General features: G+C 37.2%; 5 protein-coding genes, 1 long non-coding RNA gene and 1 other non-coding gene across 16 annotated transcripts; 3 read left to right on the plus strand and 4 right to left on the minus strand.

The window, feature by feature from the left end:
* Window positions 1-12461: 12461 nt before the first annotated feature.
* LOC126631829 (uncharacterized) lies at window positions 12462-16851 on the plus strand. Of its 10 annotated transcripts, none has more exons than XR_007626460.1 (6): window positions 12462-12530; window positions 13318-13480; window positions 13679-13710; window positions 13919-13973; window positions 14062-15755; window positions 16207-16851. It is a non-coding gene; the product is annotated as an uncharacterized LOC126631829 (long non-coding RNA). The 10 variants fall into 10 exon arrangements; XR_007626461.1 differs by having other exon boundaries at window positions 12463-12530; window positions 12752-13480; XR_007626467.1 differs by lacking the exon at window positions 12462-12530 and adding an exon at window positions 15830-15879 and having other exon boundaries at window positions 12542-13480.
* Window positions 16852-22084: 5233 nt separating this feature from the next.
* Window positions 22085-22156, plus strand: TRNAG-UCC (transfer RNA glycine (anticodon UCC)). Its single transcript has one exon. It is a non-coding gene; the product is annotated as a tRNA-Gly (tRNA).
* A 3934-nt stretch (window positions 22157-26090) lies between these two features.
* LOC126631384 (probable L-type lectin-domain containing receptor kinase S.7) lies at window positions 26091-28256 on the minus strand. The gene is made up of 5 exons (XM_050301528.1): window positions 28169-28256; window positions 27618-27740; window positions 27067-27333; window positions 26724-26898; window positions 26091-26544 (listed from the first exon to the last, which is right to left on the minus strand). The coding sequence occupies exons 1-5, from the start codon at window positions 28254-28256 to the stop codon at window positions 26091-26093; spliced, it is 1107 nt and encodes a 368-aa protein (XP_050157485.1).
* A 5332-nt stretch (window positions 28257-33588) lies between these two features.
* Window positions 33589-34467, minus strand: LOC126631385 (uncharacterized). Its single transcript, XM_050301529.1, has one exon. It carries the CDS (start codon window positions 34465-34467, stop codon window positions 33589-33591), a length of 879 nt encoding a protein of 292 aa, XP_050157486.1.
* An 8382-nt stretch (window positions 34468-42849) lies between these two features.
* On the minus strand, window positions 42850-44524 carry LOC126631387 (uncharacterized). Its single transcript, XM_050301530.1, has 3 exons — window positions 43802-44524; window positions 43077-43712; window positions 42850-42873 (listed from the first exon to the last, which is right to left on the minus strand). Exons 1-3 carry the CDS (start codon window positions 44522-44524, stop codon window positions 42850-42852), a joined length of 1383 nt encoding a protein of 460 aa, XP_050157487.1.
* Window positions 44525-48506: 3982 nt separating this feature from the next.
* LOC126631388 (ferritin-3, chloroplastic-like) lies at window positions 48507-49434 on the plus strand. Its single transcript, XM_050301531.1, has 2 exons — window positions 48507-48676; window positions 48777-49434. Exons 1-2 carry the CDS (start codon window positions 48507-48509, stop codon window positions 49432-49434), a joined length of 828 nt encoding a protein of 275 aa, XP_050157488.1.
* Window positions 49435-57351: 7917 nt separating this feature from the next.
* On the minus strand, window positions 57352-59231 carry LOC126631389 (probable polygalacturonase At3g15720). The gene is made up of 6 exons (XM_050301532.1): window positions 59208-59231; window positions 59002-59133; window positions 58444-58581; window positions 58154-58339; window positions 58032-58064; window positions 57352-57552 (listed from the first exon to the last, which is right to left on the minus strand). Exons 1-6 carry the CDS (start codon window positions 59229-59231, stop codon window positions 57352-57354), a joined length of 714 nt encoding a protein of 237 aa, XP_050157489.1.
* Between the last annotated feature and the right edge of the window lie 12858 nt (window positions 59232-72089).

Consider the following 72089-nt stretch of genomic DNA (forward strand, 5'->3'; position numbering starts at 1 on the left):
TCTTCATGCCACCAACCAGGTGATGAAATGTACAACCTGTACTCTAATATCATTTGGCAACTTGCCACTCATGCCACCAACCAGGTGAAGAAGGAACTCATCTTCATGCCACCAACCAGGTGATGAAATGTACAACTCGTACTTTCCTTTATGCCACCAACTAGGTGATGAAATGTACAACCCATACTCTAATATCATTTGGCAACTTTCCACTAATGCCACCAACCAGGTGAAGAAGGAACTCATCTTCATGCCACCAACCAGGTGATGAAATGTACAACCCGTACTCTCCTTCATGCCACTAACCAGGTGATGAAATGTATAACCCGTACTCTAATATCATTTGGCAACCTACCATTCATGCCACCAACCAGGTGATGAAATGTGCAACCCGTACTCTAATATCATTTGGCAACTTGCCATTCATGCCACCAACCAGGGGAAGAAGGAACTCATCCTCGTGCCACCAACCAAGTGATGAAATGTGATGAAAAGTGATGAAGGAACTCACCTTCGTACCACCAACCAAGTGATGAAAGCAACTCACCATTCATTCCACATACCAGAAGATGAGTGGTACAACTTGTACATGTGAACTCCTAGCATTCACAAATAATCAAAAACCCTCAAGCTTGATAACTCAACTAGGGGAGCACTTATGCCCAACAAGAGTTATAGTCACCAACAAAGTCTTATTGCAAGCCAACAACAACTTCAATGCATGGCATACGAAGATGAAGCTATTCAGCCCTCTTGCATCTGCTTCAAACATTTCCCCTCTGTAACAATGCAAACACTATAGCTCGTAGAAAGCTTCACACACTCTTGATCAAGACAGTGTGAAGCAAAACCAATTTATGGTGCCAACAAGAGCTTCATCAAAGGAGTTCAACCACAATTCTCAAAAGCTTCACACACTCTTGATCAAGACAGTGTGAAGCAAAACCAATTTATGGTGCCAACAAGAGCTTCATCAATGGAGGGTAACCACAATTCTCAAAAGCTTCACACACTATTGATCAAGACAGTGTGAAGCAAAACCAATTTATGGTGCCAACAAGAGCTTCATCAAAGGAGGGCAACCACAATTCTTAAAAGTTTCACACATTCTTGATCAAGACAATGTGAAGCAAAACCAATTTATGGTGCCAACAAGAGTTTCATCAATGGAGGGCAACCACAATTCTCAAAAGCTTCACACACTCTTGATCAAGACAGTGTGAAGCAAAACCAATTTATGGTGCCAACAAAAGCTTTATCAATGGAGGGCAACCACAATTCTCAAAAGCTTTACACACTCTTGATCAAGACAGTGTGATGCAAAACCAATTTATGGTGCCAACAAGAGCTTCATCAAAGGAGTTTAACCACAATTATCAAAAGTTTCACACATTCTTGATCAAGACAGTGTGAAGCAAAACCAATTTATGGTGCCAACAAGAGCTTCATCAATGGAGGGCAACCACAATTCTCAAAAGCTTCACACACTTTTGATCAAGATAGTGTGAAGCAAAACCAATTTATGGTGCCAACAAAAGCTTCATCAAAGGAGTTCAACCACAATTCTCAAAAGTTTCACACTCTTGATCAAGACAGTGTGAAGCAAAACCAATTTATGGTGCCAACAAAAGCTTCATCAATGGAGGGCAACTACAATTCTCAAACCTTCGAAACAAATTCAAGACTGTTCGAAGAAAATTCAATTTATATGGTTCATCTAAACCTTCGACTACTACAAAGTGTGGCTTGCATCACAATCTCTTGCTCAACAATGTGGAAGCAAAATTTATATATGCTGTCTCTCCCACATTTTCAAATTTCTAATTTTCCCAAAAATAAAAAAATAAAAAATAAAAAAAAGTGAAATTCAACAAAGTTTCATCAATCGAGGACAATTACAAATTCTCAAAAGCTTCACACTATCTTGATCAAGATAGTGTGAAGCAAAATCAATTCATGGTACCCAACAAAGCTTCACCTACAAAGCTTCAACTCCAAAGCTTCACCAACAAAAGCTTCATCAATGGAGGACAACTACAAATTCTCAAAAGCTTCACACTATCTTAATCAAGATAGTGTGAAGTAAAATCAATTCATGGTACCCAACAAAAGCTTCAACTCCAAAAGCTTCACCTACAAAGATTCACCCATAAAAGCTTCACCAACAAAAGCTTCACCCACCACAAAAGTTTCACCTACAAAAGCTTCACCCATAATAGCTTCACCTACAAAAGCTTCACCCATAAAAGCTTCACCCACAAAAGCTTCACCCACCACAAAAGCTTCACCTACAAAAGCTTGACTCACAAAAGTTTGACCCACAAAATCTTCACCCACAAAAGCTTAACCTACAAAAGCTTCACCCACAAAAGCTTCACTCACAAAAGCTTCACTCACAAAAGCTTCACCCATAAAAGCTTGACCCACAAAAGCTTGACCCACAAAAGCTTGACCTACAAAATCTTCACCCACAAAAGCTTCACCTACAAAGCTTCAACACAAAAGCTTCACACTATCTTGATCAAGATAGTGTGAAGCAAAATCAATTCATGGTGCCCAACAAAGCTTCAACCTCAAAGCTTTACCTATAAAGCTTCAACACCAAAGCTTCACCTACAAAGTTTAGAATATATATATATATATATATATATATTTTTTTTTTTGAAAATTCAAAAATTCAAAAATTCAAAAATTCAAAAATTCGAAAATTCAAAAATTAAAAAAAAAATTCGAAAAAAATTGCCTAGGCCTCATTTTCTTTGGGCCTAACAACTTTCATAACAAATAAATATGAAGGAGGAGTGCTTCATTCGTCAGCTCCATCGATCGGAGACTTGAGGGACTCCTACCATATGCTACTGCACCTTGATACTCAGAAGTCTCACGACCACTCAGTGACGTGGATTTTTCAAGTCTCCAACCGAGAAGTTTTCCTCACTCGGGAAATTAAGGGAGCACTACCTCAACATATATGCTTCACTCTCAAAGTTTCAACATACAAGCTTCAACAAAAGAAAAAATTCAAAGAACTTAGTGAAGAAGGCCTTGGTGTATTTAACACAATACGTTGAAATGAAGCAAAGCTTGCTTATTGATATCTCCGATAAGTTACAAATATGTACATATACATGAATCAAAATAAACAAACAAGAGGGAGCCTTCACAAAGGTTGCTCATGAGAAGTCTCAGCAGTCACCAGAGCCCTATAAAGAGTAGGCACCGGAGTGTGATCATTCGGAGCCTCAGTACTAGGCAGAACCCCAAAAGGAGGAGGCACCGAAGGTTGATCATTTGGAGCTTCATTATGCGGTACAGCCCCAAAAGACGAAGGCAATAAATGCCTTTGGAACAAACCTACAAACCTCTGATGATCAAGTAAAATCTGACCATCAGATTCTTGCAGCTGGTCAAGCTTCCTCTTCATGTTTGTAGCATAGTCATGTGTGAGCCTGTGCAACTTTTTATTCTCATGCTTGAGCCTTTTGATTTCTTGTTTGAGACATATCACTTCAGCTGCCAATGATTCAACTTGGTGGGTTCGAGCAAATAGGCGTTGGGCCATACACAGAACCTACACACTGAACACTGTGAGCCAGAAAATTCTTAACAACCAACTCATCAGACCGCTTGGAAAGTAGTTTGTTATCTTTAGGTGTAAGAAGGTTCCTAGCCACCACCGCAGCGGTTATATCATTCTTCATCACAGAGTCCCCAACGGTAAGAAAACCAGTAGGGAATAAGAAGGATGGGCGCCATATGTTGTCTTCAGAAGGCATGGGTGCCTCTTCACCAAAGTTCAAGTCAAGACGACGATCGGATGGGCCAGACATTCTCAGAAATGATGAAGGAGAAATGAGGTGTAATAAATCTCTTAAGTACAAAAATAAGGGGAAAATTCCTACAAGCAATAACTTTCTGAATGTACTTCTTGCACACAATTGGTACCCTTATAAAAAAAAGGGTAACAGGGCCGTTGGTTCAAAAATCGAAGAGGCACTACTCTTCGGATTTTGAAGAGGCACCACTCTCCACACGTAACATCAGTTCCTCGGGTACCACAAATAACTTTGCCAAAGATCTCTGACAAAGTTTAGACATATAAATTTTAAAGGTCCAGCTACCTTACTATTACCCACAAGGGTAAAGTAACAGCATCACTACCTGATAACTGAAAAGTTCCTATGTGTGTCAACCTCCGTGCTCCGTGGCAAGGTAGACTGGCAAAAATGCCCAACCTTTACTCACATTCGAGAAAACGCTCTCAACAGGATTACTTTCTAAAAAAAATCGAAGAGGCACCGCTCTCCGAATCTCAAGAGCCAGACTCCCAACAGGATTGCTTTCTCAAAAATGGAAGAGGCACCGTTCTCTGAATCTCGAGAGCCAGATCCCGGACAGGTTTTCTTGTTCGAAAACCGAAGAGGCATTGCTCTCCGAACTTCGAGAGACAGATTTCCTTGGATAAAGCTTGTCTGCAATCTTCATACGCAACATCAGCTTTCCAGATACTACATACCACTTTTTCAAAGTGCTCTGACAAAGTTAAAACACGTGAAGCTTGCAGCTCCCATTACATTGCTACGACCAAGAAGGGTAAAGAAATAACATTATTACTTGCTCAAAAATCGAAGAGGCACCGTCATCCGAATCTCGAGAGCCAGACTTCCAACAAGATTACTTTCTCAAAAATCAAAGAGGCACCGTTCTCCGAATCTCGAGAGCCAGATCCCTGACAGGATTGCTTGTTCGAAAACCGAAGAGGCATCGCTCTTCGAACTTTAAGAGCCAGATTTCCTTGGATAAAGCATGTTTGCAATCTTCACACGCAACATTAGCTTTCCAGATACCACATACCACTTTTTCAAAGTGCTCTGACAAAGTTAAAACACGTGAAGCTTGCAGCTTCCACTACATTGCTACGACCAAAAAGGGTAAATGAATAGCATTACTACTTGTTGTTAGGGAGACTCCTATATATGTCGACCTCTATCCTTCATGGACAGGCAGACCTGCAAAAATGTTCAACCCTTCCTCATATCTGAGAGGGCACTTCCAATGAAGCCTCTCGAAATACCCAGCTTTCTTCCCCTCTAATAATACATATGCAAACCAGCCACACCAGAGCAAGAGTATCTCATATCATCAGGGTGCTCGTGGTTCTTCCCCCCTTCTTGTTGGTACTCTTCCCTTTGATGTTGATGGTTAAGCCCTTCCCCTTAAAATGGGTGCTCGTGGAGGTAGTGATTGATTTTGATGTTGTTGAACTTCAACTTGAGGTGGTCCAGGAAATGGAGGTGGCATTTCATTTCCTTGTGTTGTATTCTCCTCACCTCCCAAATTAGCCGTGCCTAAAACAATAAACCACAAATCATTTAGATTGAATTATAGAAATAGATAATAAATACTAAGAAAATAAAAGAGGAAATTAAATTATTTACTTACTTTTTTCTAAGCATTCAAGTTCTGTGTAGAAATTGAATTCGTCGAGTGTAGGCTCTTTGTAGAAACAAACTTCATTTCCTCTAAGCCAATCACTTGTACACACTAAAGCCTCAACCGTTTTAGGTGTTGAGGAAACTCTAAAATGATCAACAACTCTCCCACTAAGACTAAAGGCGTTCTCACTAGTAACGATGCTACTAGGAAGAGCCAATACATCCTGAGCAACTTTACTAAGAGTTACATATGTACCACTATTTCCTTTCCACCAATCCAAAAGATTGAAACCCTCATATGTTATGCTTTGATGTAGATCATTGAAGTACATATCCACTTCATTGGCTATCTTAAATTATTGTGCCGTCGCTCTCTTTTGATGGATCCTCCACATCCGGATCATTATCCCAACAATCTTCATAACAATCATTATGCAAATAATCTTGAGGTGAGGGAGTGCCTGGTTGAAGGTACCACTAGGTTGGTTGTGTTTTCGTTTTCCTAATACCGAGACCATAGATGTACTAGATTGGCTACTAGACCCATCCATCCTAACAAATATAATAACAATGCACATTAATATATCACAACCATAGTTTAGCATATATCCAAATTCCAATACAATAAATCAAATATCCAATTCAAATGCAATAACATATTCAATATGTGCAAAGTAAGTACAACATTAAATTTTAAATCTATGCATGCTAAATGGCATTTCTTAAGAGGAAACAATTAAAGAGAATTCTCAAATCATATCTATTTGGATAGAGTACTAAGGTAACAATTAAGGAGAATTCTCAAATCAAATAATATATATTCTCAAATCAAATCATATTACAACAAACTTTCAAATATGCATAGTTAGAACAGATCAAGGAAGAAAAGGACATTCAAAATCTATTGCAACTCCCTAAACCTTCTCAGAGCAACGCAAAAGAGATTCTTCTTCAACAAGCTTTGCTTGCATTCAAAGAATGAGGTAACAGATGGTGACCTCACTTTTGTTAGGTAACATATGTCTTTCTAGTTTCTAATAAAAAAGACATCAATGTTGGAAATGTGCCCTAAAACCAATCATATGATGATACTTTACGGACATTTCACAAAGTTAAACTAATGTACTTTAAATATAAAGGGCAAAGATTATTGTTTGAGCCGTCTCATATAAATGTTATATGCTTAAATGATAAGTCCAAGGAATATGTGATTGGGAGAATGCAATCTAAAGAAGTTAGATTCATGAGACCATTCTTTCGTAGACACATCCTAAACGTTCCTGATCATAGGATTGCCAATTGGGCATTGACAGTCCGTTAAGATCAGTACGTGCTGTGTCTTCTCTCAGGGAGAGTGACTAGTCTCGAGTCATTGGTGTGTGTGACATCAAGACAAGTACGTAGGTGCTCAATAGAGAATGAGTTCACTGAACACGATCAACGAAGAATTCTCATATTCATGTCACATGAGAACTCATGGTTGGGATAATGCAAAGTAGTCCTTTGACCTGAGGCATCACAGTTATCTTGTGGTTAAGTCCTTGATCTTTGATTATGTCAAAGTCACCCCATCCGCGGGTGTCCACGGCATCGTTGGGGTTAAGCCACTTAGCCATGGAGGCAATTGAATGCGCAACAAGGGATCTCTAACCTTCAAACCGTTTGGGGGAGAATACTCTATGATATGATTGAAAATCTCTGATCAGAGTATGAATGAGATTTAGGAAGGCGTTCCAAATCACATTCAAGGTAATCATATAAGTAAACGAATCACATTAGATAGTAGACATGAATAAACTATTAAACCAAACAATGTGGTCAAGAGTATTGTATTAGAGAAAGACCGTATTGCATTTGTAATCCTAAACTGAATAGGTTCTCCACCTCTTCTGATTAGCTTGGGTAACCATGATATGCTGCTAGGTGTTACTCATGGTTTGTGGAAGCCCTAAACGTGTATAATCACTAAAGGGAGAATTGAAAGTAAGTTTCAATTCATAATCGGTTTGAAAGAGTTCTAATCGCCCACTGCCTCGCTAAAAGGAACCTAATGGATCGTACACCGTGTAAGGTAAAGATTGAAGAAACAACGGAGATGAGTAAGAATAATTAAATGGTTTAATTATTTATGGCAAGGATTAATTAATATGTTAATTAATCAAACGAATAAGTTCGTTAAAAGACCACGGGTTAGTTTTGGGCCTCAAGGCCCAATGGGCTTCGAACATCAAGCCCATTGACTTAAGTTGTATGATAACTTAATGACTAATAATTCATAAAGGCCCTAAAAGCCCAATGAAACCCAATGGCCGGCCATTTAGAGATGGAGTGGGTTTTGGACTTATTTACAAGTTTGCCACTCTAATGAATTAAGGTATAAATGTGACTTTATAGCCAAAATTCATTTAGGGTTCTTTTGGAGAAAATTGGAGAGAACATGTCTCTCCTTTTTCTCTCTAGGAGGCCGGCCCCCTTGGAGGGATTAGCTAGCAATCCCACTCCTCCAAGGTCACTCATTTCTTCTCCAATCTAACCTTGGTGTGGAGACTTAGAGGTTCTCTATTTTGAGAACTTGGAGAAACCTTTTCATCCATCCAAATCCATAGATTTAAGATGCAAGGAATGAAGGCCCTCTCTTTGGGTGATTAGCCTTTGCTTATGCAAAGAGGAATCTACAAAGGTATAAATTTCTCAACTCACTTTGATTTGAGTTGAGTCTTGGTTCACCAATCTACTAGGCTTTGAATTTCATGGGTAATGTTTTTTTTTTTTAGTGCATGCAAGCATGATTCCGCCTTTAATTGTTAATTGCATGCTATATGATGTTGCTCAAATGAACATGTTTTCACAAAATCTTCCTTCAATCAACCCAAAGCAACATCAAACTCGAATTCCTTTAAATTCAGTGGTATTATAGACTATCTTGGCGCAACCATGATCAAGCCAATAATTTCAATTCTCTTTTTATGCAACAAATGAAGGATAACTTATCCAACCTAGTCACTGTGTAACTCAACACTATAAAATTCATCGAAACAAATGAATTGTTGTACCCACATAATAAACAATGAAGACTCAGAAGCTAGAGAATTTCAAATGTGATTATGTAAACAAGAAGGAAGGGAGAGAAAAAAATCTTTACAAGAATATATTCTCAAACATATAACGTATACAGGTTTTCAATTACCTACTAGCACTAAAATTTTCAATAAAGATACCATAAAACATCAGAAGTTTCAGCAAAAGTTTCAACTTCCAAGAATCAAAACATCGCAGCCATGTACATCATTGTTTAAGCATAATGCAACATCAACTGGACTACACTAGACTGCTCAACCCTATTACATATCTTCTACTTCATGACCCTCAAAACAAGAACTCGGCAATACAAACTCAGCACAACTATTACACAAAATAACAAAATCTAGGGCTGCAATTCACCCAAGCACAATTCTTTTCAATGCTAATTCAACCACATCAGCAACAAAAATACAAGAATTCTTCTTTATTTTTTGATGTAATTATCGAACAAATATCATATACACAATCTAAAATATCCTCATCCGGATATATACTCAGCATTAACATCAAATCTTAATTTCCCGTAACCAAACAAGATGCTAAATCAAATAATGGACCCAAAAAAAGTTGAGTTTGAGAGATGATTTTTGACATACCGGATCATTAACCTCAGGTTTAAGTTTCAACGATCTCTTTCTTTACTCTGCTTGGTAAAGGCTAACTGTATAAACCATAAATCATCAACCTCCATATCAGTATCTTCCAAGTGCTAAATTTCACAAACCCTAATCTAGAATTCGAACCCTAAATTAATTCCAAAATTTACCTGATTTGGGGGAGAATCGGTACACCATGGATGAAGAAGTCGAGAGAGAGAGAGAGAGAGAGAGAGAGAGAGAGAGAGAGAGAGAGAGAGATCAGAGAGGTGAGCGGCATTGGTGGTCGTGGCTCTGCCTCTGTGTCATGAAGGAAGACTCCTCCACAGTGAGGGATGAGAAGTCGAGAGAGAGAGAGATCAGAGAGGTGATAGGTCAGTCAAGAGAGAGGTGAGTCACTTGTGTGATGTGTGTATGCCCGGATTCGAAGACGGAGAGAGAAATCGGCGAGGGTGGTGAGGTGAGGTCGAGTCAAGAGACGGAGAAAGAAAGTGATTAAGTTCTAAGGGTTTGATTTGTATTCAATGGTTGAGATTAAATCTCAACCAAATCCGACATCTATTACAATTCCAAATATATATTTAAAATTAAATAATATATATATTTTTATTTCGGTTCTGTTCAGGATTACCGAATGAATGAAAATGTGAGATTGATTCCCGTACCGAAATTTCGAGATTGGTTCGGTATTGGGTACTGAAATTTTTGGTATTTTCGGTTTGGTATTTTTTCGGTTTGGTTTGGAATATTCGGTATTTTTCCACCCCTACACGTTACGTAAGGGTAATCGGAATAGAAAAGCGGAATTGAATTTCGATTATGGGATACTCCGGTGTTTATCAAATATTGGGAAATCAAAAATTCGGTTGACTTACGTAAATTTTGGAAATTTGAGGAACTGGATTCCCTACAGTTTGATGGTACTTGGATTCCGGATTGCTGGGATAATTGGAATTGACTTTCTCTCCCAATTATGCCGTTATTTATTCGTAAATTTTCAAAATTGCCCTTCCTATTAACCCATCATAACCCTAGGGTTATCTCACTTTCTCTTTAGTGCATCTCCATTTCTCTTCATTTGCAACTCTTATCAAATTTACGTACAGTTTAACCCTGTTTGTCTTCTGCGTTTTCATCTCTATATTGATTATGGTTACGTAAACAGGCCATAAATTCATCTACTGGGTATCTCATTCTTTCTCATGGTAAGTAAACATGCACTTAAAAGATTAAACTTATGATCTACCACTCCGTAATGTTACTTGAGTTGACTCTTAAACATATTAAAATACATTAATTTAGAGTAATGTTAGGTAGATTAAATTTGTAAACTAAATAATGTGTCACCAATTAAAAATAAGCATATTAATCAACACTTCAGTAATAATCCAATCGTCAACTTGAATGTCATTTAGTTTATAAAATTTAATCTCCCTAACATTACCCTTAGAACAAATGTAAATACTAAACCTTAGATGCAAAAGTAAACACTGTCAACCCTCAATTTAGAACTTAGAAGTAATTTGCAATACAAAAATGTATATATAAGCCACTTAGTACTACAATATGATGATATTTCTCTTCACTTATAAGTGAGAGGTTTTAGATTCAATTATGCCAAAGTTAGCTTACCCCTCCATCCTTTTAACGTAAAGAATATCGTTTGTTAAAAAAAAGGTATATATAAAAAAGAAACTTTTTACACAAGTCAAATTTCAATGGACCATCACTAAATTTATTAAGTTTGGATCCATAAACAGATGCACATAGGTTAGAACGAGACATTGACCATAGCCTATTAATTGGAAAATAAAGTAACTTCATTAACTACAAAGTAATGTACATTATACCTATATACCAAATATTAATACCTTTTTCCAAAATCAAACACACAAACACATGCAAAACATAATACCCCAGAAAATACGTTACCATTAACATTATAAAATCACTGACAGTTAAAATACGTTTTTCTTAGGGACTTGGTCCAAACCGACCCTTATTTTTATGTCACATTTTTTCTTACTTTATTCTATAATTATCGTCATTCAGTTTATGAATTATTGACTCTTGTTGTTGGACTCCCTTCACTTGTTTTGTTCTGCAGGTCTTGCAGATCTCTCAAACTGTGAGGTCATTGCATGAATTGAAGTTAACATGGGGATGACTGAGTTTGTTACGGCAGTTGCCTCATTCTCGGCTCCCCGGAGCCGATCTTTATTGTTGTAATTAAATTATATTAAAATATAGTTCGAATAAATAAAATTGAGTTTAAGAAAATAAAATATTCTTTGTTTACAATGATAATTATTCTAATTAAGGTCAATCGTACAACAAAATTCTACACAATAATAGATATATTTGTATAATTGCAATTCATTCACAATAATTATCACTTTTATTATTATTTGGTGAAAAATGTAACTCAACAAGTAATACTTTATTACTGTAAAGTTTTTTTTTTTTTAAGTGTAGAACAATAGAAGTTAGGTATGTCTGACCAAAAACAAAAAAGTTGGATGAATATCCTCTCTAGATTTTCTTTGTGAGGATACTAGGGATCAACTCCTCTCAGTCTTTCATTACATTATGCAGTTAACTTTATTAAATACTGTTTGTGTTCAATTTTATATTAAAAATTCAAAATAATTTCTGACCGTATGATGACTAATGAATAAATACGATAAACCCTTAGGATTCTCACAAAGAGAATCCAAATAGCACCCTGTTCCAAAAAAGTTGGCTATGTTGACCAGATTGTGTTAAGCTACCTACCTTTGTACAGTAATGTAGACGACCCAAATGCCCCAAACCATGAAAGCCTTTGAAAGGTCCTCCTCCTCCCCCTCCATAGACAAATGAAGCCTCTCTCTCCCCCTACAATATTTTGTGGTCTCCCTATTTATATATATATAATTCCTATACCAAAACTCAAACTGTTCACGGACAGTGGAGTGGCGAAAATGCCCCCCAAAATGATCTTCTTAGTGTTATTTTCCCACTTTTGCACAGCAAAATGGCGATTTTGCCCATCGTCTCCGCCGGGTCGACCATCGCTGGGATTCCTGTTCAACTTCTTTGCTTTTTGTTTTTCTGATTTCCATCTGTCTTGTCTCTCGCGATTCTTATTTTGCAAGCTGCATCTTTTTCTATCTCACACTCCCTTTTTTCCTTGTCCAGCCTTTGCATATTTCTGGCCTCCGTTACCAACTTCTGTTTGGTAAATTTTCTCAATTCTACGAATTTATTTGTGCCCTTTTTGGATTCCATTGGAATCCGTTTTTTACCCACATAACCTAACGTTTTCTGGTAAGCTTTCTAGCCTTTTCAGTCTACTCGATTAATTTGATTTTTGCATTATTGGTCTTCGAATTTTGGGGGTTTTTGTATTCAAGCTTGCACGCCCTTTGTGATCAAGGTATATAATTTTTGTTTTTCGTATTGAATCTTTCGTTGAACAAGTTTTTTTTTTTTTTTGTTTGTGTGTTTCATTTCTGAGTGTGGGTGTATGATTTTGTTGGCCGTGTTCTGTTCGCAAATTCGTTAGCTGTAAAAGATAAATAAATAAATTTGGGGTTTTTGTTTGTGTGTTCGGATTTGAATGTTGGTGTATGATTTGGTATGCTTCCGGACTTCCAGTCCACAGTTGAGAGACAAGGAAGTTTCAAGATATGAAAGTTTAGGGTTTTTGTTTCCCTAATTTTCCTTCGGTTTTCTCTTATGAGTATTTTTTATTAGGCTTTTTGTGTCCTAATTCCTTAGTCACCTTTCACCAACTAATTGGTTTTGCTATGGTAGTCCTTCGTCTATTTATATATCCTAATCATTTTTTCTGTTTATCCTAATCATTTTTCTGTTTATCCTAGTTATTTTTGTGTTATATCTTTTCTGACTCGGATCATATTGACGAAATTACATAGCAATACGACAAGTGACCACATGAATTACAATCTGATGAATTACAATCCAATGAATGAGTTAGAAACTAAAAATACATTAGTTTCATCAATATGTTGATCAAATGAATGAGTTAGAAGCTGAAAATTACATTAGTTTCTTACTGCTTTTATTACTGAACATATTTTGTGTATATGTAGTGCTTTATTTTCAAGGTTTTTTCTTTCAACACCATGTGAATGTATGAATGGTGATTTGAGGAAAATGTAGACATGGCTTTCACCATATTTCGATGTTTAATTATGCAGTGGTATTGAAGCTAAGGAACCTAACTCAGCCATTAAAAATTGTGCTCGAGCTTAGTGTATTAAGAATGGGGAAGGAGTTTAAGGTCGAAGTTGAAGTGAATGGCCATGTTCGCCATAAGAATTTATTGAGGTTGCTTGGTTATTCAACTGAAGGAGCTCATAGGTAATTTTTATATTCATTTACTATATCCTGTAATCTTTCGAGTTTTGATCTTTTACCAAGTTGTGTTTTGTTTTTTAAATGCTTCAAGTTCATGGTGATGAAAGCTACTATATTTAAAATCGCCACTTTTTATTTCTTTCCATTTTTCAATGTATCAGACAACTTGGTTCTAAGATTAGTACATATTTTATCTTTCAGATTTAAAAACAACGATTGGGCAGTTCTCTCTGGTAATTGTGTGGATGGAGTTGGTTTCCTTTCTCCACTTTTACTAATTTTATTTAAGTTCATCTATGCCATATAATTGTTTTGGGAGTTATTTGGAATTTAATTCAACTCTTCTGTGTTTCATTTAACGAAGATTCGAAATTTATTCAATAGTTTACTAATTTTGTGTGTTTTTTTCCTTAAAACATGTGACCCAACTTTTTCTCTTAGGAGCGAAGAACATGCATTCACTTTACTTAGGGTTGTCCGCAATAGAAACTTACAGGTTAGTTCATTTCATTAGTATTTCATTTTACTTGAAACATCTCGACATTATATTATTTAGCGAGATAACACATTCTTTGTTTTTGCAGAAACCTTTGGCCTAGGCTTGAAAATTTTGTCTTTGGCTGACTGATCAATGCTGACAGGTAAAGTTATAGTTATTTATAAGAACTTCTTGAATATTCTTAGATCTCAGGTCTATTTGGGGCGGGTGTTTTGCCAGTTGGAGTTCATTTTGGGAATTGATTGACGGTTTTGGTTTTAGGAGAGAGCGGCCCCTGTTTTCTGGGATGAATCCTCCTGCCTTGCCGTATTCATTGCAATATCATTGAAGGGTCAATATTTCTAGTATTTTTGTTTTTGTTTTTGCTACATGTTGATGCATGTTAAGCCTGCTTTCTTCCAACCTTAAATACATCCTCTATTCTATTTGACGAACTATTGATTTACACACACACACACACACACATATATATATATATATATAATTTTGCTTTGGCTACATCATGATGCATGTTTGTTCTTTGCGATTTTTTTGTTGGGGCTAAGGTAAGTGATTTGTTGAGTTGTAATTTTTGTTGGGGGTATGTTCGTGTCATACAAACAGTAAAATGACAAAAGACTCTATATTGTAAACCATTTTAATAGTAGATTGTTACTAGATTTATCTAATTGCAAAAGTTTGAGATTTTTATTTTCTGAGTTAAGCATTTAGCTCCTGGTTTCCACAAAATCAGTATTTAAATAAATTTTTTTCTATAAGAATGCGGTGATGATATTTTTTTCCCAACAAATTTACATTTGTATGTGGTTGTGATGAATATGCCTTATATGTTGTGTTGTAGATTATTTGGGTCGGTATTGGAATACATCTTTTGTAATCTGAAGCCTATTACTGATTTAGCATTTGCAAATGGGTATTCTGCTTAAATTTACTTTATTTTATTTTATGATTTTGAATGTTTTCTTTGTACCTTCCAATCTTGCATGTAGGTGTATAATTTGGTTTTGTCATTAAGATGAGCAATTTCAAATGCTTCCTTTGGGTTTTCTCAAACAAATAGTTGAAATATCTTATATTAGTTAATGTTATTACGTTGATTGTTGTTCATATTATTTGCTTGCATTTCCTTTTCTTATGATTTATTTAAAAAGATAAATTTGCTTAAATTAGTTTGGTTACTTTACAAGAAATCTTATATGGATTTTTAATCGACGAATTCCAGTTTCTAACACTGCATTTTCTTCAATTGTAGGTATTTGAACGTTATATGTCTAAATTTTGTTCAATAATTAGAAAGAACCTTTTGTTCACTAGGTAAAAGCCTATTGCTTGTATAGCATAAAACTATTCTTACACAATCAAAGTATACAGTGTCTACATATGCAGGAGATACGTTGGAAATAAAGTACAATATAAAATATTTTTGTTTTATTGATTAATTGACTAACTTCGTGATGGTCATTTGAGGCTATACAAACTAAATTTGTTGTAGGTAAGCTCATATTTAGGTAAGAACCATGAATGTCTCATCGTTGTCAATTTTTGCTTATTCCAGCTTCACATTATTCTAAAGCCGTAATTATGGAAAGAAAAAAAAGTTTCCAACTATGACACCCAAGAAAGGTAGTAGCTTCTCTTTCTTTGTTAACTTGTTAAAAATGATTTCCTAAGCAGTTTTGTTTTTAATTTATTCATTTGCAGTGTGGAAAATTTGTGATTATCTCATTGAGCCCTCCCTTTACTGCCCGCACAAGTGGTCGACGTTCCGAATCGCTTTTTGTAAGTAATGTTTTAGTCTTTGTAATATTTTACTCTTTAAATTATTGTTGTGATGTTCTAAATCATCAAATTAGGTATAAGATCAGTGGATCTGCTGAATTTGATAATATCATGCAACAATGTGGTGAGCTTTTTCACATTGCATTATAATATTTAATATATAGAATTAAGCATTGTAACTTTCAGTAATCTTTTTCTTTTGAGTGATGTATTTCATATATTGTCTCCTCCAACTAAGCTCTTGAAAAGCTTTTCTATAAAACTTATAGTTGTGGAAAGTGTCTTATCCATCCATTAATCCTTTACCAAAATAAGCAAATCATTTTAATTAGTTTATGCCAGATCATATGAATTATGAGGTTACTATTTTGATTGTTTAATTACCCATGTTTCTAACACTGCATTCCTTTTTTTTTAATAAATGTGCTTCATTTTTTGTTCTGAAATGTAGTTTACAAAGGAAAATCCATATGCAAACTAATCTACTACAACTCAAAGTTAAAGATCAGGAAGAGCTCATGAAAGAAGCAGTGACAAGCATTTTACAAACGTCTCGTAGTTTTCATTCAACAATCAAGGCGTATACAGTCACTGGGTTGGAATTTATATGCGTCTTATGTTTCTACTCCCTGGTTTGGTAAAGAAGAAACTTATATTTTGTTTTACATTTAACTCAGTATAAATTTTAGGGGTTGTGTTTTTAGTATTTTCGGGTCTGAGTTCTGTATATATCAGAATAACAGTAACTTTTTGTATGTTTTGTGAATTTGTTGTTATTCTAGCAGGAACTGCCATGGTGGCAGGGAACAAACATAAAAGCAGTGTTATTCCAGAATTTGATAATATTATTCAACAATGTGGTGAGCTTTCTCATTACATTGGGTACGATTGTTAAAACTTTCAATTCATTGTACCTATATTGAAACAATTTTTTATGATACAATCTTTTTATATATTTCGAATATAATCTTTCATACAATTTCTAATTCCACAGCAATGCGCTGGTAGTAATTTGTAGTATATATCTAAGTGTTATTTATTTTTTTATGTAAATTGAATAAATTTTACAAAAATAAAGAAACAAAAATAAACGATATGTGCAGAAGAACAAAAACCATTTATTTCTGTCTTTGACCAATTAACCCTGTAAAGTTGTGTTTGAATGGTATATTTTAGTTTTGTGGCTTTTGTTTTGTCACCACAATCATTTTCCATGTACTGAGTGTTTATTTTTTACCTTAGATTTGGTAGCTTTTTTGAAAAGAAACCTATGAGGAGGGTCCATTTGGATAAACCAGGCACTTTAAAACACAAACCAAATTATAGAAATTTACTGATTGTTTTTCATATAAATTCCATGTAATGTGGGATGATTCCAATTTCTCAGTTACATGTGTCTAGAATTATAACATGTTTACTTCTCAACACGAGTGGAGGTAGGGGGCAATGCATGCTTCTGACCCCAACAAAATGCATGTGTTAACTACAATCCTCTTAGTTCATCTCATTCTTGGTTTTGAGAGTACTTGATTACTGATTAAGGTGGGTTTAGGAAAATTAGGGCTCATTTAGATGTGCTTTTAAAATGACTGAAAGTGCTTTTAGAGAAAATGTTTTTTGGGTCCAAAAGCACTTAAAGTGTTTTTTCAGAATTTACTTGCATTTTTACTAAGGATTGATTCCAAAAAAAAAAAAATCACTAAAAACGCTTTCAGTCATTTTAAAAGCACATCCAAACAAGCTTTTAATTGTTATACTGATTTACAACATTTAAGCATTAAAAGAACTAATCTAAAAAAATGGTGGGTCTATAAAATCATATAAGTGTGATATCATGGGTCTAATAGAGGGTCAGATCCGATTGGCAATCACGATTTACTTTTTGATCATTTGAGAGCATCTCTAAAGGAGATATCAAATATAATATGTTAAAATTTTGGTTGATGGCTGATGTGATTAATTGAATACAAATGTTAAGTCTTCTTCATTTTTAATGGATGTGTCAAATATTTATTTTATTATTATGTTGGACCACATAATTACATTAACTATTAAAAAAGTATTAAAAATAATTTTAGTTTTTATTATATTGGTTGTCAATGAGACTCATACAATAAAAAATTAAATAAAAATATTTGATTCGTTTGTTCATTGTCAAAAAAGACAGCTAGAAAGCAATAAGTCAAATGGCTTAGCTGCCATGTCATATATGGCATCTCAATTGGAGAACTGTGACGACCCGTCCCTAATTTTCTATGTAATTTCTTGCCGAGTGTGTAAATTGACATTTTTTTCCTGGTTGGCAATGTGACGTGGATGTAGTATTCAGTGTTTATTTTATTTTTCCTAGTAGCATAATTAAATAGTACCCGTTGTTACGAACGCATGAGTGCGAGTTAGACCTGAATCGGAGCTATAACGAAAAAGTTGCGCTCAGTCAAAATACGTTAACAGCAGGTAGAATTGTGCACACATGTGTGCTAATTTATCAGTGTTGGAAACATTGTTTTTGATAAGGAGACGGATTTTTGTGTACGACTTACTGTACCAAAATCTGAAAACCTTATCATTTTCTTCTTTTAAAAACTGTCCCGTGTGCCCTAAAACTTCACAACCAATCTTTTTCCCTCATTTTGCTGTTCACCAATCAACATCTCTCCACAATTCCTTCACCAATCAGAGAACTCACTCCTCTCAACTCTCCGCCAATCAGAACACACTCATTCTTTTTCTCTCTTCTCTCTCTCACCCCGTAACCTCTTTTCTCTCTGCAACTCCCTTAAACAATCACCAAATCTCTTAGATCGAGCTCACAAACACCACCATTGTACTCCTCTCGAACCCGTGAACCCAGCCGATGGTGAAATGATTGAGTTTTGACTCGCCATCACGGAAGCTTCGACTCAGTGAGTTTTCCTCCAATGAGTTTTAGGCCGAGTTACAAGGTTTTAGGATGTATGGAAGCTTCTACACAACTCCCTAGGGTCCCTGGACTAAGTTTGGAGTCGAGTTGACATCAAAACAAGCGAGTTCGAGGAGTTGAAGTTTAGGCCAAACCTTTTGAGGCTTTTTCAAGCCATTTCCTGTCCATTTTTAGACTTTTGAAAGGTACAATCTTGTTCTACTCTTCACAAGCTTCATTTTCATATAAAGTGCATAAAAAATGGTTGAGAAATAAAGAAGATATGAAGCTTTGAAAATTTTCCCAGTTTCTGGCAAAAATTTGCAATTTTCGACGAAACCAGACGGCGGTGACCGGCAGAAGGTCATTGGAGAAGACGAAGAATATTCCGGCAAAGTTGACGGAATATTCTAACGGCGTTAGGTAACTTCGTTACTATTTAACGGAATATTCCGTCAATTCTGACGAAATATTCCTAACGTCCGTCAGTCACTGTCAGGTGCATGGGCTTGCGCGTGGGCGCACGTGTGGTCGTGGGCTAGGCGGTGCATAAGGGCGCGTCCATGACTTTGTGTAGATCATTTTCGTTTATTCAAACCTTCCATTTGAGCAAAGTATGGGAGATTTACCTAGCCTTTTTGAATAAGTCCTATTTAATTTATTAGTTTAGTTATTTCACATATAGGTGAAAATTATCCCGAGGACGTACGAGGTCAAGTGAGGCTAGGTGGCTACGATCCAACCATGTACCAGTGAGTGGACATTTTATTTTCGTATATATATATACCTTATAGTTTCAACAAATGCTTTTGAATTGATTTATGCATATCATGCCACTATGGTTTTTAGATTGATATTATGCCTATTATGCCTTGATTAAATATGTTATAAGAAATGTTATATTGCTATGAAATGCCAAAATAATCCTATGGGATGCACATGTACGTTTATTATGTTGACTAGAATTATTGAATGGTTATGGCATGTTTATATTTATGCATGTAGTCTGCTCATCATTGCTACACCCCGGTATTAGTGCTTGCTCAGGGCCAAGGCTAGTCTTTCACGTGTATGTTCACCTCTGCACCGCACGCTCCCCTTGGATCCAAGTAGGTGCCAGTCATGTCATACAAGTTGCATTAGATAACTCTGACTCATAGATGACTGCGATTATCACTATTCTTCATTTGATTGTAGCACTAGAGTGTACTTATACATTACACCGCAGTCTTGTTCATGTCAGAAACTATCTGCATGAACTCGTGTGCTAGCGTAGATTGATGAGCAACCTGTTTTCATTATGCTATTGTTGAGATATTGTAGTTTGACATATGTCTGGCATCATTGTTATTTACAGTTGTTTTCATACTTATACGTAGTATGATTTTCTGGAAACTATACACGATTTACAACGAGGGGTTAGTATGTTCGGAAAATAAATGTGTTTTATAAACCTTTGTTTTTGTGCCCACTCACCCTTCTATTTTTTCGCCCCTCCAGGTCTTAGACAACCGAATTCTGTGTGGCATACAAGAAAACTCTGGCGGGTTCTGACATATCTAAATAAATGTAGGGAGCCTTTCTTGGTTGTGTATTAAGCACTATAATTAGTTCTGATTGCACACTTTTGTTACCTATGCTCTAAATATTTGTATTCTATGAGTTCTACCCACTACTGCGCACTCACTTTATTAGTTAAATAAGTTCTAGTTTCGGTTTTAAATTATTCACATTATTTCATCACTTATAGTTTTGGTTACATCACCTTCGGGTGACGGTCAACATGCCTTGACTTCGGTCAGGGTGTGTCAAGAACACAAATGTCTTTTAATCTTATTTGGCATATTTGACATGCCCCTGAATTTTCATTTAGTCTTAATTTATCCCTTAAAACTGGTTTTGTCTCAATTTGCCTTGTAACTGACATTTTTCATTCTTTTGGTCTCACTTCACCCATTGTTTCGTTAAAGAAACGTTAAAATTGAAGTGCATTTTGGACACTTCATTTTTACACACCTCTTAAAAAATGTAAGTTAAAGTCGAAATTCTAATTATTTATTGCCAATTAGAGTAAGTGACTAAGCAATGTGAAGCCTTTGGTTAAAAAATGTGCACATTTGCCTTAGATAACTTTTTTGTTTAGGTTTTTGGGTTTGCATTAGAAGTATTTTGGACATAGTAGCTTAATGGTTTTTTTATTTATTACTAGCAAAGGTCACCTACTCTTAGTGTTGACAAAGATATTTTTTCTATTTTTAAATATTTGTTTTTTAATTTTTTTATGAGAGGAGTTATTTGTTTTTAATAGGTTGGTAAGCATAAAAAAAAAATAGGGGTTGGCAGAGAGAGAGAGAGAGAGAGAGTTGGGAGGGTATTGATAAAGTGACATGGTTGTGAGTGAGTTGGGAGGGTATTGATAAAGAGAGAGAGAGAGAGTTGCGAGGGTATTGATAAAGTGACATAGTTGTGAATTTTTTTTTTGAAAAAGTAAAAACTTAGTTGTACAAAATTACTTTAATGCCCACATTGTTTTCTATTCTATTATCTTCTTTCAATTTTGTATTAAAGGGTATAGTAGTAATTTTATTAGTTTTTGGTTGACAAACAATATTTTATTAATATGTAGTTTAGATTATATATGATGCAATTGTTCTAAGATCAATTTTTTATGGTGAAACTTGTGATTAGGCCAACTTTGATTAGAAATATATTTGTGAATAGGTTGATCATGTTTTCTTTATGATGAGTATTTTTCAAGTGCAAAATTTTCATTGAGCCAGTACATGGATGTTTGGCAAATGAAGCGACCCTAGGAACAAAATTGTAACCTTTATTTTGGTTGATATAATGATTATGCTGCATTAATTTTTTTCTATTGATTGAATAATTTATTTTTAAAAAGTGAAATGTCCAAACCTTTTAATTTAATATTTCTTTGGCAGAATTGGGTGAAGTGAGATCAAAAGAGTTAAAATGTCAGTTTCAAGGGGTAAAGTGAGACAAAATGTAAGTAAACTGAGACTAAATGTCAATTTCAGATGGTAAACTTAGACTAAATGTTAGTTTCAATGAACATTTCAACTAATAAGCCATTATGATAAAATAGTCTTCTCATACCCATTATGGGCAAGTAAATATGTTATATTACTGTTGTAAGCCATAGTGCAATATACGTATTTTCCACTTGGCAGTTTATCTTGAGTGATGCTATCTACACACTTATTTTTACATCCCACACATCTACATTAATTTTTGTTTTTTAATCTTCTTCATTATTCGATATGATAGACGGTCAATTAAGAAGAGTGTGTAGAAGATCAAAAAAGGTGTGTGGATAGCACCACTCTTTATCTTTAGGAGATGCACCCCTAGTTAATCTGGCTTTATTTTATCGTTAAATAAAACTATGAATACAATTTAACACCAAGCGTTTGTAGTCCAACGGTTAGGATAATTGCCTTCCAAGCAATAGACCCGGGTTCGACTCCCGGCAAACGCATTATCTCATTTGTTTATTTTGTTTATTTATTTATTTATTTATTTTTATCTCAACTTCGCATGTGTTGAATTGGGTTCCATAGATTCCCCCAACAAAAAGGAAAAGGAATGTTCCACTGCCAGGAGTAGACATGATATTCGTGTCGTGTTTTCCATGTTTGTGTCGTTTTCATGTCATACCCAATATTTTAACGGGTCATGTCGTGTAATAACAGTTAAAATAAACGGATAAAATGACCCGACCTAAAATCGACCTAATAATATTAATAGGTAATATGACCCGACCTGTTACATGTTAAGGAAAATATATTTTAAACCAATAAATAATAAAATGAAAAACATGATACTAAATAAGTATATACATACCATATTATCACATTCAAAACATAAAAACGCATTTGTCTTTCAAATATTATATATTTACATACCCAAAATAAGAGCATAAAAAAAAAAAATTAGAACATTACAAAATATCAAACGTTCAAAAGATTTGCAAAATTAAGGGAGTTATGTTTCAAGGTTTGGAACCTTGCACATTTTCTTACAATCAAATTCTTCAATTTTCATCAATCACCATGGGAAACGGTATTGGAACTTTGGCTTGATATATTGTCTTCAAGAGTTATATTTATGATATTTTCAGTGAGGCTTTCTACATTAACACTCTCTTCTCATTTATCCTATGACTATTGTTTAAGTAAAGTCTTTAATAGTTTTTTAATTAATGTAGAAGTGTGAAAAATATAGAAAAAAATATATAAATGCTCATAATGACAAACTTTACAACTTTCATGAATGGCTTAACTTTGAAATGTGCCACTATAATCATATATATCATAGATCAAAATTTAACAGTCGATTATTGTTTACATTTATACTTCATTTTTCTCACCAAATTTTGTTTTTTCAGATTTTGTTTTTTGAAAACATGATGTATTAGAGGATATAGGAAGATGAACAGTTCGGATCGTTGATATTATGTTCAGAGTTTTACCGTTAGTGAAAATATTGCTTGGTGTTTATAAAGTCTCTACAAACTATATAAGATCGACTCATATTTCAATTAACCGTAAATATCGGGACATGATATTAAAGATCCGAACCGTTTATCTTCCTACATCCCCTAGAAGATCATGTTTTCAAAAAAGAAAATTTTAAAAATGAAATTCAATATAAAGAATAAAGCCTAAACAACAATTGACGATTATATACAAATTTAAGATTCATGAATTATAGTGTCAGATTTCGAAATTGACCCATTCACGAAAGTTGTAAAGCTTTTCAATACGAGTGATTGTATATATATATATATATATATATATATATATATATATTACAATTCTTACACTTCTACAATAATTTATTAATTTTATTACTTTTACACTCAAATAAAAAACACTATTCATGATGGTTTAGAGGGTTTTAAAAATCTAAACGATAATGTAAGTGTAACCATTGTTTACTCGTGGAGGAATGATGAATCACGAGTGTTTATATATTCTTTCACATTTTTCATACTTGTAGGGATGTCTTATTGCCTATACTAATACTATACTAGTTGATTTTAATTTTGGACAACAACATGTTAAGAAAAATTTATCCTATTAATGATAATAAGAAACTCTCATAATAAAAATAAATAAATGAATAAAACTTAATTTTTTTTAACTTATATAGAATAATAATACAAAATATATTTAATATAGAATATACCAATATATACAATATGGCTATTGTTAATTTTATTACTTTTACACTCAAATAAAAAACACTATTCATGATGGTTTAGAGGGTTTTAAAAATCTAAACGATAATGTAAGTGTAACCATTGTTTACTCGTGGAGGAATGATGAATCACGAGTGTTTATATATTCTTTCACATTTTTCATACTTGTAGGGATGTCTTATTGCCTATACTAATACTATACTAGTTGATTTTAATTTTGGACAACAACATGTTAAGAAAAATTTATCCTATTAATGATAATAAGAAACTCTCATAATAAAAATAAATAAATGAATAAAACTTAATTTTTTTTAACTTATATAGAATAATAATACAAAATATATTTAATATAGAATATACCAATATATACAATATGGCTATTGTATTTTATAATAATTTTTTTAGTAATTAAACTTTAAAATTACAATATATTTTTTTTAACGCGTTACCCGTGTGTATACCCATTAAGAACCCATTAACGGGTCACCTGATAATGACCCGATTAATTATCGTGTTGACCTGAAACCCATTATTTTCGTGTCGTGTAAGAAAATGTTGAATCTAGCTAGGAGTACAAACCGGATGTTGTTTAGACAAATTCCAAAAAAATTTCCGCTGCCGGGAGTCGAACCCGGATTAGACAAATTCCGATTTAAATTTGCTACAGCGGATTGTTGTTCTATTATCTTCAATTATTAAATTTATATTATCATGTAAGCAAAATAGTTTTTTTTTCCTCATAAAGAAAAGAAATGAATGAAAAATAATTTTCTATTGCCAGAGTCGAACCCGTATTAGACAGATTTACCAATTTTAATTTTCTACAGCAAATTGTTGTTCTATTATCTTCAATTGTTTGTTTATAGTTCCTCACACCATTACACAGGCCCGAACTCAAAATTTATAAACAAATTAACTGTTCAAAGCCAGCAAGAATCCGTTGTAGAAAAATAAAACTGGATTATTTGATTAAAGGGTAAATCGCCAAAATGGTCCTTAAGATTTGCCTAACTCATCACTTTGGTCTCTGAGAGTCTAAATCGATAAAAGTGGTCTCTGAGATTGTCCACCATCCATCATTTTGGTCATTCCGTTAAAAACTCTGTTAAGTGGAGCTCTTGGCTGGAAGTTTGGGCAATTTCAAAGTTTCATAACTCAATCGTTTCTGAACCAAATTCGACCCATAATATATCAAAATGAAGATAGGAAAGTGTAGAATAAGATTATATCTATTTTGAAGCCCAATGGTTGCCAGAGATTGCCGGAAAATAGCCTCAAAGTTGACTGGTCCGAAAACTTGAAAACTCGCCGGAAATTGGGTAAACTTTAAACGTTCATAACTTCTTCAATACTCAACGAAATCAAGTGATTCAAAAACAAAAATCATACTTCTCAACTAAAAAAAGAGAATGGCATATTTTATGATGGCTAAATCTCTGTGGTTTGATCAGAAAATGGCTCGAAAGTAGCTGTCTTGGTCTCGAGTTAGTCACTTTCGAGCCATTGTCCGGCCAAAAAGCCGCGAATTAGCCGTCAAAAAAGGTATCATTATTTTCATCTCATCAAGAAGTATGATTTTCATTTTTGAATCACTTGATTTCGTTGAGTATTGAAGAAGTTATGAACGTTTAAAGTTTACCCAGTTTCCGGTGAGTTTTCAAGTTTTCACTCGAACCAGTCAAATTTGAGGCTATTTTCCGGCCATTGCTGGCAACCATTGGGATTTGAAATAGGTATAATCTTATTCTACCATTTCCTATCTTCATTTTGATATATTATAAGTCGAATTTGGTTACGAAACGATTGAGTTATGAAGCTTTGAAAATTGCCCAAACTTCCTGCCAAGAGCTCCTGGACACTTAACGGAATGACCAAAATGATGGATGATGGACAATCTCAGGGGCCACTTTTATCAATTTGGAATCTCAGGGACCAAAATGATGAGTTATGCAAATCTCAGAGACCATTTTGGAGATTTACCCTTGATTAAAAGGCGGGTTTGACTCCCGGCAGCGGAATTATTTTTTTCATGAAATAAGACTTCTCTTTAGCTCTAAAATGTCAATCAAGATGAAACATATATGGTATTTTTTTTTTTAATACACATTTACATCACTCTGTCGTGAATACATCACCAAAGTATTGACGAAATATACCAAAAAAGTATAGCTTAAAAAACCTAATCAAATTGAAAAATTGGACTTCAATCTTATGAGGCAGTGTATGAGGTATTTCTAGAGCCAAATTCAGTTGTTGGAGCAGAAGAAGATACTGATAAGTAAACCGCACTCGCCCTCGGCCCTGGCCTCGTATCCTGCAATTTGAATAGCTTCCCATTAGGATTCATAAGAATTTGCGCCACCTTCCTCATCTTTGGTCTCAGCATAGAATATGTGTGCAAGCATGCAAGCCCTACAATCAATGTCCTCTTCACTTGTTCCTCCTCAAATTTTCTGTCCAACGTTTGGTCCACACAATCAAGCAACGCATTTTTCGAATACGAATTCCAAACGTGTTCTACTATACTGTAATCGTCCATGAACCCTTTTGATCTTCTCCCACATACTACTTCTAGTACCACCATTCCAAAGCTGCATACATCTGACTTTGGAGTAGCTTTTGCAGAAAACCCTAGTCTTCCGGGGCAATGTACGTGGGAGTTCCTGCCAAATGGATTGTAATTGATGAGTCTTGGTGCATTAGTCTAGCTAGCCTGAAATCGCCTAGATGAGCATTGTAACCGGAGTCCAACATCACATTATTTGGTTTAATGTCTCTGTGCACCACAGGGTTGTCACACTCTTAGAGTAATGCTGATGCCAATCCTGTTAAGATCTTGTACCTTGTTCTCCAATCAAGGTATGGTTTTCCAATGTATTGACCAAGGCTTCTATTAGGCATGTATTCGTAGACCAGAAAATGATGGCCGTATTCGTGACACCAACCTTGTAGTTGCACTATGTTCTTGTGCCTTAGGCACCCAATGGTACATATTTCTGCTAAGTGCTCCCTTTCACCTGTTGTGGATTTTTGACAAAAAAAATTGTCTCAGTAAACAGAAATCGAAAGAAATTATTAGGAAAATAATTGCAGTACCCAAACAAAAAAGTGTTACATTGGTTATATTTGTGTACCATATTGGTGTAACTTTTTGTGAATTATAAAACAATGCAAATAGAACAAACCTTTTTTGGAGGCTGCTGAAATCTTCTTGACAGCAACAATTTTATGAGGATGTGATGAGAGGATGCCTTTGTAAACAACTCCAAATGCACTTGCACCCAGCAGATTTTCATTACTGAAGTTCTGAGTGGCAACTAAAATATGTTTGTAAGTGAACATTTCCGGAGCATTTGCAGTTGTTCTTGACTGGCTTTCTATATCCTCTCCATCCCTATGATTTCTCTTTACAACTTTCGAAATCAAGGGGTAAGTGCAGGCTATCAAAATTGCTACACCCAAGAAAATAGGAAGATTAACGGCTCATATGTTCTTTATATTTTTGTGATGACCTTTCTCAGCAGGCCCTAAGGGTATTCCTGGCAATTCAACTGATGTGAAAACCCAATCAAGGACTTGATGGGTCTCTGGGAGGGCCCTAGTGGAGGCGGTGAAGCCAACATAAATTGTGAGCTTGGGACAATTTTAGACATGTCAATTGACTGGTTGAGGATGCTTATCAGTGCTGCTGGGTTATCAGTGTACCCAGCAGAAATTTGGAGGATCTGACTCCAACCATCATAGGCAATTGTGAATCTGATGTCTCTTCCACTCTTGGGATGAATTCCTGAGGTGTTGAGACTCTTTGCCACAACTGGGTTCGTTATGCTTGTTGTGTCAATCACTTTGTGATTCCCATCTGGATCATCAAACTCATTGTTCATGAAAGTATCTATAGCTCAATTGCCATTTGTTTAACCACCCCACCTAATTTTTAGACAACATCAAATAAATTTGAAAAATTAATATACCAAAGTTGCCAAATTCAGCAATTCTAGCAATATATTATGAAACGTTAAATGTGGTTAGTAGTGGTCTGATGGTGGGTAGAGTGATGGACATGAATATGATAAGTTTAGGTTCGAAACCTTCCGATAAGACAAAAGAAGAAAATCAATCATGAAATGTTTAGTAGTAAGCCACATTATGTGACTTGCAATGAGTTTCATTAACAATTGACAAACTAATGTAACTAATAAATGTGGTCATTCTAGCATTAGTTTAAAAAGAAATTATGTGTGCCTTGCCTATCAAGAAATAGAACTTTAACAGGAAATATTAACTAACCTTGAGTTGATCTATCAAGGAGTCCAAGCAATGAGCCATAGCTATCAGGAGGAGAAGGACTAGTGTTTTGTGCAAAAATAAAAGCCATTCCGTCTCCAGCTCCAGTTGTATTTGGAAAGGTAGAAATCCTAACAATGAAGGTGGTGGAGATAAACACCGGCCATGCGAGCATCGGGAGGCAATACAAAACCCTTCCAATTAGGGGTGGGTTGGAAAAACAGAAAACCGAAAAAAAACTAGACCGAAAACCAAACCGAGGCCGAAGAAATCGAACCAAAAAAAAAAAAACGAACCAAATCTGGTTGGTTTGATTTCGGTTTCTGGGGTTCAAAAACCGAACCGAACCGTGTAATTATTTTATTAATTAATAATCCTATCCGAGAATGTCGTCGTTTATTGTGTAACCCTGCGTATTCCTGATTCCTCTTTCCCATTTTCTTAGTTCGACTTCGCGCAGCCCCCTGACCCTCCTCCTCTCTCTCTCGATCTTCAATCCCTGATCCTCCTATCTTTCTGTCTTCAATCACTTATTCAAAGACTCAAACTCTCTGCCTCTCATTCCCAGTGACGACCCGTGACGGCGTGACCCTTGACGGTGCGACCCTTCTCAGTTCTCACTCTCAATCTCTCACACCTCGCCGTGAGTCTACCATTTCGCCGTCAACTTCTTCTTGCCATTTTGAGTCTCAACAGAAAACGGTTAGTCTCACACTCTCATTTCTTGTAATTTAGATTAATGCATGTAGAATTGGAGAATACCCATGTTTTAGAAATTGTAATATTTGATCGATTATTCTCTGTCTTGATTGAAGACTTTGATGGTTTTCTGGGATTTTGAGAACCTGTTTGTGGGTATTGCTTTGAATTTTAGATGTATATATACACAATAAAACTATTGGTGGTTACTATTATCTGATTTCCTGCTCTGCACTCTTGTTTTAAGTTCATCCAAATCATTCATTGAAATTTATACTCACGGGAGAGGTTTACAGTTTACACTATGTATTTTGGAATCCTATGGGAATCTGTAACTGGTCTTTTATTATGCAATTAGGTGGACCAATATGCAGAACCATAATTATAGTAAAAACATATTCATTCGACCACAATATTACCCACCAACAACAAAATTAACAAGCTTATCTTGCTTAATTGTTAAAGAAATAATAGTAATAATGCGTCTTTCAACTATTTTTGAGAAAATGGAAGACAATTTTATCTTATTTTTAGCATATTTGATCTTCCAAGAGAGAATTAAGATATAAAATGAATGACGGTTTGTTTGAGGGTATTTAATGTGAAGTAATCACAGCGATATGAAATGTAGAGAGGTATGAACAGATGAGGGCATTGAACTGTGCTAGTTGTGCCTACCCAATTTTGGGTTTGACCTTCGACAAAGGATTTTCTTTTATGTTCTTTCCTTGTTGGTTATACATGTTGATTTTGATTTGATGTTAAAGTTACTTTAATATAAGAACTGGTGAAGTATTCTAGTTATGGAAAGTTCGATTAGCATGGGGTTAACTACAAACTGCAAAGCAAATGGTGAGGTATTATATGAGTTGTCTGTCTGGTAGATATGTTAAACCAGGGTGTTGTCATTTCTTCGAGTCAGATTTTGTGCGGGGGTTTTAGTGTTAAGTGGATTTTACATATTATTTGATATATGTTTGATTTCATTTGGTTTATCACGATATACACCTCGTAGGTTTGTTCTGTCTTATTCTTGTGGCATTTTTATATAAATTTTATACCAATAACCGAATCTGCACCAGTAACTGAATCTGCACCAATTTACTTTTGTACAAGTTTGTAGTACTAACTACTATCCTCTTATTATTTTGTGTGAATTAGATGAAGTCAAAGGTCTCAAGGTCCTCAAGCTCAAGTTCAAGCTCAATGTCATCAAAATCAAATAACCCTCAGGATCAAACGAACTCATCTTCGAGTAGAAATTTGGAATGCTTATTTTATCGATTATGTTGAAATGGGATTTTCATTTTATTTATACTCCTCTGGAAGTTGTATTACAAAATGGCTGTAAGTTGTTTTCTTAGATTTTTTTTTTGTTGCTACTGGAAAAAAAAAACTGAATCGAGCAAAAACAGAACCGAGAAAAACCGAACCGCATACAAACCGAACTAAACACAAATCGATAGAAAACCAAACCGAACAGTAATTTTGGTTCAGTTTCCGGTTTTGGCAAAAAACCAAACCGAATCGAACCGAAACCATGCATACTTCTAACCTTATACAATGGTGAAGAAGAAGATGATGAACTACTTAAATTGTCTTGTTGTGGGTTGTGGCTCTGGTGTGAGGCTCAAATACCCATTACTTGCTGTCACTGAGCCCATGCATAATAGGTCACCATTGCTACAGCTTTGAGGAGTGAAGGTGGAGAACGAGAAAGTGGTACGTGTTTGATCGTTCATGGAGTGCACAGAGGCTTGGCTGCTGATGAGAAAGGTAGAGAAGAAGAGAAGAAAAAACATGAACTGTAAATTGGAGGGAGCCATAGAGGCTTTGACTTAAAATTGTGTGGATACTCGTATCATATGTGCATAATTATATAGGAAAATAAAGTTAATTGCTATTTTATTTTGGAGTCATATACTGCTACTGAATTTTATGTTGTTTTTAGTTAATGTTTTCTTTCTAGTTTTGTGATAGGGAAACTTTGAATGGAGTTTTGGGTAATATTAAAATATTCCATTGTTTGTATATGGTTTACTAAATTCTATTTGTACATGGTTTTTTTCATGATTTGGATTCCATCCGGATCCTCTTTGTGAGGATCCCTTACATTCTATCCACTCATCGTACATCGGGCAATCATAAATTATTTTGAATTTTTTTTATTTAAAATTAACACAAATAGTACCTAATGAAAACTGATTGCACGATGTAAGATGAACGGATAGGATGTGAGGATCCTAGGATCCCTAAGATCCTCACAAAGAGAATTGGAAGAGGATGCTCTTCCGTTTTTTCAACTCAATTTATATATATATTTTTTATGTTAAAAGGATGTTACTAGCCTTTTTATTATTCCGACCTTCTTGTTTTACCTCTCAACTTTTATGTTCATTTTAAAATGTCGCTTCATTTCATAATTATCTAATTGCTAACTCATTATTTAAAAATCAATTATTCAAAAATTAACTAAAACAAAAATATTTAGTTGAACTCTTTGATTAACATTTTCAAAATTTCGATGTTAAGTCAAAAACATCATTCATATATTTATTGGATAACAATTAAATGACTAAATGATTTTGAATCTAGGTAGTGTTTTTGTAAAGATAATCGTTAAAAAGTGTCTAAAAAAATTAACAGTTTGAATTATCATTTAATATTACAAAACAAGGATAATGAGTTGTAAATTAAAACGAGAAGGTTGCTAATAGTTCCATCTTTCAAATCCTCTTTGTATATGGTTTTGGTGGGTGCACATAGAGGAGACAAATTAATACATTGAGTTAATAGGTATTTGTTAAAACCCGTTTAACTTAACATCATCATAATAGAGAGTTAAGTTGATAATAGTGACGAAGGTGTAAGATGAAATCAAACCAAATAGTTCTTAATAGATGTCTATTAACAACTCAATATATTAATTTGTCACCTCTAATGTAAGATGAAATCAAACCAAATAGTTCTTAATAGATGTCTATTAACAACTCAATAGATTAATTTGTCACCTCTAATTGCCAATACAACAAGATTTAACTGTTACATTAAGTAAAATTTTGACCAATGAACAAACTTTTGAAAAGTAAATTTTTGACTAATGAACAAATTTTTGTCTTTCTAACTAGCAGAAAAAGACAGAAATTTGTTCAAAAGTAGCTCCAAAAACTTTATCACCAAAGAAAAGCGGTAAGCGGTAAGACCCCGCTGGTAATACAAAACAAGCCAAAGAATAAAAAGGTCTTATTCTATCTTTCATTTTACTTTCTTGAGTATTACAACATTTATTATTTATTTGTATTATTTTTTAATAAAAGTTGGGAACCACTAAAACATATGATTTTCATCTCTATTAAAAAAATAATAAAATGATTATACTAAGAATATAGCATTTTTGTTTTCTTTTTTCCTTTTGGTTCTCTGATGGTGGTCGTACTGTGCCCACCTGGTTTACATGCAAAAAAGCTGAAACATGATAATCACGACTGTTAAAATACTTAGTTAACATGCAAAAATGTGTGAAAAAAGATGATCCAACTTAGCACATATAATTCATCACACTTGGTATATACATACGACCATGACTTTGTATGTTCTTGCAATGTTGCGAGAGATGCCGGGGCCACGGGGGAGAGGGAGAAAAAAGTGATTAAAATTAACACATAGATGAAGAGTACTTTAAGTGGTATTACTATATCACATAGTTTGTTTAACTGCTCAAAAGAAGGGCATTCAAATAATGATGTTAAAATTTTGCTTGTGAATTGATAGATAGAAGGAATTTGATATATCCTGTAGATTGAAGCCCAAAAGCTTATTTGTTGTTCGGTTTCAAAAGATAATATTTCTTTGAACCATTAATCATATCACACTTCTATAGTATGATAACGCAGTATAACTGTCCGTCAAAGGTTTTTCATACGTATTAATGATTATCGTTAGATATAGTTGCTATTCGAGAAAGGGAAATATGCCATTTTATTTTTTATGCGTTGTTTTTGTACGCTGTGTCATATAGAAATTTGAGCGCTAAAATGCACACTATTAAATGAGAAATTCCTAATATCGTATGTCTTCGCTAGCATTACGTTATATAGAAAAAAAAATATATATATATATAGAGAAAGTAAATTCTAGCATTCCAATGAATGATATTAATTCTAATCCATAATTTTTTTTTAAACAAACGATATTATCTACGCTAATTAAGGGGAGGGGGTGGGTTTAGCCTTATAAAGGGCTAGCAATAATATGGTTCAAATTGCATTTGGCGAGAATCGAACCTAAGGCCTCTCACTTACAAGTGAAGAAGAATACTACTCGACCGTAGTACTAAGTGTCAATTCTAATCCATAATTAAGCAAATAAAAAAAAAATGTCACACTAACAAATAAGAGACTATGAACATTAAAGTTAGAAGTTTAAGTCTTTGGTTTGTAATTTTTTGTTTTCTTCTTTCTTGACATCATTAGCATACAAGTTAATTAGATGTTTGTGAGGGTTCAAAATATACTACAATTCAGAATATGGTAGAACATGGGGAAGTAAAATCAGGAATTGCATAGACTAAATCTGAAAAACTTAATCCATAAACGAAGCATTTTATTTTCATCCTTATATGACTTAAGTACAATGTCACAGCTCTCATGGCAAAAAGATGCAAGAAAAACCAGTAAACTTAAACATCAGAAACTGTGGCGCTGTGTCCTTTGGGGTGATCACCTCTACTCCCTTCGTTCATACTTCCTCGCCCAAATGTGTTTTCTGTTGATCCTGAACTTCGAAACTCGAGTCCCTCTCAGAACACGATCAACATAAACGACGGTACTCAACACCAGTTTAGCATACAAAGGTTGTTTATTAGGAGGAACATTTGCCATTTGCACACGTTCCACACAGGTTTCAGATCCCAAAAGTTCCATGAATAACTCCTTGACCTCATCCTGTGACACAGGGAAGCCTCTCGAAAATGTTAGGAACATAGTCCTATCATCCACTGACAGTTCAAGGAAAGGGCTCCAACCCCATATCCCTCCGGTAGGAACACCGTGGTTGATGGAGCTGTTGGGGTTAACTATTTTCACGCTACCAAACAGCCGGTTAGGAAATAATGGGATTACAAAAGTATCCTCCGGACTAAAATGTACGTAGGAGCGCGGAAACAAAATCCGCTGCAAAATGTCAGTAAAAATTCTAGCACAGACATTGGTAACGAAATTTTTTACCCCACTGATTAATGTGTATCGGTTTATGCTGACGATTTGGAGTGAAATTTCCTTCCCCAGGAGCCTTTTAGTGAGGAGCAGGCTACCACAATTGGGTGCAGTTCTTGAAATGGTTCTAGGGCAATTGGTAGACTCTAAGCACTTCAAGCATTGGACAGCTTCATTAGCTAAACCATTGAGTACAGCGTTTGAAAGCCTCACCATCTTGTACACGAATTTGTTGTAGCCCTTCTCCTGGAGAAAGAGCCACATCGCCATAATCATCAAGGATTCTGCTAAGTCACGACGGAGAACGAGTACCAAACGAGAAAAAATTTCTCGATTGGTGGTGTTGATAATGTGGAGCGCCTCTTGGCTAATTACAACGGAGGAGGACATTTTGACTGTGAGGTGGTATGTATCTAAGAGAAGAACTAAGAAAGTTGTGTGGTAAATAACTGGTACAAAGCTATATTATATAGGAGAAAAAAGTGTTAGGGTCCTTCATGTCACGTGACAATGCCTCATTCACGTGACACTTACATACACCAAATAATTTAATTAAAAGATGTCATATGTTTAAAGTTGATAGTCACGTTAGGTAAGTTTTGTAACACCACGAAGCACACTAAGATATTTCCTAATTTCAAAATTTTCGATTGGGATTATGCAAGCACATGTAGATGCATGACAATTGTTTTTCGAGTGCAGAAGTTTATATGACCTCCCATATATGATGTTTTTTGTGGCATCCGTTCTTTAAACTCACAACAACTCCTATCACTTTGATTGGATTTCGTTCACGACATCCATATCCGGTGTGATTAATGTATTTAAATCACCTTTGGAGAGATGACATGCCAAGTGAGAAGCGTTACTGTTGTTGGACGTATAAAATGACAAAAATGTACACAGATTCATGTAAGAGATAAGTTGTTTTTCATATTTTTTATGAAAAAAAATCTTAAATTTAAACTTGCGGCTTTGTTCAAGAACTAGTTACATTGACCCACTAAAAATGTTAAATTGACTAACCAAGTTTAAATGGAGACAAAGATGCTGTAGAATAGTGAGTGATTCACGTTCAAACTAATAGTTTGCAACTCTATTTCAAGATAATCTTCCTAAAAATTGGGGTATTTAGATTTTCATCACTGGATAAAATTGTATTACATTAAAACCAAGTGTTGTATTGAATTTCAATTGAGTGTTACTAGACCCACCTCATTGTCCTATTCCCATCCCCTTCCTCTTCCTCCATCCCCCCCCCCTCCAAAAAAAAAAAAATACCCCTCCTCCTCCCTCCCTCCTCAATCTCACCCACCATAAAAAGTGAAAAAAAGTTAAAATATTATTTCCTACCCATTATTATTCCTAAAATAACCTCTAATATATAGCCCTTTATGTTAACCTAAAGAAATGTAGTGAGAGAAAGAGGGAAGTCGAGAGATTTGTAAAGAGAAATAAAAGAAGGAAAAACTTTATATATATTATGTTTTCTTAGCAGTTAAGCAAATACATCTCTCAATATTTATATGTTGAGCCATACACACCTCAACCTCCTTAACAGACTAACAGCTCGACTAACTTTCTAATCGTCATACAAGTGGCAATATCCTAGCCTTACTATGTAATCTCTATCACTTTAAGCAAAAGAATAAAAAATGAGGAACACATGCCCAACTGTTGGTTCTCTCTTTCAATGAGATATTGCGGCTGTTAGTTAACCATGCCTTTTTACTTTTTCTTTTCTTTTATTTTCTTTTTTCTTCACCTCTCTCTACCTTGCGAAGGAGGAGCACGACCATAGCCAAAGCTTCAATCAAACCTCAGTATTGTCCTTGATTCATTAAAGTTTTTGTTTTGGATAATCCAGAAGTGGTTTCTCTTAAATTTCAGGTAGACGGGTCATGGGCCCACTCCAACAACACCGATATTGTCCCTACTTGGCCACCTGCTTAATCCATCAGGTGTGGGGTTTTAATACAAAAGGTCTCGGTATTAGTTAGAGTGGGGTAATTCTATATAAATGGCTTGTTCTCAAGCCTTCTAGCCGATGTGGGACAGAGGAATTCTAACACTCCCCCGCACGTGAGACCCCATTTTATGGGTCACACGTGGAGTTCCACACATTGGCAACCATGTGGAGCCAAGTCGGGGCTCACCCGTTCGTGCTGGGCCAATGCACGTGGCATTTCTTAGCCTACGTGGAGCCAAGTCGGGGCTCACCCATTTGCGCGGGGCCGAAAGGGGCCTACCCGTTCACGTGGATGTACGGACCCGTCCCCTGGCTCTGATACCATCTTAAATTTCAGGTAGACGGGTCATGGGCCCACTCCAACAACACCTATATTGTCCCCACTTGGCCACTTGCTCAATCAGTCAGGTGTGAGGTTTTAATACAAAAGGCCTTGGTATTAGTTAAAGTGTGGTAATTCTATATAAATGGCTTGTTCTCAAGCCTTCTGGCCGATGTGGGATAGAGGAATTCTAACATCTTAAATTTCAGGTAGACAGGCCATGGGCCCATTCCAACAACACCGATACTATCCCCACTTGGCCATCTGCTCAATCTGTCAGGTGTGGGGTTTTAATACAAAAGGCCTAGGTGTTAGTTAGAGTGGGGTAATTCTATATAAATGGCTTGTTCTCAAGCCTTATGGCCAATGTGGGAAAAAGGAATTCTAACACTCCCCCGCACGTGAGACCCCATTTTATGGGTCACACGTGGAATTCCACACATTGGCAACCACGTGGAGCAAAGCCGGGGCTTACCCGTTCGCGTTGGACCAATGCACGTGGCATCTCTTAGCCTACATGGAGCCAAGTCGGGGCTCACCCATTTACGCGGGGCCAAAGGAGACCCACTCGTTCACGTGGATGTACGGACCCGTCCCCTGGCTCTGATACCAACTTAAATTTCAGGTAGACGGGCCATGGGCCCATTTCAACAACACCGATACTGTCCCCACTTGGCCACCTACTCAATTCGTCAGGTGTGGGGTTTTAATACAAAAGGCCTCGGTGTTAATTAGAGTGAGGTAATTCTATATAAATGGCTTGTTCTCAAGCCTTATGGCCGATATGGGACAAAAGAATTCTAACATTCCCCCGCACACATTGATCAATTTCTTCTCACTCAGTTTCAAATGCAAACAGCAGCTTCTTTAAGAACAGAAAGTCCCCAAAATATTCAACCTATATCTTTAAAAAGCTAGAAAGAGAAAAAAATTCAAATCATTGGTTGCCAAAAACTATAGGGTGGAGAAGGCGCATATCTCATTCAAAGACAACACACAAGGATCTCCGATTCTTCTTAAGTTCGAGATGAGAGTTGATTGATCTGCGTCTGCTTGCGAGGCAATATTTTATTAAAAGATGAGTAAAAAAATAGGACAATAGGGTGGGTTTAACAACTCTCTTTAGATTTTAATCACTATTCTAGTTTGATTATTTAGGTACAAATTGTAGGTACATCTAAAATCAATCTAAAATTCAGATTTACTAAAAAAATCTTATCTAAGGTAAGGTTGGCAATCTAATTTACTATAATAAATAATGACAAGTAATTTACTATAAAGGGTTATTTTCAAGTTCATATGAGTGCGTTTGTTGCACCAGACAATTTGGATTGGACTGACTTGGCTTGGTTAAGTAGGACAAGAATACTAAGCAAGATACGAATAGTAAAGTGTTTGGTCTGGTACCGGCCTAAAATAATTGAACGCAAATTAATTTTTTTTATCATTTTTAATTCACTTATTGCAACCAAATGTTTTTATTTCGACTGCCACTCTCCCCATCAATTCAAATGTTTCTCTATTCAAAAAAGCTTTCCTTGCCATAGTATACTCCATTGCCTGAATTCCCATCGCCCTGCAATTCCCATGCTTATCTCATTGTGAAACTTTTCTTTTTGTCAAACAATAGATTTTGTTAGATTATATGTTAGATTAACTACTGACGGGGTTCAAATCCACGCTATCATATGTCTCATTGTGAATTTGGCACCACAATTCATATGCCACACATCTGTAACCAAACCAATGTTCCAAGACAAGTTTGAATTAAAAACACAATAAAAAAACTGAAGAAATGCAACAGAAAACCTAATCGAAATCCAATTAAGAGTATTGAGGAAAATGAATCTTTCTCATTAATCTAAAAGATAAGTTAAAACTGTATATACATGCTAAGGAAGAGGAAACTTACAAAGGAAAAAGGTAAAAACCTTTATCACAATAACTAAAACTTCCCTAACTAACTTTTAACTCTTGTGAGTTATTTACATTGTTGGTTACTCTAGTATTCTCTTCACACTCCCTAACTAGCTGAATGGAGAATGTTGAAGAGACAACTTGGACCGAAGTTGAAGAAATCTTTGTCCTAGGAGAGATTTGGTGTGGATATCTGCTAGTTGATCTTGACTACATACAAATTGAACCGTGAGTAATTTAGCAAGGACTAGATCGCGGATGTAGTGATAGTCAATCTCAACATGTTTAGTTCTTGCATGGAAGACAGGATTTGAAGCCAAAGCAATGGCTGAAATGTTATCACACTAAATCTGAGGCAAAATTGGTAATTTGAAACCAATATCATTGAAGAGAGTGCAGATCCAAGTGATTTTAGCAGTAATGTGGGCTAAAGACCTATAGTATGCTTCTATCGATGAACGAGCAACAATATGTTTCTTCTTGGCGCTCCATCTTATAATTGCAGGACCCAGAAAAATACAAACACCTTTAGTAGACCTTCTATCCTAAGAGCAGCCGGCCTAATCAACGTTAGAAAAGGCTTTGATGGGCAGAGAAGATGAAGTTTTGGGAAACCACAAACCATAACCAAAAGAACCTTTCAAGTATATGAGAATTCGTTTGACTGCTTGAAGATGTTGTTCTCTAGGACAGTGCATATACATGCACACTAGATTAACGACATAAGAGAGGTCTGGTCGAGTCCAAGTTAGGTATTGTAAAACCCCAACAATGGACCTATATTCTGCAGGATCTTAAAGAGGTGGACCAGAATGATTAAGTTTTGCAGAACCTAGGGGAGTAACACAAGGCTTTGCTTCATCCATTTTTTTATCTTTTAAGCAAATCTAGGACATACATAGATTGATGAATAAAGATGCTTAAAGAGGATCGCTTTACTTCTAGTCCAAGGAAATAGTGGAGATCACCTAGGTCCATAACTGGGAATTGAGCACTCAACTGAATATCACGAATTTACAAGCTGTAGAAGAAGGGTCAGTGACTATTATGTCATCGACATAGACAAGTACCAAAACCAAAGTTGGTTGATGAATAACAAATAGATTGTAATCTGATTGAGAAGCTTTAAAACCCATGTGAATGAGAGCTGATTGAAGCTTTTCAAACCAAGCCCGTGGAGCTTGTTTTAACCCATAAAGGGACATTTTCAAGGGACAAACATGAAAGGGATGCTCCTGATCAATGAATCCAGAAGGCTGAGAAATGAAGACATTTTCTTTCAGAAAACCATGTAAGAAAGCATTGCTTACGTCGAGTTGATGTAAGAACCAATTTGAATGAACTACCAAAGTAAGAAGAATCCTAATGGTAACTGGTTTGGCCACAAAACAAAAGGTACCACTGTAGTCAATGCATTCATGTTGATTATACCCTTTGGCCACCAGTTTGGCATTATATCGTTCCACAGAGGCATCTGGTTTCCTTTTGATACAAAAAACCCTCTTACATCCAACAAGATTTTGTGTAGGATGTCTAGGAACCAATTGCATGTTACCTGTGTTTTGCAAGGAATTAAATTCATCTTGCATTGCTGCACTCCAATGAGGATATTTAGAGGCTTGTGGATTGGTAGATGGAACAAATTCAAGATTCAAATTAGGGGGAGTGGGTGTTTGATAGGAGTGTATGCCTTAGGTTTGTAAATTTCTGATTTGGACCTGGTTTGCACATAGGGTGAGTAAAAGGGACATGTTGTAATGGTGGACATGGTATGGAAAAGACATGTGGATATGCAAGTAATGGAGATGATTATGGTTCTGGGTGTTGATGTGGAGAAGTAGGTTGTTGGGAGATAGAAGTAGTGGGGTTAGGTGATAGGGTAATGAGATTATTGAATGTGCAGGAGGATAAAGGTTGGGAAAAGTGAGATAAAAGGTAGATAAAGTATTTTCTGAGAGTGATAAGTGTGGGGTTTAACAGAAGGTATGGAATGATAAGGAAATGTATCTCCTCGAAATACACATGCCTGGAGACATAAACCCTATTAGTGAGAGGGTCTCATGTGAATTTAAACTAACCTAATAAATAGATTAATTCAACCCAAATTTACTCGCAAGTGCACGAATCAGTTGTAGTAGAAATATGTAAATACGAGATCGAATCCACCGGAGTTGATTTAACAATTTAATCCTATAACTATTACTTAACAAATTGAAATAAAGATTGGGTTTGTATCGAAGAATAATTAAAATTAACAATGATTAAAGAAAAATATGATTGAGAACAAATGTAAGAAAACACTAAGGCTTTGATTCCACCACTAATTGTCATACCCTAGTATCCAGTTGTCAACTCATGAATTATCAAATTAATGAAAACAACTTCCATACATATGTCCGTGGTCAGGTACACATGCCAATAATTTCCCAAAGAGATGTGAATTTTATAGTGGTCATGCTTAAACTCAACTATTTCTATAATCTTTATATCCATGGTCCGGTATACACAAACATGTAAAAATCCAATTAAGTGTAGTGAGAAACAAATTAACCACTTATCAACTTGGTCACGTCAAACAAATAGCAAATAGCTAATTTTCTTGGAAGCCACACAAACCAATATTTGTCAACGGTCGGGTCAAAATATAAGTTCATGATTCGCATTCACAAAGCATCGATAGAATCCAATTCATGGTCATAAATAAATTCATATGCAAATAATTTCAATATCAAAATCCTAGGCTATGGTTAAAGCACAAAGAACCAAATATTAAAATTACAACTCCTTTAGTGAATGAAAACTAATCATCAATCTGAAATTCACAAATTAAACAATCAAATAACTAGAGTAATCAGAATTAGGGCTTCCTCGTAGCCTTAGCTAAGAGTTTAGACCCCATGAACAAAGAATTCATAGTAATTCTACGAAGGAAATTTTGCATAAAATAAAACTAGAGAAAAAGAACCAAATCGTTGCCGCTCTGCCACTGCTCCCTTTGTTTCACGCCAGAAGAAGAAGTCGGAGATCCCCCCCCCCCCCCCAAGACTTTGCTTCCTATCTTTATATACTGCTCCTTTCCAATTCGTAGGACCCCTTTCTTCTAATAAAATTGAGGATTTTATTCCTTGATCTCACAAATATTTTCTCCTGACTTGTCGGTTGCCAATCATTGGAGCCACTGATTGGAATTCTATTGGCAATAGTAATTCCTTGTGTGTAAAGTTGAAAAGCCTCCTTTGTAAGTCAACTCCAAATAAATAAGATTTCCCAAAACCCAATAGCCTTCAACCTAATAATAAAATAACAAGTAATTAAATAAATGAAGCCAATGTTAATAGCATGACTAAAACGTAACGAATGTGTTGAGACCGTGTTATATTCCACTTTTAACAATAAGCATCATAATCCTTATAAATTACAAAACTAAAGTAATTTACTCACAATAGTCTAAATGAGACACTAACAAATATAAATAATAGGGTAACAATTGTAATAAATACGTGTCTATCAAATACCCCCAACCTTATCTTTTACTAGTCCTCGAGCAAAAAAAAAAGACACAACTAAAAACTAATCTTTCCAAACAACTCAGGGAATCTACACACATGCATATCAAGAATAATAGAGTGTAACAACATATAGTGCTCAAACCTTACTCATAAAATAACATATTCTTAAAACATAACATGCTTGAGTGAACAAATAGCCAAAAGTTGATACAACACAAATGCAAGTAAACTCAACATGCTTAACCCAACTTCAACCCTAAACTCACAAGATATATGCTCAATTCACTCAAAGTGTTTAAGGTTACGTGTATACACTCAAAAGATCATTACATCAATGCTCTACTATAAGCTTGCAGATTGATCTAATCTCCATAAAGAAAAAAATTACTCTCCTTGGATCAAGTAGGTCTTTATTAAGGGTTGTAACATGAGCTTAAGGTAAATGGCTAAACAAATGAAAGGATTGGAATGCAAAAATTATGAGAAATGCTAGAATGTTTCTAATTACCATAAGCACAAAACATGAATCACTTTCAAAAATAGCATCAACAAGCCTTGCATCTAGCATCTTCAGTCTACTTTTCCTTCTTTTGTATAAAATATTCTTTCATGCACAATACAAATTCTGTAAATCACTAGAGCAAAGACAGCAGCACATGTTGTTCCCTTATACCCCATATTCATATGAAAATAAGCATTTGACATCACCAACAAATTCGAGCTGCTTTCATTACATTTATGCATGTACAAGACATCTTCTTCATTGATTCCCTTTTTTTATTTTTATTTTTTTTATTTTTTTGAATGTCACCACTTGCAGCTCATGCTTTTCAACTTTTAAAAGACCAAATTAAAATACCGTACCCTCAAACTTGAATCGAACATTGTCCTCAATGTTCAAAGTAAAGAAATGCAATGTAATTGGGACACAAAGAAATATGGAATAGATAAAACAAAGAAAAGAAAAGAAAAAGAAGTCCGGGAACTGCCCTGTTTGTAAATGTAGCTCTTTGTCGTATCTTGAGACCACCAGACACATTACATGAACTCCACGATCAGAGTATAATATCAACCAAAATCTGCAAAAACATAACTAACTACAGGGAGCAAACAGTAGCAGAGAACCAATCTAATAAAAACTAAAATAAAATAATAAAACTTAAAGAAAGAGAACTAAGGAAAAGAAATTGGGTTGTCTCCCATTAGCGCTAAGTTTACTATCTTCAACCAGACACTGCTTTGTGCTAGTCGTTCTTGTACGCACGAACTGCAAGACGAATACTTTCAACATGATCAACACCAGATTAAAGGCCAGAGTAGGATACAAGTCAAATTGAGCCTTCATATCCCCAAAACACAAAGTTAAAACTCCAGTGTCACATTGAATATTAGCCTTTGCAGTAGCTAGAAGGGGACGTCCAAGAATAATCGGAATTTTAGTAGATAAATAATGCACAGGCCCTGTATCAAGAACAATAAAGTCCATCGGATAATAAAATTTGTCAATCTGCATTAACACATCTTCAATAACACCACATGACTTCTTCACAGATCCATCAACAAATTCCAATGTAATTGGGCTTCGTTTCAGTTCCCCGAGACCCAATTCCACATAAACTGAATATGGCGTTAAATTCACGCTTGCTCCATGATCAACCAATGCTTCTTCGAATTTATGACTCCCAATGACACAAGATAGTGTAGGAATTCCAGGGTCCTGGAGCTTCGATGGATTTTTCCATAGATAGATATCACTCAACTTCTTGGTAAGAAAAACCTTTTCTTCACCATTCAACTTGCACTTATGTGAACAAAGACCCTTGAGAAATTTGGCATAGGAAGGGATTTGCTTGATAGCCTCAAGTAGTGGAATATTGATATGGACCTTTTTGAACAATAATGATGATCTTTCTTTGGCCTGATCAAAGCTTGAGGAAAAGGAGGCTTGTCCTTATAAGCTGAAAAAGGATCAAACTTTGATGAATTAAGGGACTTTGGGCTATTTACTTGAGCATTTTTACCCTTTACATCCACCGCTTCATTCTTTTCCACGTTGGTCTCTCGATCCTCCTTTGCCATTTGAACTTTATTATCCATTTGTGTGCCACTCTTAAGTGTGGTGATGGACTTGACTTTCTCATGTGATGGGTGATGATTCGAACTAGAGCTGATCTCATATACACCTTTCGGATTAGCTATGGGTTGACTTGGAAATTTGCCTTTCTCTCTTTCATTTACCGTACTAGCAAGCTGCCCCATTTGAATTTCCAATTTCTGAAGTGAAGCTTGAGTAGTCTGAATAGCAGCTTGTGTTTGTTGCTGGAAAACTTGGGTACTTTGTTGAAATGCAAGCTGACTTTGTGCAAGAGCAGTTATGCTATCCTCCAAAGACGACTTCTTAAGTTTGGAGAATCCTGGAGCAGTCCCTTGAAGTTGTGTGTTCCCTTGTGAAGGATTCAATACATTCCGCTGATTTGCATAATTGAAATTAGGGTGATCCCGCCATCCCGGATTATATATATTTGAGTACGGATTGTGCTTCGAAGAATACCCTTCTTGTCCAACAAAATTGACTTGCTCTTTATCTGAAAAAGAAGTTATCGGACAAATATTAGTCGCATGATCATTTTCTGAATAGATTGCACGTACATTAGACTTGAGAGCTTGTTGAGAACTCTGAGGCGATAAGGTCTTGATTAGTGCTTCGATATTCTTGTTCATGGAAGGCATCTCCACTTGCAGACCATTGTTACCACTTATTGCATATGCACTTCTTTTAGCCTAGCGTCCCCTTGTATTAAATTGCTGCGAATTCTCTACAAGTTCCTCGTACATTTCAATTGCTTCCTCATGACTCATCTTCATTAACATACCTTTGCAAGCGGAATCCACAATGGCTGTATTCAAATCATTTAATCCCTCATAAAATGCTTATACCTGTTCATCTTCGAGCAGATTATGATTAGGACAATTGACAAGCAATTTATTAAAGTGATCCCACACCTCATGGAATGAGTCGCCATCTCTTTGAATGAAGGATTGAATCTTTCTTTTCAATTGTTTTTTCTTGTGTGCAAGGAAAAATTTCTTTATGAACTTTTTAGCCAATTGTCCCCAAGCAATGATGGAATTGGCAGGTAATGAACGCAACCACTTTGACATCTCTTTTTAAAGAAAAGGGGAATAAAAGCAATTTAATCTCATTCGCACTAAGTCCCCTAATGTGTTGCGTTTTGCATATGTCGAAGAACTCTTGAATGTGTGCATAAGGATCTTCTTTTAGAGATTCTCCATTGAAGTGAGGAAGCATAGTAAGCAGTTGAGGAGATAACATACAAGTTCCGTCAATATTAGGTTGGAATGCAATGCGCGAGGGCTGATCCAAATCCTGAGGGTTAAAAGAATCCCTCATCGGCCTTCTAACCAGCACAATTTCTCGATCTTGCTCGGCCATCTCCGATTCTTTTTCTGAAGTTGGTGGAGTTTCGAGCACCTCTCCTTGAGATAAATGTTTCTGCTGCTGGTTTCGCAAAGTCTTCTCAAGTTCGTGATCAATAGGACTAAGTGCTAGATTGAGTGATCGACGTCCTTGCATCTACCATAATAAAGCAAAACTGAGCAGTACCCCAAAAAAAAAAAAAACAAACAAAACTTAAGAAAGAAGAACACACAGAAGAAAGGAGAAAAGAAAAATCACTAACAAATACAATTCTAAACTAACTATGATAAGCAACAATTAAAGTTTAAATTAGAAAAAGCAACCTCAGCAGCAATGGCGCCAAAAACTTGATGTGAATTTAAACTAACCTAATAAATAGATTAATCCAACCCAAATTTACTTGCAAGTGCACAAATTAGTTGTAGTACAAATATGTAAATACGAGATCGAATCCACCAGAGTTGATTTAACAATTTAATCCTGTAACTATTACTTAACAAATTGTAATAAAGATTGGGTTTGTATTGAAGAATAATTAAAATTAACAATGATTAAACATAAATATGATTGAGAACAAAAGTAAGAAAACACTAAGGCTTTGATTCCACCACTAATTGTCATACCCTAGTATCCAATTGTCAACCCCTGAATTATCAAATTAATGAAAACAACTTCCATACATATGTCTGTGGTCAGGTACACATGCCAATAATTTCTCAAAGAGATGTTAATTTTACTGTGATCAAGCTTGAACTCAACTATTCCTATAGTCTTTATATCGATGGTCTGGTATACACAAACATGTACAAATCCAATTAAGCGTAGTGAGAAACAAATTAACCACTTATCAACTTGGTCACGTCAAACAAATAGTTAGTTTTCTAGGAAGCCACACAAACCTATATTCGTCTACGGTCGAATCAAAATATAAGTTCATGATTCTCATTCACAAAGCATCGATAGAATCCAATTAATGGTCAGAAATAAATTAATATGCAAATAATTTCAATATCAAAATCCTAGGCTATGGTCAAGCACAAAGAACCAACTATTAAAATTACAATTCCTCTAGTGAATGAAAACTAATCATCAATCTGAAATTCACAAATTGAACAATCAAATAACTAGAGTAATCATAAATAGGGCTTCCTCTTAGCCCCATGAACAAAGAATTCATAGTAATTCTAAGAAGAAAATTTTGCATAAAATAAAACTAGAGAAAAAGAACCAAATTGTTGCCGCTCTGTCGCTGCTTTCTTTGTTTCATGCTAGAAGAAGAAGTCGGAGATACCCCCCCCCCCCAAGCCTTTGCTTCTTATCTTTATGTACTGCTCATTTCCAATTCGTAGGACCCCCTTCTTCTAATAAAATTGAGGATTTTATTCCTTGATCTCACAAATATTTTCTCCTGACTTGTCGATTGCCAATCCTTAGAGCCATCGATTGGAATTCTATTGGCAATAGTAATTCCTTGTGTGTAAAGTTGAGAAGCCTCCTTTGTAAGTCAACTCCAAATAAATAAGATTTCCCAAAACCCAATTGCCTTCAACCTAATAATAAAATAACAAATAATTAAATAAATGAACCCAATGTTAATAGCATGACTAAAACGTAACGAATGTGCTGAGACCATGTTAAATTTTACTTTTAACAATAAGCATCCTAATCCTTATAAATTACAAAAACTAAAGTAATTTACTCACAATAGTCTTAATGAGACACTAACAAATATAAATAATAGGGTAACAATTGTATTAAATATGTGTCTATCAGGGTCTAAACATCTATAGCATTTGTGAGGCAAGTTATAGCCAATGAAGACACAGAGCTTGCTCTTAGCTACCAACTTTGAATTTGTGTAAGGTTTGAGCCAAGGGTAGCATGAACATCCAAACACCATGAGTTGACGATAATCTAGCATTTTCTTGAAGAATTGTTCCCATGGAGATGGTTTTGATGGAGGTGGCAATCGATTGATCAGATACATAACAATGAGAAAGGTCTTCACCCATAATATGTAGTGAACTTTGGAAATAACCAGAAGAGTTCTTGTTGTCTTGACAATGTGTCTGCACTTGCATTCCACACAACTATTTTGTTATGGTGTGTAGGGGCAGCCAAGATGTTGCTAAATGCCATGGTTAACAAGATGATTCTTGAATACAGAAGAAAGAAATTCACCCTTTCTCAAAGTACCAATTTTATTTCCAGAGGGGTTCTCAACAATAGCTTGAAATTGAATAAAAGTAGTAAAAACATCAGATTTACACTTGAGAGGAAACATCCATACATACTTTAGTGAATAGTTGCTTCAACCCTGCTTTCTTCTTAAGTAGGCTGTCTAATGCAATATAGTTGGTGGAGAATCGAGTGGTAGCTGGACGAATAATTTCTCCTTTGCAAAATCCACGCATCTTTGCCAACAACCAACCGTGATTGTAAATATAATTTGTGATCGTTCTAGCTCTTTTTACGATGTTTGTACCATACTTAGGGCTTCCGTATTTAGACCTCGTATAAATACTCGGGGGACTCAAATGTAATTATGTTATAAATGGAGGGGCAATTATGTAAAAAAGGGAGAAGCCCTTATTCTATAAAAGGTATCCTCATCCTCACAAACCTCAGGCCTCCTCACCCTCATAAACCTCAAGCCCTCTCACCCTCACAAAGCTCATCTCTCTCAAGCTCTCATGCTCACAAATAGAAAGCCCTATCAAACTCTCTCTTTCTCTAGGGGGCTCCCCCTCACCCTTGTAATCCATACATACAGTCAGAAAAATACAATATCAGTGTGGACGTAGCCCAAACATTGGGGTGAACCACGATACATCTTGTGTTATTTACTTTCTTACAAATTCACGGTCGGATTTACGTTGTCCCAAGTTCCCTCCGGTTTTGTGCATCAACATTTGGCACTGTTTGTGGGAATTGACACAAAAAACTATGTTGGTTTTCTTTCATTTTTTCACCTCCACCGTGAATCTGCAAAACCTGCAAAACTCAAAAGATAACCAAAGCTCTCTCTCTGCCTCTCTTTTGCTTCTGATCTCTTTCACCTCTTCAAACAAAACACCACAAACTCTCTCTCTCCCCTCTCTCTCTCTGCACCTCAAAAACCAGCATCTTCTTCGATCTTCCATGCCCATTTCCCCAATGCAGCTGACTACGCAATCATGGGCTACACCCAGTCCAAGATCAAAAACCATTCCAAGTGTTTATTTAAAAAAAAAATATCTTGTCTAATTTTGAAGTGCATTTTGTGGGTTTTCAATGGCGTCATCCAAGCAAATGGAAGAGGAGACAGCTGCCCGTGAACCGACTGACGTGAACAGAGGTGTTGTTAAGGAAGAGACGGTCAGGGTGGAGACTACTTATGTGACTGATAATCTGGGAAGGCTAACAGAGTTTGCGGAGTGCGAGGAGAAGCCTGGTGTGCTCGGGTCGATGATGAAGGCAGTGACAGGGACTTTGGAGCATGCCAAGGAATTTGTGGTGGGGAAACCCCACCATGAAATTCAGTTTCAGAGACTTGCGGTGAAGACTTCTTAACACTTCTTTGACCTCCTCTCCCTCGCTCGCTCGCGGGGACAGTTTTGGTCTTCTGTTTTCCTCTGCTCTGCTGTCATCGTCGCCGTCAGTTTCGTACTCATTCTCGCCTCTGACCTCCTCCACATCTATGTCCTCGATTCTTTGGTTCTCTGCGGTGAGAAATGAAAGTGGGGTCGCCGTCTGTGCTTCGAAGAACGCAAATAATCAGCCACTTACCGGTGTGGTTTTTGAGCCGTTTGAGGAGGTGAACAAGGAGCTTGACCTCGTCCCTACTCTCCCACAAGTCTCTCTCGCCCTCCAGAAGTTCATTGATGAAAGCAAGGCCACCATTAACGAGCATATCAATGTGAAGTACAATGTCTCGTACATTTACCATGCCATGTTCGCCTATTTCGACAGGGAAAATGTAGCGCGTAAGGGGTTTTTCAAGGAATCGATTGAGGAAGAAAGGGATCATGCCAAGAAATTAATGGAATACCAGAATAAGCATGGTGGAAGAGTGAAGTTGCAGTTGATTCTGATGCCTGTGTCGGAGTTCGATCATCCAAAGAAAGGAGATGCTTTATATGAAAGTAGAAAAAAAGAAGAGAAAAAGCAGAAAGCATGGCTACCCACTAATGCACAACAGCCCAAGCTCCAAGTTGATTAAGGGAATCAACTTAGCACGATGACAGCGCAGAAGATGCATACCAACTTTCATCATGCATGTTCCCACTCTTCACAGACGACACCATGATGTTAAAGAAAAAGAAAAAGGAAGAGGAAAAGAATAGAAAAAGAAAAAGACATAATTGTGGTGAGGATGGCATGCAGAAGAGGGAATTATAGGCGTGACCCATTGAGCAGAAGGTCGGCTTTATTTTTGAATGATGTAATTTATTTTTCTTATTTTTCAGAGACATCTGTATAAATCCCATCAGAGGGTAATAGTAAAAAAAAAAAAGCCCAAAATTATGGGCTGGAATGTTATGTGGAAGGCGAAGGCCCATATGCCCAAAAGAGGCAGGCCCTCTATTATCACCAACCAGATGATCAAAAGTACGCCCAGTACTACAAAAATTATTCTGCAGCCTACCGCTATTACCACCAACCATGTGATCAAAAGTATGCCCAGTAATCCAAAATTATTCGGTAGTCTGCCGCTATTATCACCAACCAGGTGATCAAAAGTACGTCCAGTACTCCAAAATTATACATGAGCATCACTCATGTCAATCATACATAAACATTTCATGAGCATCACTCATGTCAATCATACATAAACATTTCATGAGCATCACTCATGTCAATCATACATAAACATTCATGACCATCATTCATGTCAACATTCATGAGCATCACTCATGTTAACATTCATGAGCATCGTCAACATCCATTTGCATCACCATGTCAATCAACATAAACATTCATGAGCATCACTCATGTCAATCTAGCTTCAAAAACTTCATTTACAGAGCTCTAGCTTCAAAAACTTCATTTACAAAAGCTCCAGCTTTAAAAGCTTCATTTACAAAGCTCTAGCTTCAAAAGCTTCACTTGCAAAGCTTCACCTACAAAGCTTCAGTGCAGGGTATACAACTACCACCTCCGAACAACCGTCACTTCAGCCCATACATGGATTCAATTTGAAGTCTCCAGCCAACAGACTCTATTGATCGAAGACTTGGGGGACTACACTATGTACCATATATTGGGCCTCATGAAAAATACTTAGGGGACTTAGCCCATTATTTTTGTATTGAGGAGCGAGCCCTTATTCTATAAAAGGGTCTCCCTTACTTTCATTAGAGAGCATCCATTATTCATGTACTGAGGAGCGAGCCCTTATTTTATAAAAGGGACTCCCTCACCTTTATTAGAGAGCATCAGCTGAGCAACCGCCTTGCCGCGAGCATCACTCTTAGCCCATCACTTATGTATTGAGGAGCGAGCCCTTATTCTATAAAAGGGACTCCCTCACCTTCAACGCCACAAACTAAGCCAACCAAAGCAACATAAGCCACAAGCAGAGCAGCCTCGCAACATGTACTACTTCTAGTTGAGCATCACTTCAGATTGAGCACCGCCTCATATCGAGCATCAGTTCAAGACAACATCTAGTTACTTCGGCCCACACATGGACTGAATTTCAAGTCTCCAGCCAAAATACTCTCTTGACTGATGACTTGGAGGACTACTGTTTGTACCATACTTAGGGCCTCTGTATTTAGACCTCGTAATATTTAAAAAGGGGAGGAGCCCTTATTCTATAAAAGGGCCTCCTCACCATCACAAACCTCAAGCCTCTTCACCCTCACAAAGCTCATCTCTCTCAAGCTTTCATGCTCATAAACAAAGAGCCCTTTCAAACTCTCTCTTTCTCTGGGGGACTCCCCCTCACCCTTGTAATCCATACATACAGTCAGAGAAATACAATATCAGTGTGGATGTAGCCCAAATATTAGGGTGAACCACGATACATCTTGTGTTATTTACTTTCTTACAGATTCACGGTCGGATTTACGTTGTCCCAATACCCCTTCGGTTTTGTGCATCAACATATGACATTAGTAATATTCTCTCTCTTCCCCATTTCCTCAAACATGAGATCAATACAATGTGCTGCACATGATGTCCAAAACACATTATGATGCTTCATTAACTTTTTTCCAGCTTTGACAAATGCAGAACCGTTGTCAGTCATGACTTGGACAACATTATGCTTTCCCACCTCCATGATTACATCCCTCAATAATTTGTAAATATACTTGTAGTTTTTTATATAGTATGAAGCATCAACGGACTTAAAAAAAATTGTCTTTCCCTTGGAGTATACCATGAAGTTTGTGATAGACAATTTGGTCGGGCCAGTCCATCCGTCACACATGATTATGCAACCATTAGTTTTCCACTTTGACCTCAACTTGTTAACATACTCGCCAATGCCTTTATACTCCATTTCCAAATATTTGTTTCTTACCTCATAGGGAATGGGAGGTTGTACTCCAACACCGGCCTGTTGACATCCCAATACCATATTTTTGAATTGATGTGATGATGCCTTCTCAGCAGGGACATTTTCAAAGTTAAAGAACTTGCTAATTAGACGCCCCATTCCCTATTTCACATTACCTCCAGTGAAATAACTCCAAACACTCTTTTGACATGCTTTGGATGACTTATATAAACTTGGGGCTATTGGTGGTGTTGGTTGTGATTCTCTAACACTTCCTCCCCGTCTCATTTGTGCACCACCACTTGTCCCGGAACCTTGTGCTTTATTAGGAATTTTATGAAGGTGTTTTCTTTCCCATGTTGACTGTTTGGAGGCACGTAATGCTTATTTGAAATTGCGTCATTCTTCAGGTCCTATGTCATCATCACATTCGTCTTCATCGTCATCATCATCACTATCAACTGCTTGGCCAATGACTTCTCCTCGTAGCCCAGCTTGAATATTTTCCATTTCATGTGTTTTCTTTTCCTTCTGGTGTTTTTTATTTTTTAATAATGTGGTGATGAATGTCTTCACTTATGGGGGGACATTATCGCATCGTTGGACATTATTTCCTGGATCTAATCCACTAAGATGGTACTTAAGTCGTGTCACTCCGCCACTCTTCATTACCCGACCACAATACTTGCAAATTGTGCCATGTTTGTTTCCGTCTATTGGGTCTCCATGTTCCTAAGCTGGATCACGTTTAGTAACTCCACTAGACATCTTAAACGTACCTATATTTATTTTTCATGGAAATTAGGCAATTATTTTTTGGCCAAAAAATATAGTAGTGACGGTTATATAAGAGAACCTAAATAATAAAGTTATTCTACAGAAGAATTAAATAGGAAGTAAAGAAAATGATTGTAAGAATTTAAGTAATTATAAAAATAATATGGAATAATAAAAACTAATATTAATGAATAATAATCAGATTTGATAATAAAATAATAAATAACATTAAACATATTAAAATTATCCTAGGGAATAATTATACAACATTACTTAATTACTTCAAAAAATTAACATGCAAGTATTATTTGGTTCTTAGATCACATGCACGGGTCCACACAATTTTTTTTGTTGTTGTATAAATTACAATAATATAAATATAAGTTTGTAAACTTAACTTAAATATGGAACCCTTTGTGTAAAGGCCAAATAGAATCTGCGTGGACCAACAATAAAATAATAATTACACAAATGTAACAAATCTGGAACTTTCGATGTCGTACGTAGCAGCAAAACCTCGACGATCCTCTGCAGCTTGCCATTTGTGAATAAATGAGAGAGAAAGAAGGTATTTAATATTTAATTTGAAGTGGCGCAAGCTGCAGATCCATTTATTCAGTTTGAAGCTCTGAAAGGGCTCTGGAAAGGCTTTGAAATGGCTAAGGGAAAAAGAAGAAACGAAAAGGTGTAATAGAGGTTTTTCAAATTTCGAAGGGTCAAAAAAGGTGTGATGATCCGATACTCTGGGAATGTAAAGGAGTTGGAAGTGGCACACAGTTTTGAGTATGAAACCACTACTTTTTGTCTTTTCAAAAGTTGTCAAAAGTTTAAGATTTATACATATAATATATATATATATATATATATATATCGTTTGGGGGATTTATATTATATATATATATATATATATAAATGTTATATGAATTATTTGGAAGTTTTTTTTTCTCTCGGATAACACACACACACACACACACACAGACCCTCAATCTCTCGATCCTTCTCCCTCATTCCTCTCCTTGTTTCTTCTCCGGTTCTCCCCCTATCTTTTCTCTGCAACTCTCATTCCCAGAGCAAATAAACACACACACACCCTACTTCCCCGTGTTTCCCCCTTCCCCAATCCCTCGAACCTTATCCCTCATTCCTTTCATTGTTTCTTCTCCCCCATCTTTGCAAGTCTCCTTCTCGGAAAACAGACACACCACACCCATACCCCATCGTGACCTCCACCACAGTGGCGCACACTCTGGCGAGCACCATCACCACATGTGGACCGTTCTTCCTCCCTTTCTCACTTCCCAGCGAGCACCATCAGGCAAGGGGAGGCCTTGTTTAGGCCGTACGAGGTGGAGGATCCATCAAACCCGAGTGGGTTTTGGGATCCGAAGAAAAGGGATTGCTCATTTTGATGGGTCTGAGCGTGGATTGCAAAGAGAGGCGCATATCTTGGTGGCTGCGACGACGGAGCCTCGACGATATTATCGATAATATCGCGATATTATTGATATTATCGATATTATCACGATATATTGACGATAATTAAATGAATAAGTGTGAAAATATCGTCATCTTAAAAAAATAATATTATCAGCGATATTTCACCGATAATATTGATATTTTAGACCTTGGTCATCACCTATAGATAGTAAATAAGTAAAAGCTATTAAGTATGCAAGTTAGCAATACAGTTAGAAATACAGTTAGCTTAGTAAATTGGTTAGTATTTGGTTAGACTAGTTAAGCTTTCTCTTATAAAAATAGTTGTGTAACCTTCATTCAATCAATCAATACAAATCATATTTCTCTCTCTAAACTCTCTCTCTTTAGATCTCTCTTGTTTCTCTCTATTATCTTCCTCATCCTCTGTACCAATTCTTTATCTTTTACAATGTAGTTAACATGGTATCAGAGTCGCTAGGCTCACGCTATAGATTCTAGTGGTTCCACTTCCCATTATTTTTCATCTGTTTCTAGCTTAGTTGTTTCCAAATTTTCATTAGATGTTTGGATAAATTTCTGGGTGCTTCCGCGATCTTCGTTTTACTTCTGGGTTGATTTTTCTGGACTGTGATCAGAGATTTCTCTACTGAACGTGATTAATTTTCACCGATCTTTAGTTCTCATCGATTTTGGGGATTGATTTTGTTGTTCTGATACAGAGTCAGCAAGTAAGTACCTTGAGTCATGTTCACAAGGTATTCGAAGGAAAGCCTGAGAGAAGAAGTGTGGTACCCGAATCTGTTTCTTGACGAACCGATTTCAATTCACGGTGTTCTGGGCCCGTCCTTGATCCTAGTGATGTTAATCAGGGTTGGGATATTATCATATCGCCGGCTTGTGATTCCAATTCCAACATGGTTTTTGATGTTTTTTATGCCAAGAACATGGTTGAATGGTCTCGGATCATCCTATTGCTAAGCTTGAAAGGGTTTGTTTCTTTCGATGTAGGGCTGAACTCTGTTCTTGATCGTTGTTCAGGCATTTCTTGTGCTGTGATGGCTTTTTAGGCTTGTAGGGCACCGTATAAGGCTGCAGGTTCTTGAAAGCTTGTGAATTGTGGGAGATCATAAAGGTTTGAAGTCTGTGACAATCTTTCTTCCACCAAGCTTGGAGCTTGAAGCGTATCATTCCCCTTTGCTCGAGAAGATTGTAAGGTTCCATATTCTGCCTTAGATCGATAAGAGACTTCTGGTTTTCTCTCTCAACATTCTTGGGTTAAGATTTAAGTTCTTATCAGGTTCTTGATTTCTGGTTTCCACAGTGCACATAACCTGTTTAATTAAATGTTTCAGTAACAAAATGTTCACTATTTTGTCCATTAGTAAGGCCGATAGCCAAAGAGTGATATATTGAATTTACACTCCGCTTGTTTGTTTTCTTGTGAATCTTTTTTGGGTTCTTCCAGTTGTTTGTGATATTTTCTTTCAAGATTCTTCATGTCAAGATCAATGTTTGTGATACTTGGAATTTTTGGATTCAAGAATTTTGGTCATCGCTAGATTGTGCAATTTGTATGGTGGTGTCCAGTTCTTTCTCTGCTTCACTGATATTCTGCAAGTTTATTGGGTTTGATCTTTCTGCAACTCGTACTCTCCTTCATCACAATGTCTAGAGTATGGTCATCTGAACCTCAACAAGCAGAAGGGAGATAAGTCATCTTTGCATCTTGTTGCAGCTCGTCACCAACTTTAGCAGGTTCTAGAACTAGTGGCAAGTCATTTGACACATTTGACATTGACGCTAATATTGTTGCCCAATCAACGGCAAAGGGGTCCACTGATTTTGCCTCCATATGCATCCCATTAACTGGAGTATTATGGGTTTCTATAATGCTAATTGAAAGAATGGTGCAGTATTTTCTTTATTACAGTCTATAATGTCGAGTCTAACCAACTCAATTGTTAGCATGAATCTACAGTAAGTCAGGTTATATGATGAAGTTTGTAGAAGTTGTTAACAGTAAATTCCAGAAAGGGTAATTCCGTGATGTGAGTAGGTAAATCCCACGAAGGGTAGAAGAAATTGTTAATGGTAAATCCCACAAAGGGTAATTCCGTGATGTGAATAGGTAAATCCCACGAAGGGTAATCCTACATAGATGTGAATTTTCTGTTGTTGAAATTGTGAATGCCGAAGCCATTGTTAAGAGTAGTTGTTTTCAGTAAAATCCACAAAGGGCGATCCCGTGGTACTATAGTTAAGACCAATGCCACACTATAGTTTGTTATTTTTCTATTTTTAAAGGCTGAAGCCAATGTTAAATGAAGTTGTTGACAGTAAACCCCACGAAGGGTAATCCCGCAAGAAATTGTTATAACCAGCCTGAGGGTGTGTTACAATTTTATAAGAGGTTGTTCTTTAATTGAAGCTCATGTGAGAGGCAGTGGAATATTGGATGTTTTGGATGGGAATATTGGATTTTTATATGAGCAAGTACCATTTGTGCATTTTATCGACAAGTGTTATCTGTGAGCAGAACTTTGTGAGTTTGGCTTGTCGTGGTGAGAATTTAGATGATGTGTCTGCTGAAAAGAAATGACAACGCAAGACTAAGCAGAGAAATGAAAAACCAGTGCAGTTAAAAGAAAACAGTGCTGCAGTTCTTGGATTTGGTAAAGAAGAGTTACAGCCAGATATTATACCACCTGAAAATTCATTAGGCAATCATAGTAGGGATGTTCTATATGATGTGACTATTGGACATCAATTTCTTTCCTCGAGCCATCTTCCCTGCAATCTTGTGTTTTGGAACTCTGTACCCCTTGCTACATAGGCTGTGGTCCTCCTGTATTTCAGCTGATTGGCCATCTCATCAAATGAAGTTGCACAATGATCAATACCAGAACTCTTGAACCCTATCTCCAATTGTTTTGAAGTTTCTCTGCAGTGCGTCCATTTGTCCATATTTCAATGTTGGTTATTTGAGACTTTGCTATGGGATTGCAAGATTGCAAATGGTTCAACTTTGTGTTCTATTTTCTGGTTTCATAGCAGTGATTGCAAATGTTCTTCCAATCTCAAACTGGGTTTCCCCAGTTGAGATTGAGGGGGAGTATTAAGTATACAAGTTAGCAATACAATTAGAAATACAGTTAGCTTAGTAAGTTGGTTAGTATTTGGTTAGAGTAGTTAGGCTTTCTCTTATAAAAACAGTTGTGTAACCTTCATTCAATCAATCAATACAAATCATATTTCTCTCTCTAAACTCTCTCTCTCTCTAGAATCTCTCTTGCTTCTCTCTATCATCTTCCTCTTCCTCTATACCAATTCTTCATCTTTTACAATGTAGTTAACAAAAGCAAGAAGATAGGTAATTAACTAATAAGAAGAGGAGAGATATTTGAATTACCAGTTTCAATCAGAGTCAAGCACTTTCACATGACTTGTCGAAGAGATGGCGATACCATCAGTGTTGGGGCTGTCTTCTGGTGCAGTTATATGAATGTTTGAAATGTAGACATCATTACATCTATGCATCCGGATATGGTTTCTTGGGCTATCAATAGAAGCAAATCCACCCAGTTGAAGATTGTCACACTGGTCAAAGTGTATAGCCTGCAACGACAATGATATACTCAAAACTACTGGTATTTCGTAACTCAATAAATGAAAAAATAATGCCAATAGTTGAAGTTTGTCACACTGGTTTAATTTTTAAAACTGTTGCATTCCAACATATAATTTCTTTGTTAAAAAATAAATGAAAAACGATTTGGAACCGTCCAGAATTTAGCAGTTTCACGGAGTTTTATTTTTTATTTTTGCGAAACTCTATCAGATAAGTTAGTTTAGCCATTTGACTACTATTGTTCATCCGTGGACATGAATAAGAAAATACGAGTCCCTTCAGCCATGTTGCAATACGTTTCAATGATTTTTTTTTTTTTTCTGGCAATTTTGAAAAAAATACGCATCAAATGGCTAAATTTTTTATGATTCCAGTCAATGGACTACATAATTCGGAGTATGACTTTCTTTTCTTGATTTACTATATACAATGTAGTGATCAGGAATCATGAAAAACAGTTAATTACCGTAGGTGCATTACAACCCTCGTAATTAGTCACCTGAACGCACACACAGAGACACAAAATCATTTAGAAATTTCTTGAGTTTATGAGTATATAGTCTAAAAAGATTAATGGAAAGAGAATACATTGGAGACTTTTGTGTTGTCAATTGCTTGAGCTGCTTTATTTCTCCACCACAGATAACCGTGGCCATTAATCTCTCCTGTTCCTACAACCGCCAGATTGCTCACGTTTGAGAAGCACAGCCAGCATCCGGATTGACACTCATTCCAGTCACTAAGATTAGAGGGTGCCTCAATATTCCCTAAAATCTAAAGCCCGCGAAATTAATATCAAATGGAGAAAAAGGCTTCAAGTAAACTCTGATTAAATGAAGGGCTGTGATCAATGAGACTCTGATATATTATATATTTACCTGGATTTTAACTCTGTCTACCTTGCAAGGACCCTCAAATTTCAGAGGTTTCAGTTGGTATGTTTTCCCATATGGGATTTTCAGGACATGTTTCGCACCCTCAGTTCCACACGTTCTTTCCCATGCATTGAAGAAAGCCTAATTTATTTGGTCACATACAATTAAAGAAAAGTGATCAGATAAAACTTCGAGTTCTAAATAATTTTTTTTGAAAAATGAATTTGAAGTGCCAAGAACATTTTTGAAAAATGATTTTAGCATGTTTATCTTTTTTTTTTCTTTATTCTTATTATTTTATCTTTGTTGGTGTAGCAGAAATTGAAGGTTCCTTGAAAAATAATCTTAGAAGCAGATATATAAGAATGAGAGATTTTTCAATGTGACAGTCACACGAAATGGTACACCACGTGTCCCTATAGAAATGGTGGGTTATGTGTGTTAAAAGATTAATAACTTAAAAATTAAAAAATTTCACCATTTGCATATAAACACGTGGTGTATCATCCGTGTTCCCATCACAACTAAAAATTTCTCTATAAGAAGAGAGAAATTATTTACGCGGGTATCTTCAGCTATGTCATTTCCAGTGGCACCAAAATCAAGCACATTAGAAGTACCGTTTTGGCCAAAACCAATACCGAAAAAAGATGATGCAATAACCAAAAGCAGAAAGCTAACTGAAGGGCTCTCCTGCACAACATAAACAAGAAAATTTAAAGAATGGAGAGCAAGAATGGCTATAGTAAAGTTACATATAATCACACCCTGTTGGCTCCTAATGTTAACATTCTAAATTTGATATTTATAAACTTTTTGAAAGAAAAAAAATATTTCAGAATTTTATAAACTTGCTGATCTGATAGAAGCGAATAGGATTATGGTGATATATATATATATATATATATATATATATATATATATATATGGAAATCTTTTCTTGCCAAAAAATAACGATATAAGATGCCTATGTTAAGGGACTATAGAGCTGTATCATTGATTATAACGATTCTTATTTTGTGGTTCAAATTCATAGTCTAACAATGTAAGCATATATAACTACTATGAGATATATATATATATATATATATATATATTTGTACTATACTTGACCAATCCCGAAACTACTGAGCACCAGTCAACGTTATACCGTCAAGAACCCAGAAGAGTTTCCCTCCAACCATGAGGCCAATCACAGCGCAACACGTGTCGACATCAGTAGCCAATCATAGCGCGACACGTGTTAACATCAGAAGCCAATCACAACACAACACGTGTCAATGTCAGAATGAAACTAGAAACTCTCTTCTATAAATAGAGATCATTCTCTCACAATATTTCCTAATGTCATTTGTACTAAATCATTCACTTGTACTCACTAAAGGAGAGCCTGAACCTATGTACTTGTGTAAACCCTTCACAATTAATGAGAACTCCTCTACTCCGTGGACGTAGCCAATCTGGGTGAACCACGTACATCTTGTGTTTGCTTCCCTGTCTCTATCCATTTACATACTTATCCACACTAGTGACTGGAGCAATCTAGCAAAGATCACAAACTTAACATTTTCTGTTGTACCAAAGTCCTCACTGATTTTGTGCATCAACATTTGGTGCCGTCTGTGGGAACGACACTTATTCTCACTCTCTTCAGCTTTGTTAAGCTGGTATCCACCATTCGTACACTTTCTTTTGACCAGGCATCCCTCTCCAACATGGGGAGCGAAGGAAGCCACAGCACATAGAATGACACCCCTCTTGCACCTAGTGTGAAGCAACGAAAGAAGGAAGGAAAAAAGGTTGCTCTTCAAGCTAAATTCGATGAGCTAGAAGCTATCAAAACAACAAGATAGCAATGAAGAATGAGGTCCTCCAGGAGCAGTATGAGAAGCTCTTTGAGACGCTCCACAAAACTATGCGTACTCAAACACGCGAGCTTGTTGCCCCTGTGGACATCAACCATCATTTGGGTGCCCCCCAACACGAAGGGTCACCTTCATTCGACATGGGTATCCCTGATGAGGAGTGAGCTAATCATCAAAACATTGATCAACATAAGACTTCTTTCAACCCAGCTGCTTCGACCCGAAGCAAGAGAAGTGGAGGAAGACACCTCCTTGCAGAAGGGTTGGAAGGATCGAAAGCCATTTATCGTGACTGCCGAGACTTCCTAAAGCAATGTCGAGAGAATCCCCTATACATATGCCCGAAGATCAATGACCCAAGGGTTTCTGAAAGACTCGGTCCCCTCCCACGACCTAGGCCAGCAACCAATCTAGGGAAGGAAAGACGTATCCTAGAGGAACATGAAGGTACATGGGACTTTGAGGTATTCCGACAGACTCGCCCTAGAAGTCAGTATGGCGAGTTCAAGGAAAAATCACACGCCTTTGCTCAAACTTTCCTACTTCCAAGAGGCGATGGAGACATTCGAAAGAAAATCCTAGTGGTACATGACTCCACTCAAGACCCCCTTGTCCTACAGCTCATTGAGGAAGTAAACAAGTTGAAGGCCGAACGTCAGGCTGAGATACCTGACTGGAACCAACCCAGGTTTGGCCCTCTCACAAGGAGGATCCTCGACACCCCCTTCAAGCGAAGACAAAACAAAAGCTTGGTTTACAACTCTATACTGAAAGGGAGGACCCAATTGAACACCTTAACCTCTTTGAGTCCACCATGGCATATTGGATGCACACCGACGAAGAGTGATGTCTTCTCTTCCCCTCCACCCTCTCTGACGGAGCTCTAAACTGGTATTGCCGTCTTCCACCTGAGACAGTAGACTCATTTGAGGAAATGAGAAAACTGTTTGTCTCTCAACACATCTTTCAGACTGATAGCTTGCATTCTGCAAATGACTTGTACACTATTCACCAGAAGCCGGACGAGTCACTACGAGAGTGTGCTGGTCGTTTCAGCCATGAGTATTCTCGCTGCGCTGAGGCAGATGAAAAGACCGCCCTCAAGGCCTTCATGGCAGGCCTACATGATTGTTTCTTCAAGTACATGATCAATACCAACACTTGGAAGACTTACTCTGAGGTGATGGCACATGCTTACAATCATGCCTCCGCCGAGGCAAGGACATATCAAGGGAAATCCCCCACAACCACCCATTATCAGCAAGTAGGGAGTGGAAGCCAGATCTAACCAAATGAGAATACCTCGACCTTCCAAACGGCAGCGGTGCCTCCCCCTGCCTTACTTAATACTTTGCCAAGTCAACAGACATATCAATCTCAGGGCAAAAGGAAAGATTTCCATCCTCACCATTCTCATTTTAGTAAAAGAAGTAAGGGACACTACCGCGATAACCAAGGGTATCGTCATGATAATCCCCGATCCCAGGCAGTCAACACAGTGGGTCAAACACGTGTCAGGACAACCCCTACCCCGAGGTATGAGGCATACACACCTTTGAATGCCACATGCGTGGTCATTTACCCCAGCATAGCACACTTGATACTGAAGCCAAAGTCGAGGCACCCGGATTACAAGCCCACGAAGAATACAGGCACGTTTTGCTGCTACCACGAGCATAACGACCATGACGGCGAGAAGTGTATCACCCTTCGTGATCATATTGAAGCTTTGGCACGTGAAGGAAAAATTGATCAATTTCTCCTTCACCCTCCAAGGGGTAACCGTAACCAACACTAGGTAAATGTGATATATTCCATAAGTGGTGGCACACCCATATCTAAATCTTCTAACAGGGCCATGAAAAATAGTGAACGAACTTTAAGGTCCGGCCACTAAGTGTTTCACGTGGAAGACATCAAATGAGGTAAGTATTAAAAGCCTAACTAGGATCCAATATGTTTCTACGCTGAGGAAGAAAGAGGTATCATCTACCCTCACAACGACCCACTGATCGTGGAAGCTCACATAACCAACTTTGAAGTACGACGAATCCTAGTAGACACGGGGGCTTCGGTCAATATCATGTTTGCTGAAGCTTTCAGGGCACTTAATATAGCTGAACACTTGCTTGACCGCTCGATTTCCCCTCTAATAAGCTTCTCTGGTGATATCGTGCAACCTTTGGGGAGCATACACTTACCTTTCACCATTGGTACATGCCCTTACACAGCTACCATTACCACTAACTTCCTGGTGGTTGATTGCCCAACGGTATACAATGTCATCTTCGGACACACAGGCATCAATGATCTCAAGGCCATGATATCCATACATATGTTGTTGATAAAATTTCCAACCCCTATGGCAATGGTTACATCAGAGGAGATCAACTTAGTGCAGGATCATGTTATAACACTTCAGTCAAGCAACAACACCTGCCAGTTCCCAAGGAAACCCTTTCTATACATGACCAAGTCATAAAGACCAGCCCAGACGAAGCCAACTTGGATCTTCACGGTGGCGACAGTCAACCTGACGATCCTCGAGATGACTCTTTCACCCAGCAAGCACAACCCACTGAAGAGTTGGAGAATGTATCTATCTCAAAAGATTATCCGGATCGCATGGTGAAGATTGGTACCACCTTGTCACCACCCATTCGGTTGGCATTGATCTCTTTTTACAAGAGAACATTGAGGTCTTCGCCTGGTCATACGAGGACATGCCAGGCATCTCTCCCAATATAATCTGTCATCGCTTAAGTATTGACCCCAAGACCAGGCCAGTGAGACAGAAGTGAAGATCTTATGACGCTGAACGGTACAAGGCAATGAAGGCAGAAGTTGAAAAACTCAAAGGCATAGGCTTCGTCTGCGAAGTCAATTATCCAACGTGGGTAGCAAATGCTGTCCTTGTTAAGAAGAATCCGACCAAGGAAAGTCTCCTGCTCCAAAAGATCTTGTGAAGAATGTGTGTCGATTACACCGACCTAAATAAAGGATGCCCGAAGGATATCTTTCATCTTCCTCTCATAGACAGACTTATAGACTTTACGGCAGGGTGTGAACTCCTGAGCTTCATGGATGCTTACTCAAGATACAACCAAATCCTCATGAACCCTCCGGACCAAGAACACACAGCCTTCATTACTGATAAGGGACTATATTGCTATAAAGTCATGCCCTTCGGCCTAAAGAATGCAGGAGCGACTTATCAGAGACTGGTTAATTCAATGTTCGCCGAACAAATTGGGAAGAGCATGGAAGTTTACGTTGATGATATGCTAGTCAAGAGCAAACATGCTGACCAACACATCACCAACCTATTTGAAACTTTCACCATTCTAAAGAGGTATCGAATGAGGTTGAACCCCAACAAATGTGCCTTCGGCGTAGGCTCTGGCAAATTCTTGGGCTTCATGATAAGCCAACGAGGCATTGAGGCTAATCCCGAGAAGATCAAAGCAATCCTCGACATGAAAGACATCCAGAGCCTTACTGGTAAGGTGGCAGCCTTAACTAGGTTCATCTCTAAGGCCACCAACAGATGTGCTCCTTTATTCAAAGCACTTAAGGGAAGTAAGAAGTACATTACATGGACTGATGAATGTGTTGAGGCATTCAATAACCTCAAAGACTACATGAGTAAAGCCCATTTGCTCTCCAAACCTGAAGTTGGTGACACTCTTATTATCTATCTGTTGGTATCGGCTTCAGCAGTAAGTTTCGTTCTCATTGGAAATGATGGTAATGTCGAACGGCCTGTCTACTACGCTAGCAAGGCCTTACAAGATGCGGAGACATGATACTCTAACATTGAGAAATTCGCTCTAGCATTGGTCATGTCTGCTCGAAAACTTCGCCCTTACTTCTAAGCACACTCCATCATCGTGCTTACCAATCATCCTCTTCGATAGATACTCCAACGTCCTGACACTTCCCGACGAATGATCAAATAGGCGATAGCATTGGGTGAGTTTGACATCTCCTACCAACCAAAGCCAGCTGAGAAGGGCCAAGCAGTGGCAGACTTCATCGCCGACTTCACATATCCTGTTGACATTGTTTCTATGCCTAAAGAAGTGGTTTCATTTCCCTCGGAAGCTTAGAAAATAGAACCAACAACCCCAACATGGAGTCTATATGTTGATGGCTCGTCCAACCAACAGGGTTGTGGAGCAGGACTAGTCCTTACGACCCTTGACAAAGTGGCGATAGAGTATGCTTTTCGTTTCAAATTCAAGGCGTCGAACAATGAGGCCGAATATGAAGCCCTCTTAGCAGGCTTACGTTTGGCCAAACACCTTGGGGTTAAACGAATTGATATCTTTAGTGACTCCTAATTGGTGGTTAACCAGGTCACCAACAACTTTGACGCTAAAGATAGCTCCATGGCAGCATATATGGCATAAACACAATTGTTGCTTAAGCACTTCCACTACCAGATCACCCAAATTCCTCAAGCGGCAAACAGTCATGCAGATGCTTTGGCTCACCTCGCCTCGCCTCAGCGGTGGAAGACAAGATTGGGAGAAAAATTCAGGTCGAATTGTTGGCAGCACCAAGTACCATGGCTGTGGAAGTGTGCAACTTACAACAAGGAGATAGTTGGATTACCCCGATTTATAGATTCCTTGCTCATGGCACCCTTCCAAATGACAATGTCCAAGCTAAGCAGATTTGATACAAGGCTACCCGTTACTTGATCATTAATGACCAACTCTACAAGCGGGGTTTTAACCTACCATACCTAAGATGCCTTAAGCCCGCAGAGGCAGAAACTGTCATTCGAGAAATACATGAAGGAGTCTACGGAGATCATGATGGATCTTGATCTTTAGCACACAATGTTTTTCGTCAAGGATATTACTGGCCAACACTCCATCAAGATGCCATCAGAATATCCCGCTCATGTGATAAGTGTCAACGCTACGCAACTATTCCTCACTCCCCTCCCGAGCCACTCACTCCTATGATCAGCCATTGGCCCTTCGCCCAATGAGGACTTGATTTGATCGGCCCAATGCCTGCAGGGAAGGGCAAGGTTCGCTATGCAATCGTTGCAGGTGACTACTTCACAAAGTGGGCCGAAGTAGAACCCTTGGCAACCATTACTGAGGTAAAAATAGAAGACTTCGTATGGAAGAACATCCTTTGCAGATTCAGCATTCCTAATGCTATAATCACTGACAACGGGCGACAGTTCGATAACAATAAGTTCAGGATGTTCTGCTCTAAGTTCAACATCAACTTATGTTTTGCCTCCCCAGCTCATCCCCAGTCTAATGGACAAGTTGAAGCTATCAACAAAATAATCAAGCGAACTTTGAAAACCAGCTTGGACAAGGCTAAAGGTTGTTGGCCAAAATTTGTACCTCAAGTTCTTTGGTCATACCGCACTTCGTATCGGACATCAACAGGAGAAACCCCATTCTCACTTACCTTTGGTACAGAGGCAGTTGTCCCAGTTGAGCTTGAACAAGCAACGTTCCGAGTCCAGAACTACGTGCAAAGCGAAAATGACAAACAACTTACCCTCAACTTAGATCTAGTCGAGGAACACAGAAACCAGGCTCACTTGAGGAATGTCGCCTACAAGCAGCGCATCTCCAACTACTATGACTCAAGGGTCAAACCTCATTCTTTCAAAGTAGAGGACTGGGTATTGAAGAAAATATTACTCTGCGACAGAGTTCCGAGTGAAGGAACACTTAGTCCAAACTGGGATGGACCGTTTGAAGTTGTTGACATCAGTCGCCCTAGCTCCTACAAGCTTAGAAGCTCTGATGGCAAGACCCTTGGCCATCCATGGAACGCTGATCACTTGAAATACTATTACAAATAAACTCACATTGTACAAGTGTTAAGCTTCATCCGTTCGACATCCTATGTAACGAAGACTATTTAGCATGAATTCAATAAAGAGGTGATTTGGACAACTTGATCCTAATCCTCTTACATTCCTAGCAATGAAACACTCGGGTTCAAAGCTTCAACATGAATGCTTGCAACATAAAACAAAGTCTAAGTATATGTCAACAAGACTATACAAATAAATGAACAGCTTCACAGTATATTCGTTCAATCATACATTCCAACATATTCATACATAAGCCAACTGTGCTTTGAAAGGGTTCAGCATATTTTGTGTCATTTGACAGTTGCTACAATGTGCCTAGACACCTTACCCTTATTCTCACTAACCAAGTGATGAAATGTACAACCCGTACTCTCCTTCATGCCACCAACCAGGTGATGAAATGTATAACCCGTACTCTAATATCATTTAGCAACTTGCCACTCATGCCACCAACCAGGTGAAGAAGGAACTCATCTTCATGCCACCAACCAGGTGATGAAATGTACAACCCATACTCTCCTTCATGCCACCAACCAGGTGATGAAATGTATAACCCGTACTCTAATATCATTTGGCAACTTGCCACTAATACCAAAAACCAGGTGAAGAAGGAACTCATCTTCATGCCACCAACCAGGTGATGAAATGTACAACCTGTACTCTTATTCATGCCACCAACCAGGTGATGAAATGTACAACCCGTACTTTAATATCATTTGGCAACTTACCATTCATGCCACCAACCAGGGGAAGAAGGAACTCACCTTCATACCACTAACCAAGTGATGAAAGCAACTCACCATTCATTCCACTTATCAGAAGACGAGTGGTACAACTTGTACATGTGAACTCCTAGCATTCACAAATAATCAAAAACCCTCAAGCTTGACAACTCAACTAGGGGGAGCACTTATGCCCAACAAGAGTTATAGTCACCAACAAAGTCTTATTGCAAGCCAACAGCAACTTCAGTGCATGGCATACGAAGATCAAGCTATTCAGCTCTCTTGCATCTGCTTCAAACATTTCCCCTCTGTAACAATGCAAACACTACAACTCGTAGAAAGCTTCACACACTCTTGATCAAGATAGTGTGAAGCAAAACCAATTTATGGTGCCAACAAGAGCTTCATCAATGGAGGGCAACCACAATTCTCAAAAGCTTCACACACTCTTGATCAAGACAGTGTGAAGCAAAACCAATTTATGGGGCTAACAAGAGCTTCATCAAAGGAGGGCAACCATAATTCTCAAAAGCTTCACACACTTTTGATCAAGACAGTGTGAAGCAAAACTAATTTATGGTGCCAACAAGAGCTTCATCAAAGGAGGGTAACCACAATTCTCAAAAGCTTCACACACTCTTGATCAAGACAGTGTGAAGCAAACTCAATTTATGGTGCCAACAAGAGTTTCATCAATGGAGGGCAATCACAATTCTCAAAAGCTTCACACACTCTTGATCAAGACAGTGTGAAGCAAAATCAATTTATGGTGCCAACAAGAGCTTCATCAATGAAGGGCAACCACAATTCTCAAAAGCTTCACACACTCTTGATCAAGATAGTGTGAAGCAAAACCAATTTATGGTGCCAACAAGAGCTTCATCAATGGAGGGCAACCACAATTCTCAAAAGCTTCACACACTCTTGATCAAGACAGTGTGATGCAAAACCAATTTATGGTGCCAACAAAAGCTTCATCAATGGAGGGTAACCACAATGCTCAAAAGCTTTACACACTCTTGATCAAGACAGTGTGAAGCAAAACCAATTTATGGTACCAACAAAAGCTTCATCAAAGGAGTTAAACCACAATTCTCAAAAGCTTCACACACTCTTGATCAAGACAGTGTGAAGCAAAACCAATTTATGGTGCCAACAAAAGCTTCATCAATGAAGGGCAACTACAATTCTCAAACCTTCGAAGCAAATTCAATTTATATAGTTCATCCAAACCTTCGACTACTACAAGGTGTGGCTTGTATCACAATCTCTTGCTCAACAGTGTGGAAGCAAAATTTGTATATGTTGTCTCTCCCACATTTTCAAATTTCTAGTTTCCCAAAAAAAAAAAAAAAAAAAAAAAGGAAATTCAACAAAAAATTCAACTCCAAAGCTTCACCAACAAAAGCTTCATCAATGGAGGACAACTATAAATTCTCAAAAGCTTCACACTATCTTGATCAAGATAGTGTGAAGCAAAATCAATTCATGGTACCCAACAAAAGCTTCAACTCCAAAGCTTGACCCACAAAAGCTTCACCTACAAAAGCTTCACACTATCTTGATCAAGATAGTGTGAAGCAAAATCAATTCATGGTTCCCAACAAAGCTCCAACCTCAAAGCTTCACCTACAAAGCTTTAACTCCAAAGTTTCACCTACAAAGCTTCACCTATAAAAGCTTCATCCACAAAAGCTTCAACACAAAAGCTTGACCCACAAAAGCTTGACCCACAAAAGTTTGACCTACAAAAGCTTCACCTACAAAAGCTTCACCCACAAAAGCTTCACCCACAAAAGCTTCACCCACAAAAGCTTCACCTATAAAAACTTGACCCACAAAAGCTTCACCCACAAAAGCTTCACCCACAAAAATTTCACCTACAAAGCTTCAACACAAAAGCTTCACACTATCTTGATCAAGATAATGTGAAGCAAAATCAATTCATGGTGCCCAACAAAGCTTCAACCTCAAAGTTTCACCTACAAAACTTCAACACCAAAACTTCACCTACAAAGCTTTAAAATATATATATATATATTTTTTTTTTCGGAAATTCGAAAATTCAAAATTTTGGAAATTCAAAAAAAAAAATCGAAAAAAAATTTCGAAAAAAAAATTGCCTAGGCCTCATCTTCTTTGGGCCTAACAACTTTCATAACAAATATATATGAAGAAGGAGTTTTGGGCTATCACTTAGAAAGGAAGTGCCTCATTCGTCAACTCCCTCGACTGGAGACTTGGGGGACTCCTACCATATGCTACTGCACCTTGATACTCGGAAGTCTCACGACCACTCAGTGACTTGGATTTTTCAAGTCTCCAAACGAGAAGTTTTCCTCACTCGGGAAATTAAGGGAGCACTACCTCAACCTACATGCTTCACTCACAAAGCTTCAACATACAAACTTCAACAAAAGGAAAAATTCAAAGAATTTAGTGAAGAAGGCCTTGGTGCATTTAACACAATACGTTGAAATGAAGCAAGGCTTGTTTATTGATATCTCCGATAAGTTACAAATATGTACATATACATGAATCAAAATAAACAAACAAGATGGAGCCTTCACAAAGGTTGCTCAGAAGAAGTCTCAGCAGTCGGCAGAGCCCCAGAAAGAGGAGGCACCAAAGGGTGATTATTCGAAGCCTCAGTACTAGGCAGAACCCTAGAAGGAGGAGGCACCAAAGGTTGATCATTTGGAGTTTCATTATGTAGTACAGCCCCAGAAGACGAAGGCAATAAATGCCTTTGGAACAAACCCACAAACCTCTGATGATCAAGTAAAATCTGACCATCAGATTCATGCAGCTGGTCGAGCTTCCTCTTCATGTTTGTAGCATAGTCATGTGTGAGCCTGTGCAACTGTTTATTCTCATGCTTGAGCCCTCTGATCTCCTGTTTGAGACTTATCACTTCAGCCGCCAATGATTCAACTTGGCGGGTTCGAGCAAATAGGCGTTGGGTCATATTAGACACAAACCTGCACACTGAACACTAAGAGCCAAAGAATCCTTAACAGCTAACTCATCAGACCGTTTGGAAAGTAGTTTGTTATCTTTAGGAGTGAGAAGGTTCATGGCCACCACCGCAGCGGTCATATCATTCTTCATCACAGAGTCCCTAACGGTAAGATGACCAGTAGGGAATAAGAATGATGGGCGTCATATGTTGTCTTGAGAAGGCATGGCTACCTCTTCACCAAAGTTTAAGTCAAAACGACGGTCAGATGGGCCAAACATTCTCAGAAATGATGAAGGAGAAATGAGGTGCAATAAATCTCTGAAGTAGGGGAAAATTCCTACAAGTAATAACTCTCTGAATGTACTTCTTGCACACAATTGGTGCCCTTATAAAAGAAAGGGCAACAGGGTCGTTAGTTCAAAAATCGAAGAGGCACCACTCTTCAGATTCCGAAGAGGCACCACTTTTCACATGCAACATCAGCTCCTCAGGTACCACAGATAACTTTGCCAAAGATCTCTTACAAAGTTTAGACACATAAATTTTGAAGGTCCAGCTACCCTACTATTACCCACAAGGGTAAAGGAACAGCACCACTGCTTGATAACTAGAAAGTCCCAATGTGTGTCAACCTTCGTGCTCTGTGGCAAGGTAGACTTGCAAAAATGCCCAACCTTTACTCACATTCGAGAAAACACTCCCAACAAGATTGCTTGCTAAAAAATTGAAGAGGCACAGCTCTCCGAATCTCGAGAGCCAGACTCCCAACATGATTACTTTATCAAAAATCGAAGAGACACTGCTATCCGAATCTTGAGAGCCAGACTCCCAACAGGATTACTTTCTCAAAAATCAAAGAGACACTGCTCTCTGAATCTCAAGAGTCAGACTCCCTATAGGATTACTTTATCAAAAATCGAAGAGACACTGCTCTCCGAATCTCGATAGCCAGACTCCCAACATGATTACTTTCTCAAAAATCGAAGAGACACTGCTCTACGAATCTCAAAAGTCAGACTCCTAACAGGATTGCTTTCTCAAAAATCGAAGAGGCACCGCTCTCCGAATCTCTAGAGCCAGACTCCCAATAGGATTACGTGCTCAAAAATCAAAGAAGCACCGCCCTCTGAATCTCGAGAACCAGATCCCCGACAGGATTGCTTGTTCGAAAATCGAAGATGCACCGCTCTCCGAACTTCGAGAGCCAGATTTCCTTGGATAAAGCTTGTCTGCAATCTTCACACGCAACATCAGCTTTCCAAATACCACAGACCACATTTTCAAAGTGCTCTGACAAAGTTAAAACACGTGAAGCTTGCAGCTCCCACTACATTGCTATGACCAAGAAGGGTAAAGGAATAGCACTACTACTTGTTGTTAGGGAAAATTCTATATATGTCGACCTCCATCCTCCACAGCCAGGCAAACCTGCAAATAAAAAAAAAATGTTCAACTTTTCTTCACATCCGAGAGGGCACTCTCAGCAGAGTCTCTCGAAATACTCAGCCTCTTTTCCTCCCGATAATACCTCTACAAACAAGCCACACTAGAACAAGAGTATCTCATATCATCAGGGTTAAAAGCAAGAGTATCCCATATCATGCTTTTTCTCTGTCTTTTCCTTTGGCCTTGTTCTTACTTGCAAGACAAGGAGAAATAAAGTAATCAGTCAACACTTGGAATCAAGCTTCCAGTCAGGAACTGACTGCCTGGAACCCCTTGCCTGATTACTTACCTAGCATTGCTCTCAAGTATTCATCTTCAACATCTTATGCTTCCAAAGAAGATACCACATCTGCCTGAGGAACAGATAGGGCAAGTGAGAAGGATACAAGGAAGCATGTGGAGACAAGCGTAACAGAACACGTGCCGATACATCCACTACTTTGTCAACAGCAAAAGTATCCCATATCATTAGGGTCGAACGTACTCAAGATTTGATGGACTTGTTTTGACCCTCAAATTCTTGAGTCGGCCTTATACTCTGGAGGAAACCAGAAAACCCTCCAGCCCAGTTCAAGAATAAACCTGTGGAAAGTTACTTCTTCAAAAGCAAAAGTATCTTATATCATCTCTTCTCCATTTGCTTCTCCTTATCCTTGGTGCTATTTACGACACAAGGAAAAGGAGAACAATCAACTGGAAGCCGAAATCGAACCTACGATCTAGGTTGCTTGCTTGGAAGTCTGATTGCTTACCTTGTCTATTACCTCATTCGGCAAATCTCCTAACTTGGC

Source organism: Malus sylvestris, chromosome 8, assembly GCF_916048215.2.
Source record: "Malus sylvestris chromosome 8, drMalSylv7.2, whole genome shotgun sequence".
Lineage (NCBI taxonomy): Eukaryota > Viridiplantae > Streptophyta > Magnoliopsida > Rosales > Rosaceae > Malus > Malus sylvestris.

Coding starts and splice junctions, on each gene's coding strand:
- LOC126631384 (XM_050301528.1), bottom strand. CDS start 28,256: ATGGCTTTTATTTTTGCACAAAACACTAGTCCTTCTCCTCCTGATAGC. Junction 27,741..28,168: donor CCTTGATAGATCAACTCAAG/GTTAGTTAATAT, acceptor TTGATGATCCAG/ATGGGAATCACAAAGTGATT. Junction 26,545..26,723: donor TACCTTGATTGGAGAACAAG/GTACAAGATCTT, acceptor TCCATTTGGCAG/GAACTCCCACGTACATTGCC.
- LOC126631385 (XM_050301529.1), bottom strand. CDS start 34,467: ATGTCCTCCTCCGTTGTAATTAGCCAAGAGGCGCTCCACATTATCAAC.
- LOC126631387 (XM_050301530.1), bottom strand. CDS start 44,524: ATGCCTTCCATGAACAAGAATATCGAAGCACTAATCAAGACCTTATCG. Junction 43,713..43,801: donor TAAAGGGTAAAAATGCTCAA/GTAAATAGCCCA, acceptor AGCTTTGATCAG/GCCAAAGAAAGATCATCATT. Junction 42,874..43,076: donor TGGTGTTGATCATGTTGAAA/GTATTCGTCTTG, acceptor ATGTTTTTGCAG/ATTTTGGTTGATATTATACT.
- LOC126631388 (XM_050301531.1), top strand. CDS start 48,507: ATGGCGTCATCCAAGCAAATGGAAGAGGAGACAGCTGCCCGTGAACCG. Junction 48,677..48,776: donor GAGAAGCCTGGTGTGCTCGG/GTCGATGATGAA, acceptor CTTGCGGTGAAG/ACTTCTTAACACTTCTTTGA.
- LOC126631389 (XM_050301532.1), bottom strand. CDS start 59,231: ATGTTAACATTAGGAGCCAACAGG. Junction 58,065..58,153: donor ACAACACAAAAGTCTCCAAT/GTATTCTCTTTC, acceptor GTGTGCGTTCAG/GTGACTAATTACGAGGGTTG. Junction 57,553..58,031: donor AGGGTTGTAATGCACCTACG/GTAATTAACTGT, acceptor TTGTCGTTGCAG/GCTATACACTTTGACCAGTG.